Source organism: Oncorhynchus keta, unplaced genomic scaffold (genome assembly GCF_023373465.1).
Source record: "Oncorhynchus keta strain PuntledgeMale-10-30-2019 unplaced genomic scaffold, Oket_V2 Un_contig_3111_pilon_pilon, whole genome shotgun sequence".
Taxonomy (NCBI): Eukaryota; Metazoa; Chordata; class Actinopteri; order Salmoniformes; family Salmonidae; genus Oncorhynchus; species Oncorhynchus keta.
In genome coordinates this window covers 23,327-91,750 of record NW_026287086.1, presented here as the reverse complement: position 1 = coordinate 91,750, position 68,424 = coordinate 23,327, and the positions used below count along the sequence as shown (strand labels likewise).

The window sequence follows — 68,424 nt, the reverse complement described above, 5'->3', positions numbered from 1 at the left end:
TTCCATCCAGGTCATTAACTGGGTGGGACATTCCTATTGGTTAAGGAGGTATCACATGATTCCATCCAGGTCATCAACTGGGTGGGACTTTCCTATTGGTTAAGGAGGTATCACATGATTCCATCCAGGTCATCAACTGGGTGGGAGTTTCCTATTGGTTAAGGAGGTATCACATGATTCCATTCAGGTCATCAACTGGGTGGGACTTTCCTATTGGTTAAGGAGGTATCACATGATTCCATCCAGGTCATCAACTGGGTGGGACTTTCCTATTGGTTAAGGATGTATCACATGATTCCATCCAGGTCATCAACTGGGTGGGACTTTCCCATTGGTTAAGGAGGTGTCACATGATTCCATCCAGGTCATCAACTGGGTGGGACTTTCCCATTGGTTAAGGAGGTGTCACATGATTCCATCCAGGTCATCAACTGGGTGGGACTTTCCTATTGGTTAAGGAGGTATCACATGATTCCATCCAGGTCATCAACTGGGTGGGACTTTCCTATTGGTTAAGGAAGTATCACATAATTCCATCCAGGTCATCAACTGGGTGGGACTTTCCTATTGGTTAAGGAGGTATCACATGATTCCATCCAGGTCATCAACTGGGTGGGACTTTCCTATTGGTTAAGGAGGAATCACATGATTCCATCCAGGTCATCAACTGGGTGGGACTTTCCTATTGGTTAAGGAGGTATCACATGATTCCATCCAGGTCATCAATTGGGTGGGACTTTCCTATTGGTTAAGGAGGTTTCACATGATTCCATCCAGGTCATCAACTGGGTGGGACTTTCCCATTGGTTAAGGAGGTGTCACATGATTCCATCCAGGTCATCAACTGGGTGGGACTTTCCCATTGGTTAAGGAGGTGTCACATGATTCCATCCAGGTCATCAACTGGGTGGGACTTTCCTATTGGTTAAGGAGGTATCACATGATTCCATCCAGGTCATCAACTGGGTGGGACTTTCCTATTGGTTAAGGAAGTATCACATGATTCCATCCAGGTCATCAACTGGGTGGGACTTTCCTATTGGTTAAGGAGGTATCACATGATTCCATCCAGGTCATCAACTGGGTGGGACTTTCCTATTGGTTAAGGAGGTATCACATGATTCCATCCAGGTCATCAACTATGTGGGACTTTCCTATTGGTTAAGGAGGTATCACATGATTCCATCCAGGGCATCAACTGGGTGGGACTTTCCTATTGGTTAAGGAGGTATCACATGATTCCATCCAGGTCATCAACTGGGTGGGACTTTCCTATTGGTTAAGGAGGTATCACATGATTCCATCCAGGTCATCAACTGGGTGGGACTTTCCTATTGGTTAAGGAGGTATCACATGATTCCATCCAGGTCATTAACTGGGTGGGACTTTCCTATTGGTTAAGGAGGTATCACATGATTCCATCCAGGTCATTAACTGGGTGGGACTTTCCTATTGGTTAAGGAGGTATCACATGATTCCATCCAGGTCATCAACTGGGTGGGACTTTCCTATTGGTTAAGGAGGTATCACATGATTCCATCCAGGTCATCAACTGGGTGGGAGTTTCCTATTGGTTAAGGAGGTATCACATGATTCCATTCAGGTCATCAACTGGGTGGGACTTTCCTATTGGTTAAGGATGTATCACATGATTCCATCCTGGTCATCAACTGGGTGGGACTTTCCTATTGGTTAAGGATGTATCACATGATTCCATCCAGGTCATCAACTGGGTGGGACTTTCCTATTGGTTAAGGAGGTATCACATGATTCCATCCTGGTCATCAACTGGGTGGGACTTTCCCATTGGTTAAAGAGGTGTCACATGATTCCATCCAGGTCATGAACTGGGTGGGACTTTCCTATTGGTTAAGGAGGTATCACATGATTCCATCCAGGTCATCAACTGGGTGGGACTTTCCTATTGGTTAAGGAAGTATCACATGATTCCATCCAGGTCATCAACTGGGTGGGACTTTCCTATTGGTTAAGGAGGTATCACATGATTCCATCCAGGTCATCAACTGGGTGGGACTTTCCTATTGGTTAAGGAGGTATCACATGATTCCATCCAGGTCATCAACTGGGTGGGACTTTCCTATTGGTTAAGGAGGTATCACATGATTCCATCCAGGTCATCAACTATGTGGGACTTTCCTATTGGTTAAAGAGGTATCACATGATTCCATCCAGGGCATCAACTGGGTGGGACTTTCCTATTGGTTAAGGAGGTATCACATGATTCCATCCAGGTCATCAATTGGGTGGGACTTTCCTATTGGTTAAGGAGGTATCACATGATTCCATCCAGGTCATCAACTGGGTGGGACTTTCCCATTGGTTAAGGAGGTATCACATGATTCCATCCAGGTCATCAACTGGGTGGGACTTTCCTATTGGTTAAGGAAGTATCACATGATTCCATCCAGGTCATCAACTGGGTGGGACTTTCCTATTGGTTAAGGAAGTATCACATGATTCCATCCAGGTCATCAACTGGGTGGGACTTTCCTATTGGTTAAGGAGGTATCACATGATTCCATCCAGGTCATCAACTGGGTGGGACTTTCCTATTGGTTAAGGATGTATCACATGATTCCATCCTGGTCATCAACTGGGTGGGACTTTCCTATTGGTTAAGGATGTATCACATGATTCCATCCTGGTCATCAACTGGGTGGGACTTTCCTATTGGTTAAGGAGGTATCACGTGATTCCATTCAGGTCATCAACTGGGTCATCAACATGAAAAACTGTAAAAACACGAGCTCCAAGTGATTTTAATTCAAGAAATCTGTTCCCAAGTATTCCCAAGCATAATAGAGAGACACGCGGTCGTATAAAAATATGAGCAAGGAGGTCAATTTGCCGTCTACAAATTATTTGTATTTCTGTTCCGGCCCCCCGACATTCCGCTCAAGAAAAAGACAAATCGTCATGCGGCTGATTCTAGTTGATGGTCCCTGTCCTATGGGTTGAGGAAGGATGACATGATTCCATCCGGGTCATCGGGAGGAATCGGCCAATTAAAATTATACTTGCGAGAAAACGTTCCATAACTGCAGGTTAAGGTTAAATCACCAACCTTGACTTTAATAACTGTTCCAACACCACCCCTCTAGGTGGCAGTATGGTGGCACATCACCGACCATGAGCTCACGAAATGACTCGCGCCCCTGCTAAAGAAGCGGTCGTCAGCTGGACGGAGATGCCCAGCCTTTCATTCTAATAGTAATATATCATGTTGTTGACCTTCACCAGATGCCTTTCATTCTCATAGTAATATATCATGTTGTTGACCGTCACCAGATGCCCAGCCTTTCATTCTAATAGTAATATATCATGTTGTTGACCTTCACCAGATGCCTTTCATTCTAATAGTAATATATCATGTTGTTGACCTTCACCAGATGCCTTTCATTCTAATAGTAATATATCATGTTGTTGACCTTCACCAGATGCCTTTCATTCTAATAGTAATATATCATGTTGTTGACCTTCACCAGATGCCCAGCCTTTCATTCTAATAGTAATATATCATGTTGTTGACCTTCACCAGATGCCCAGCCTTTCATTCTAATAGTAATATATCATGTTGTTGACCTTCACCAGATGCCCAGCCTTTCATTCTAATAGTAATATATCATGTTGTTGACCTTCACCAGATGCCCAGCCTTTCATTCTAATAGTAATATATCATGTTGTTGACCTTCACCAGATGCCCAGCCTTTCATTCTAATAGTAATATATCATGTTGTTGACCTTCACCAGATGCCCAGCCTTTCATTCTAATAGTAATATATCATGTTGTTGACCTTTACCAGATGCCCAGCCTTTCATTCTAATAGTAATATATCATGTTGTTGACCTTCACCAGATGCCTTTCATTCTAATAGTAATATATCATGTTGTTGACCTTCACCAGATGCCCAGCCTTTCATTCTAATAGTAATATATCATGTTGTTGACCTTCACCAGATGCCCAGCCTTTCATTCTAATAGTAATATATCATGTTGTTGACCTTCACCAGATGCCTTTCATTCTAATAGTAATATATCATGTTGTTGACCTTCACCAGATGCCCAGCCTTTCATTCTAATAGTAATATATAATGTTGTTGACCTTCACCAGATGCCCAGCCTTTCATTCTAATAGTAATATATCATGTTGTTGACCTTCACCAGATGCCCAGCCTTTCATTCTAATAGTAATATATCATGTTGTTAACCTTCACCAGATGCCTTTCATTCTAATAGTAATATATCATGTCGTTGACCTTCACCAGATGTCCAGCCTTTCATTCTAATAGTAATATATCATGTTGTTGACCTTCACCAGATGCCTTTCATTCTAATAGTAATATATCATGTTGTTGACCTTCACCAGATGCCCAGCCTTTCATTCTAATAGTAATATATCATGTTGTTGACCTTCACCAGATGCCCAGCCTTTCATTCTAATAGTAATATATCATGTTGTTGACCTTCGCCAGATGCCCAGCCTTTCATTCTAATAGTAATATATCATGTTGTTGACCTTCACCAGATGCCCAGCCTTTCATTCTAATAGTAATATATCATGTTGTTGACCTTCACCAGATGCCCAGCCATTCATTCTAATAGTAATATATCATGTTGTTGACCTTCACCAGATGCCTTTCATTCTAATAGTAATATATCATGTTGTTGACCTTCACCAGATGCCCAGGCTTTCATTCTAATAGTAATATATAATGTTGTTGACATTCACCAGATGTCCAGCCTTTCATTCTAATAGTAATATATCATGTTGTTGACCTTCACCAGATGCCTTTCATTCTAATAGTAATATATCATGTTGTTGACCTTCACCAGATGCCCAGCCTTTCATTCTAATAGTAATATATCATGTTGTTGACCTTCACCAGATGCCCAGCCTTTCATTCTAATAGTAATATATCATGTTGTTGACCTTCACCAGATGCCCAGCCTTTCATTCTAATAGTAATATATCATGTTGTTGACCTTCGCCAGATGCCCAACCTTTCATTCTAATAGTAATATATCATGTTGTTGACCTTCACCAGATGCCCAGCCTTTCATTCTAATAGTAATATATCATGTTGTTGACCTTCACCAGTTGTCCAGCCTTTCATTCTAATAGTAATATATCATGTTGTTGACCTTCACCAGATGCCCAGCCTTTCATTCTAATAGTAATATATCATGTTGTTGACCTTCACCAGATGCCCAGCCTTTCATTCTAATAGTAATATATCATGTTGTTGACCTTCACCAGATGCCCAGCCTTTCATTCTAATAGTAATATATCATGTTGTTGACCTTCACCAGATGCCCAGCCTTTCATTCTAATAGTAATATATCATGTTGTTGACCTTCACCAGATGCCCAGCCTTTCATTCTAATAGTAATATATCATGTTGTTGACCTTCACCAGATGCCCAGCCTTTCATTCTAATAGTAATATATCATGCTGTTGACCTTCACCAGATGCTCAGCCTTTAATTCTAATAGTAATATATCATGTTGTTGACCTTCACCAGATGCCCAGCCTTTCATTCTAATAGTAATATATCATGATGTTGACCTTCACCAGATGCCTTTCATTCTAATAGTAATATATCATGTTGTTGACCTTCACCAGATGTCCAGCCTTTCATTCTAATAGTAATATATCCTGTTGTTGACCTTCACCAGATGCCCAGCCTTTCATTCTAATAGTAATATATCATATTGTTGACCTTCACCAGATGCCCAGCCTTTCATTCTAATAGTAATATATCATGTTGTTGACCTTCACCAGATGCCCTTCATTCTAATAGTAATATATCATGTTGTTGACCTTCACCAGATGCCTTTCATTCTAATAGTAATATATAATGTTGTTGACCTTCACCAGATGTTCAGCCTTTCATTCTAATAGTAATATATCATGTTGTTGACCTTCACCAGATGCCTTTCATTCTAATAGTAATATATCATGTTGTTGACCTTCACCAGATGTCCAGCCTTTCATTCTAATAGTAATATATCATGTTGTTGACCTTCACCAGATGCCCAGCCTTTCATTCTAATAGTAATATATCATGTTGTTGACCTTCACCAGATGCCCAGCCTTTCATTCTAATAGTAATATATCATGTTGTTAACCTTCACCAGATGCCTTTCATTCTAATAGTAATATATCATGTTGTTGACCTTCACCAGATGCCCAGCCTTTCATTCTAATAGTAATATATCATGTTGTTGACCTTCACCAGATGTCCAGCCTTTAACAGGAAAACACCAGTTGGGAGAGGAAAAGGCTTCTATTTAAATGGAGTTCCATTTCAAGTTGTTGACACAAAGACGTATGAATGCCACCAAGAGGAAAGACAGACAAACAAAAGCCAAAGAGAAATATGAGGCTGAAATTAACAAGAAAACTGTAATTGCAAAGACACATCACTGTAATTTATACCATACATATTTACAACACTAATTTCACTTGAATTATGTTGAATTCGTAACTAACAATGGAATGTTCCTCAACAAAATGGAATAAGATGGGACTTTAAAATGGGTTTATCTTGTTACAGCGCCAACATCTGGCCAATCAGTGTAATTTTGTAAATGCCAGATCTCTATGGCAAGAGGCATCATTCACCCAAGTTTCGTCAAAATCAGGCCAGTGCTGTCTGAGATATCGCACGTGACTAAGGTACGAACTAACTAACATACTAAAGTACTAACGGAATAAGACTGTTCCACAATTCATCAAAGGGAACAATTAAGAGCAGCTTGGCAGGGTTAAGAGCTTTGCTCTTTGTTTTCATTGCCAGTCTTTCGGAATGCGAGTTTTGGCATTATTTTTCCATGAAGGGCGGGGTTTTTAGTGGGAGGCGTGAACAATGAGTCTCCATTGGTCCGCTAGTTTGTGAGTGAGGGTTCGTCTGGTGTTGCTACTCTGATTGGTTGGAGATGAGCCAATCGTTGATTACTTTGTTTTGTACAACACCCCTCATTTAGACGTCACCACAATCGACTTCAATGACGGCAGTCTCAGACTGAAGTCTGTAGCGAACGACAGAACAGTGAAATAATTCAGTATGAGCCGACAGGCCACTCTGTCGCTAATCTTTCCTAAGAGAAAGTGACAGATTTTTTTTGGTTTGGTGCAGCGATAGAGAGCTGCTTGAAATAGGGCTTAAATGCTCATGCGGATGTGCTGTAAAATAAAATCTAATTGTATTGGCCACATACACATATTTAGCAGATATCATTGCGGGTGTAGCGATATGCTGGTGTTCCTAGCTCCAACAGTGCAGTAGTATCTAACGATTCACAACAATACACACACATATAAAAGTAAAATAATGGAATTGAGAAATATATAAATATTAGGATGAGCAATGTGGCATTGACTAAAATACAGTAGAATACAGTATATGCATATGAAGTGAGTACAACAGTATGTAAACATTATTAAAGTGACTAATGTTCCATTTTTTAAGTGACCAGTGATTCCATGTCTAGGTACATACGCCGGTAGCCTCTAAGGTGCAGGGTTGAGTAACCGAGCGGTAACCAGTTCAGTGATAGTTAAAAAGCAGTCTGATGACCTTGAGATAGAAGCTGTTTTTCAGTCTCTAGGTCCAAGCTTTCTAGATGTCTCGTCATTGGTAATCAGGCCTACTACTGTTGTCTTAGTATTTAAATTCTCTCTTTACAAAATCTGCACTAATCCATCAACACTCGCGTCTCTGTATGTTTACATAAAATATTACACTTCAATGAAACAAATGTTTGCCGCTCCAAAATAAAATAAATACAACTGCGTTACCCACTCCAGTCAGCAGATGGCGATATGCAGATTTCAGGCGATACTTCTAGTGTGACGTCTAATGTAGTGGACGGAACACTTCATAACCAGTCAAACATTTGGTCGGCAACCTGCGTAGCCAACATTGCCGAAAACATCAGTCACTGTGTTTTAAACATACTTCTGCCGTGTCTATTTGTTGGCCCATTTAATGTAACGTTAATATTTACGTTGTTTGTCAGGTCAGCTGGCTTGCTAAATTAGCTTTGCACGAGGCTAATCGCTAATGCTAAGTAGCTAGCGAGCTAACATCCCCGAACATGAGTTCACTTAGCTACTCCACTCCTGCTGAAGAAGAGGGGGTCTGCTGGACGGAGAAAGAAGAAGAGTCTGTCACAGTTAAACAAGAAGTAGAGGATGAGGCTGTTACAGTTAAACAAGAAGTAGATGATGAGGCTGTTACAGTGAAAGAAGAAGAGAAAGAAGTTACTGTGACAGAGAAAGAAGCTTTCAGAGTGAAGATGGTGGAGAAGATTACTGGCACGTTGGAAGAGGAGACGGGAGGTCTGAGTAACGCCAGTAAGTAGTGTCTTAAACGGGGACACAAACTCTTCAGTCCTTGAAGATTTTTCGGTCACGTTCTTGAAGACGAGGTATTGAAATTGTAAAGTTACTAATATTTATATATAAACGTGTAAGTGCTTTTTGGGTAAACCATAGGGTGAATAATCCTATGGGGAAACCTACCCTGTGGACGATCCTAAATTGGTTTTAGGTTTCTCGGTCACATTGTGAACGAGCTTTTGAAATTAAGTCATTTGTTAAATATATATAGATTTTAATAGAGTGTTCAACATGCCTTTCCATGAAAGGAATAATGGACCGTTGGAATTAGGTTTCTAAATCAAGTGGTGAAAGAGGTGTCTGTGGACATATTTTATTACCGTAACACATGTTCAAGTTGCTGTAAACTCCAGTATTTGTTTTTACAAAGTTTTATTCCCCCATGATGCATCATCTAGTGGAGTATTCATTAGTATTCATGAGGTGAACACAAGATATTTAAAATTGTTCACTTATATGCGTTCGGAATGAGGGTCTTATTCTCAAACATCCCCCTTTATGACACTTGACCATGTCAATACCGAAATGACAAAATAGCTAAAACTTTTGAAAACCTTCAGTGGTAAACACTTACAGAACCATTACCTTACCAACATGGAGGCATGAATGGGCTTTAGTGATGTGGTCAACACTTAAGAGAACAATTACCTTACCAACATGGAGGCATGAATGGGCTTTAGTGATGTGGTCAACACTTAGGGACCCATTACCTTACCAACATGGAGACATGAATGGGCTTTAGTGATGTGGTAAACACTTAAGAGAACAATTACCTTACCAACATGGAGGCATGAATGGGCTTTAGTGATGTGGTCAACACTTACAGAACAATTACCTTACAAACACGGAGACATGAATGGGCTTTAGTGATGTGGTAAACACTTAGGGACCCATTACCTTACCAACATGGAGACATGAATGGGCTTTAGTGATGTGGTCAACACTTAGAGAACCATTACCTTACAAACACGGAGACATGAATGGGCTTTAGTGATGTGGGACCCATAAAACATGGAGACATGAATGGGCTTTAGGATGACCCATTACCTTACCAACATGGAGACATGAATGGGCATTAGTGATGTGGTAAACACTTAGGGACCCATTACCTTACCAACATGGAGGCATGAATGGGCTTTAGTGATGCGGTAAACACTTAGGGACCCATTACCGTACCAACATGGAGACATGAATGGGCTTTAGTGATGTGGTAAACACTTAGGGACCCATTACCTTACCAACATGGAGACATGAATGGGCTTTAGTGATGCGGTAAACACTTAGGGACCCATTACCTTACCAACATGGAGGCATGAATGGGCTTTAGTGATGTGGTAAACACTTCTGGAGAACATTGGTCTATGTTTTGATCGTCCTTCAATCCTTTGTTACCCTTGTGCTCTGACACTTTGTGTGGGTTGGGTGCAGGAACGTAGCGAACAGGTCGATTGTAGCGGTAGTCGTTTTGATGGCAACGTACTTTACAGTTATGTCGACTGCAGTGGTTATTGGAACCACTGAATTCAAATTTCAAAGCTGTGGCAAGTTTAGCGTAGTCATTTAGCACGTGTTGCTGTCATAGGCAAATTAACCTTGTCACGTGTCTATTCGACGTTCTCTTCAACAGGTAAACCCTGTCAGAACCCGTAGCGTTCGGGGAGCAACCCAACGCGTCCTTTGTCAGCTAGGAACGTCTCAGTATCGTTTGGCTGACCTGGAACGGGGTCAAAGGTGGGGAAATTCTTGATGAGTTTGTCAAGGTATTCCGCGTCAAGCGGCTTCATCCTGTGGGGAAAGTGGAGCCAAGAGGAGCCATATTACTCAGTGCCGAATGGCCAAGAGGAGAAGACTGAGGGACACATGATGGAGGCAAAGTCTGAAAACCTATCGTATTTACTCCTGTGAGTACCGGGCTCCGGTTGCTTGGGTGGATAGTCACGCTGTAGAGCGTGACCATTCTGGACTTCCTCCAGATGGTACCTACGGGTGGTATTCTGCTGCGTTGCAGAGTCCACTTGAGCACTTAGAGTACTGATTTTGGACACATGAGTGTCACATTTGCTACTTTCATTGTCAAACGTATATGTCATGGTTTGCAGATAGAGGTCTTGGAGCGAGAGATTCAGTGATGAGATTTCCTGCCTACTTAGAAATCAATATTTCCATCTTCATCATCATCATCTCTCATCATTCATTTGGTCAGCGACTTCAATGAGTTCTGCTGATTTGTCATCCAACTTTGTCCTTGTGGTCATTAACTGATGGTCTTTGGCCTGCAGCGTTTTGAGGGAACCGTGTTACTCTGAGTAACGTTCAACAAAACTGCCTGCATGTTATCAAATTGCGCGCTCCTGTTTGTAGATAACTCAAACAGATTTATCTAGTTTGAAGTGGACTACATCAGTATTTAGTTTTGGCTAAATCGAGTTGTTCCTGGAGACAACGATTTTGTTGAAGAGTTTGTGCTCGTTCATCGTCATAAGTATTTTCAATTACTTTTAATTGTTCCGATTTCAAACGCAGTTCCTCGGCTAGCAGAATGTTTTAATTTCCTGCTTTTCTTAATAGTTGCTCAGTCCTCTCCACCTGTGCCCTCATGTTAGCCTTGTCTCTCCACCTGTGGCCTCATGTTAGCCATGTCTCTCCACCTGTGGCCTCATGTTAGCCTTGTCTCTCCACCTGTGGCCTCATGTTAGCCTTGTCTCTCCACCTGTGGCCTCATGTTAGCCATGTCTCTCCACCTGTGCCCTCATGTTAGCCATGTCTCTCCACCTGTGCCCTCATGTTAGCCGTGTCTCTCCACCTGTGCCCTCATGTTAGCCTTGTCTCTCCACCTGTGCCCTCATGTTAGCCGTGTCTCTCCACCTGTGCCCTCATGTTAGCCGTGTCTCTCCACCTGTGCCCTCATGTTAGCCGTGTCTCTCCACCTGTGCCCTCATGTTAGCCGTGTCTCTCCACCTGTGCCCTCGTGTTAGCCATGTCTCTCCACCTGTGCCCTCGTGTTAGCCATGTCTCTCCACCTGTACCCTCGTGTTAGCCATTCTGCTCCACCTGTACCCTCGTGTTAGCCATACCTGATTTTCCACCTGTACCCTCGTGTTAGCCATGTCTCTCCACCTGTACCCTCGTGTTAGCCATGTCTCTCCACCTGTACCCTCGTGTTAGCCATGTCACCTGTACCCTCATGTTAGCCGTGTCTCTCCACCTGTGCCCTCGTGTTAGCCGTGTCTCTCCACCTGTGCCCTCATGTGTTAGTCTCTCCACCTGTGCCCTCATGTTAGCCGTGTCTCATGTGCCCTCGTGTTAGCCATGTGCCTCTTGTGCCCTCATGTCTACCTGTGCCATGTCTTCCACCTGTGCCCTCAGACCTGTAGCCATGTCTCTCCACCTGTACCCTTCCATGTCTCTCCACCTGTACCCTCGTGTTAGCCATGTCTCTCCAGTTCGTGTTAGCCATGTCTCTCCACCTGTACCCTCAATACCTCAGTTAGCCATGTCTCTCCATGTACCCTCGTGTTAGCCATGTCTCTCCACCTGTGCCTCATGTTAGCCATGTCTCTCCACCTGTACCCTCATGTTAGCCATGTCTCTCCACCTGTACCCTCATGTTAGCCATGTCTCTCCACCTGTACCCTCATGTTAGCCATGTCTCTCCACCTGTATCATGTTAGCCATGTCTCTCCAAGCCATGTCTCTCCACCTGTGCCCTCATGTTAGCCATTCTCTCCGCCTGTGCCTCATGTTAGCCATGTCATTAATGTGGTCCTTGTTAGCCTGTCAGCCATGTCTCTCCGCCTGTGCCCTCGTGTTAGCCATGTTCTCCGCCTGTGCCCTCGTGTTAGCCATGTCTCTCCGCCTGTGCCCTCATGTTAGCCATGTCTCTCCGCCTGTGCCCTCATGTTAGCCATGTCTCTCCGCCTGTGCCCTCATGTTAGCCATGTCTCTCCGCCTGTGCCCTCATGTTAGCCATGTCTCTCCGCCTGTGCCCTCATGTTAGCCATGTCTCTCCGCCTGTGCCCTCATGTTAGCCATGTCTCTCCGCCTGTGCCCTCATGTTAGCCATGTCTCTCCGCCTGTGCCCTCAAATGTCTCTCCGCCTGTGCCCTCATGTTAGCCATGTCTCTCCGCCTGTGCCCTCATGTTAGCCATGTCTCTCCGCCTGTGCCCTCATGTTAGCCATGTCTCTCCGCCTGTGCCCTCATGTTAGCCATGTCTCTCCGCCTGTGCCCTCATGTTATGTCTCCCGCCTGTGCCCTCATGTTAGCCATGTCTGTCTCCGTCTCTCCGCCTGTGCCCTCATGTTAGCCATGTCTCTCCGCCTGTGCCCTCATGTTAGCCATGTCTCTCCGCCTGTGCCCTCATGTTAGCCATGTCTCTCCGCCTGTGCCCTCATGTTAGCCATGTCCCCGCCTGTGCATGTTAGCCATGTCTCTCCAATGTGCCCTCATGTTAGCCATGTCTCTCCGCCTGTGCCCTCATGTTAGCCATGTCTCTCCGCCCTCATGTTAGCTGTCTCCCGCCTGTGCCCTCATGTTAGCCATGTCTCTCCGCCTGTGCCCTCATGTTAGCCATGTCTCTCCGCCTGTGCCCTCATGTTAGCCATGTCTCTCCGCCTGTGCCCTCATGTTAGCCATGTCTCTCCGCCTGTGCCCTCATGTTAGCCATGTCTCCCGCCTGTGCCCTCATGTTAGCCATGTCTCTCCGCCTGTGCCCTCATGTTAGCCATGTCTCTCCGCCTGTGCCCTCATGTTAGCCATGTCTCTCCGCCTGTGCCCTCATGTTAGCCATGTCTCTCCGCCTGTGCCCTCATGTTAGCCATGTCTCTCCGCCTGTGCCTCTCCGCCTGTGCCCTCATGTTAGCCATGTCTCTCCGCCTGTGCCCTCATGTTAGCCATGTCTCTCCGCCTGTGCCCTCATGTTAGCCATGTCTCTCCGCCTGTGCCCTCATGTTAGCCATGTCTCTCCGCCTGTGCCCTCATGTTAGCCATGTCTCTCCGCCTGTGCCCTCATGTTAGCCATGTATGCCATGTCTCTCCGCCTGTGCCCTCATGTTAGCCATGTCTCTCCGCCTGTGCCCTCATGTTAGCCATGTCTCTCCGCCTGTGCCCTCATGTTAGCCATGTCTCTCCGCCTGTGCCCTCATGTTAGCCATGTCTCTCCGCCTGTGCCCTCATGTTAGCCATGTCTCTCCGCCTGTGCCCTCATGTTAGCCATGTCTCTCCGCCTGTGCCCTCATGTTAGCCATGTCTCTCCCCTCATGTTAGCCATGTCTCTCCGCCTGTGCCCTCATGTTAGCCATGTCTCATGTTAGCCATGTCTCTCCGCCTGTGCCCTCATGTTAGCCATGTCTCTCCGCCTGTGCCCTCATGTTAGCCATGTCTCATGTTAGCCATGTCTCTCCGCCTGTGCCCTCATGTTAGCCATGTCTCTCCGCCTGTGCCCTCATGTTAGCCATGTCTCTCCGCCATGTCTCTCCCGCCTGTGCCCTCATGTTAGCCATGTCTCTCCGCCTGTGCCCTCATGTTAGCCATGTCTCTCCGCCTGTGCCCTCATGTTAGCCATGTCTCTCCGCCTGTGCCCTCATGTTAGCCATGTCTCTCCGCCTGTGCCCTCATGTTGTCTCTCCGCCATGTCTCTCCGCCTGTGCCCTCATGTTAGCCATGTCTCTCCGCCTGTGCCCCGCCTCATGTTAGCCATGTCTCTCCGCCTGTGCCCTCATGTTAGCCATGTCTCTCCGCCTGTGCCCTCATGTTAGCCATGTCTCTCCGCCTGTGCCCTCATGTTAGCCATGTCTCTCCGCCTGTGCCCTCTCCGCCTCATGTTAGCCATGTCTCTCCGCCTGTGCCTGTGCCCTCATGTTAGCCATGTCTCTCCGCCTGTGCCCTCATGTTAGCCATGTCTCTCCGCCTGTGCCCTCATGTTAGCCATGTCTCTCCGCCTGTGCCCTCATGTTAGCCATGTCTCTCCGCCTGTGCCCTCATGTTAGCCATGTCTCTCCGCCTGTGCCCTCATGTCTGTCTCCGCCTGTGCCCTCATGTTAGCCATGTCTCTCCGCCTGTGCCCTCATGTTAGCCATGTCTCTCCGCCTGTGCCCTCATGTTAGCCATGTCTCTCCGCCTGTGCCCTCATGTTAGCCATGTCTCTCCCCCTGTGCCCTCATGTTAGCCATGTCTCTCCGCCTGTGCCCTCATGTTAGCCATGTCTCTCCGCCTGTGCCCTCATGTTAGCCATGTCTCTCCGCCTGTGCCCTCATGTTTGCCATGTCTCTCCGCCTGTGCCCTCATGTTAGCCATGTCTCTCCGCCTGTGCCCTCATGTTAGCCATGTCTCTCCGCCTGTGCCCTCATGTTAGCCATGTCTCTCCGCCTGTGCCCTCATGTTAGCCATGTCTCTCCGCCTGTGCCCTCATCCATGTCTCTCCGCCTGTGCCCTCATGTTAGCCATGTCTCTCCGCCTGTGCCCTCATGTTAGCCATGTCTCTCCGCCTGTGCCCTCATGTTAGCCATGTCTCTCCGCCTGTGCCCTCATGTTAGCCATGTCTCTCCGCCTGTGCCCTCATGTTAGCCATGTCTCTCCTCCGCCTGTGCCCTCATGTTAGCCATGTCTCTCCGCCTGTGCCCTCATGTTAGCCATGTCTCTCCGCCTGTGCCCTCATGTTAGCCATGTCTCTCCGCCTGTGCCCTCATGTTAGCCATGTCTCTCCGCCTGTGCCCTCATGTTAGCCATGTCTCTCCGCCTGTGCCCTCATGTTAGCCATGTCTCTCCGCCTGTGCCCTCATGTTAGCCATGTCTCTCCCTCATGTTAGCCATGTCTCTCCGCCTGTGCCCTCATGTTAGCCATGTCTCTCCGCCTGTGCCCTCATGTTAGCCATGTCTCTCCGCCTGTGCCCTCATGTTAGCCATGTCTCTCCGCCTGTGCCCTCATGTTAGCCATGTCTCTCCGCCTGTGCCCTCATGTTAGCCATGTCTCTCCGCCTGTGCCCTGTGCCCTCCGCCTGTGCCCTCATGTTAGCCATGTCTCTCCGCCTGTGCCCTCATGTTAGCCATGTCTCTCCGCCTGTGCCATGTCTCATCATGTTAGCCATGTCTCTCCGCCTGTGCCCTCATGTTAGCCATGTCTCTCCGCCTGTGCCCTCATGTTAGCCATGTCTCTCCGCCTGTGCCGCCCATGTCTCTCCGCCTGTGCCCTCATGTTAGCCATGTCTGTGCCCTCATGTTAGCCATGTCTCTCCGTGCCCTCATGTTAGCCATGTCTCTCCGCCTGTGCCCTCATGTTAGCCATGTCTCTCCGCCTGTGCCCTCATGTTAGCCATGTCTCTCCGCCTGTGCCCTCATGTTAGCCATGTCTCTCCGCCTGTGCCCTCATGTTAGCCATGTCTCTCCGCCTGTGTGCCCTCATGTTAGCCATGTCTCATGTTAGCCATGTCTCTCCGCCTGTGCCCTCATGTTAGCCATGTCTCTCCGCCTGTGCCCTCATGTTAGCCATGTCTCTCCGCCTGTGCCCTCATGTTAGCCATGTCTCTCCGCCTGTGCCCTCATGTTAGCCATGTCTCTCCGCCTGTGCCTCATGTTAGCCATGTCTCTCCGCCTGTGCCCTCATGTTAGCCATGTCTCTCCGCCTGTGCCCTCATGTTAGCCATGTCTCTCCGCCTGTGCCCTCATGTTAGCCATGTCTCTCCGCCTGTGCCCTCATGTTAGCCATGTCTCTCCGCCTGTGCCCTCATGTTAGCCATGTCTCTCCGCCTGTGCCCTCATGTTAGCCATGTCTCTCCGCCTGTGCCCTCATGTTAGCCATGTCTCTCCGCCTGTGCCCTCATGTTAGCCATGTCTTCTCTCCGCCTCATGTGCTTCAGCTGTGCACTGTGGCTATTGGGACCGATGCCAACCTTTGATGGCGATACAGAAGTGCTAAAGTGGAGAGAACCGTCACAAAGCCTGTGTTTGATGGTTGATTTTGGAGAGCGTTCGCAATTTCGGCTGTTTTTTCACTAATGGCATCATTATGGTTGGTATCGCTGCTGAGGTCAGAGATCAATCCTTTTATGGGTGGAGGTTCACTAATTAGCGGAGGGGTGGTGACCACCTTTGATAGCTTGCACATTATTAGAAAAAGTTAGAGGAAAAATAGTCTTTTTCAAAGTTTGGGTTTGGAATTCATTGGAAGCTGCAAAAACAAGTTTACTATACTATATAGTACACGTGTAATAGTAGGTATTACTATACTATATAGTACACGTGTAATAGTAGGTATTACTTCAACAGATCACGATATGCCTGGGATGTTCTTAGTGCGGGTCAAAAGAAAATACCAACTGAACCCCGGTGCACCATTAAACCACTTAGGAAGATTGTTTTATCACGTGGAGGTTTCATATCAGGGCTCTGTTTTAAGTATTGAACTAAATTGTTTGTTTTGTCTTTTAGCAGGAGAGCGACCAGACTCTCACTCTGGCAGCGGGGAGAGTCATTCAGGGGAACCAGACCCAGAGACGTCCAAACCGGCGAGACGACACCACTGCTCCCAGTGTGGAAAGAGTTTTAACCGATCACAACACCTGAAATTACATGAGAGAACACACACAGGAGAAAAGCCTTACCACTGTTCCCAGTGTGGGAAGAGTTTTCTCCTATCACAACAACTGAAATTACATGAGAGGACACACACAGGAGAAAAGCCTTACCACTGTTCCCAGTGTGGGAAGCGTTTTATCCGATCACAACACCTGAAATCACACAAGCGAACACACACAGGAGAAAAGCCTTACCAGTGTTCCCAGTGTGGAAAGAGTTTTACTCGGTTAGATTACCTGAAAAGTCATAAGCAAATACACTCTGGAGAGAAGTCTTACTCCTGTTCCCATTGTGGAAAAAGCATTAGGTGGTTGGGGACTCTGAAATCGCATGAGCGAATACACACACAAAAAAAACTCCAATGTTCCTTGTGTGGAAAGCGGTTTACCCAGTTAGAAGCCCTGATTGTGCATGACAGGACACACACAGGCGGGGATAAGACCTACCACTGCTCCCAGTGTGGAAAGAGATTTAACTGGTTAAGGCAGCTGAATAAGCATGAAAGAATACATACACAGGAGGAGAAGACATACCACTGCTCTCAGTGTGGAAAGACATTTTCCCAGTTAGAGGACCTGAAATCACACGAGAAAATAGAGAGGCTGTGTTCTGACTTGAGTTTTTGACCTGATCATTTGTGTTTTTGTTTAATCTTTATGAAATCAGTTTGTATATATGAAAGCAGAATAAGGGTCCTGTTGTTGTTTCATTTAGAGACCTGATCGTGTCTCATATCAGGTGTCTGTTGGGTTTTTGATGATGAGCTTCGTTTGATTTGATACAAGTATAAACCCTCTGTTGTTCATCATATGCTTTTCATGTTGCATAATGTACATAAATATAGAAGTAATTTGCCTTTCACAAGCCTCTGTATTTATTATTGATCCCCACTACTCTTCCTGGAGTCCTGCAAATTGAAGGCAGTTCTACATTTTTTAAAACATTACAAAACCTTCATGACAGATTTCACAACACATTAAGTGTGTTCCCTCAGGCCTCTACTCCTCTACCACATACCTACAACATATTAAGTGTTCCCTCAGGCCTCTACTCTACTACCACATACCTACAACATATTAAGTGTCTTCCCTCAGGCCTCTACTCTACTACCACATATCTACAACATATTAAGGTTGCGTCCTCAGACCTCTACTCTACTACCACATATCTACAACACTAAATCCGTGTGTGTATAGACCCCCAACTTTCCAACCTGAAGATCACTGACATCGTGATTTGACCTTGTTTTTTTCCCCCAGAGTTCCCAGTTGTCTTGAGAGTTCCGTTATTCCACCATGTCAGAGAAAACACTGTTGATGATTTAAAAAAGGATCTGATGAATGAAACCTATTTTTCTGGATTGAAATAACTCAAAATGAAAATGGAAAACCACACTACAGGCTGATCCAACTTTGAGGTAATGTCCTTAAAACAAGTCAAAATGAGGCTCAGTAGTGTGTGTGTGGCCTCCACGTGCCTGTATGACCTCCCTACAACTCCTGGGCATGCTCCTGATGAGGTGGCGGATGGTCTCCTGAGGGATCTCCTCCCAGACCTGGACTAAAAGCATCCGCCAACTCCTGGACAGTCTGTTGGTGGATGGAGCGAGACATGATGTCCCAGATGTGCTCAATTGGATTCAGGTCTGGGGAACGGGCGGGCCAGTCCATAGCATCAATGCCTTCCTCTTGCAGGAACTGCTGACACACTCCAGCCACATGAGGTCAAGCATCGTCTTGCATTAGGGGGAACCCAGGGCCAACCGCACCAGCATATGTTCTCACAAGGGGTCTGAGGATCTCATCTTGGTACCTAATGGCAGTCAGGCTACCTCTGGCGAGCACATGGAGGGCGGTGCGGCCCCCCAAAGAAATGTCACCCCACACCATGACTGACCCACCGCCAAACCGGTCATGCTGGAGGATGTTGCAGGCAGCAGAACGTTCTCCACGGCGTCTCCAGACTGTCATGTCTGTCACATGTGCTCAGTGTGAACCTGCTTTCATCTGTGAGGAGCACAGGGCGCTAGTGGCGAATTTGCCAATCTTGGTGTTCTCTGGCAAATGCCAAACGTCCTGTACGGTGTTGGGCTGTCTGTTTCTGACCGTTTGAGCAGACACATGCACATTTGTGGCCTGCTGGAGGTCATTTTGCAGGGCTCTGGCAGTGCTCCTCCTGCTCCTCCTTGCACAAAGGCGGAAGTAGCGGTCCTGCTGCTGGGTTGTTGCCCTCCTACTGCCTCCTCCACATCTCCTGATGTACTGGTCTCCTGGTAGCGCCTCCATGCTCTGGACACTACGCTGACAGACACAGCAAACCTTCTTGCCACAGCTCGCATTGATGTGCCTTCCTGGATGAGCTGCACTACCTGAGCCACTTGTGTGAGTTGTAGACTCCGTCTCATGCGACCACTAGAGCGAAAGCACCGCCAGCATTCAAAAGTGACCAAAACATCAGCCAGGAAGCAAAGGAACTGAGAAGTGGTCTGTGGTCCCCACCTGCAAAACCACTCCTTTATTGGGGGTGTCTTGCTAAATGCCTATAATTTCCACCTGTTGTCTATTCCATTTGCACAACAGCATGTGAAATGTATTGTCAATCAGTGTTGCTTCCTAAGTGGACAGTTTGATTTCACAGAAGTGTGATTGACTTGGAGTTACATTGTGTTGTTTAAGTGTTCCCTTTATTTTTTTGAGCAGTGTAGTATCTGTCTACTTGAATTAACACGCATCTATCAGATCTAGCCAATCACTGTTCAGATCTATCAGATCTAGTCAATCACTGTTCAGATCTATCAGATCTAGCCAATCACTGTTCAGATCTAGCCAATCACTGTTCAGATCTATCAGATCTAGCCAATCACTGTTCAGATCTATCAGATCTAGCCAATCACTGTTCAGATCTATCAGATCTCGCTAATCACTGTTCAGATCTATCAGATCTAGCCAATCACTGTTTGGATGCTGATTTTATGGCGATTTGAACGGAAAAGAAAAATAACAGTAAACATGTTGACCCCCACGAATGATGCAGCGCCCCCTTTGGGCCAATCAGTGTAATTTAGCAAATGCCGGATCTATGGAAAGACGCATCATTCACCCAAGTTTTGTCAAAGTTAGGCCAGTGGTGTCTGAGATATTTTTGGGGTTAGCTAGACTCATATCCCTGAGCACGTGTACCAAATTTCAGCACTCTGAGTCAAACAGATCAAGAGGTATAAACATCTGCCCATTATAGCACCACCGTGTGGTTGATATGAATGTTCTTTAATATATTGAGTCTTGACAGTGTCTGCAAATGTTGTTGGAATACGAATCTAGACTGATTTATATGGACCTTTATGGTCCACATGGATGTTTAGACACCTTTGGCCATTGATGCCACATATCACGTTTGGTGCAGATTGATCATTTGGTGCCAGAAGAGTAGTGTTTTAGGTCTTTTTCACAAAATTCTAAAGTTACCACAGTCACAAAGTCAGAAGGCCCGCCTACTCGACCAAATCAGATGAGGGAGTGTATTTCCGATTTGCGGGAAAACATTTGTTTAAATGACATTCGGAAAGTATACAGACCCCCCGACTTTTCCACATTCTGTTACGTTACAGCCTTATTCTAAAAAGGATTAAATAAAATCCTCAATATACAAACAATACCCCATAATGACATCACAATACCCCATAATGACATCACAATACCCCATAAACATCACAATACCCCATAATGACATCACAATACCCCATAATGACATCACAATACCCCATAATGACATCACAATACCCCATAATGACATCACAATACCCCATAATGACATCACAATACCCCATAATGACAAAGCTAAAACAGCTTTTTTTTAAATGTATCCAAATGTATTAAAAATAAAAAAAGACATACCTTATTTACATAAGTATTCAGACCCTTTGCTATAAGATTTGAAATTAATCTCATGGGGGATCCTGTTTTAATTAATTGGACATGATTTGGAAAGCCACACACCTGTCTATATAAGGTCGTACAGTTGACGGTGCGTGTCAGAGCAAAAACCAAGCAATGAGGTCGAAGGAATTGTCTGTAGTGCTCCGAGACGGGATCATGTTGAGGCTCAGATCTGGGGAAGGGTACCAAAAAAATGTCTGCAGCGTTGGACACAGTTGGATCCATCATTCTTAAATTGAAGACATTTGGAACCACCAAGACTCCTAGACCTGGCCGCCCGGCCGAACTGAGCAATCAGGGGAGAAGGACCTTGGTCAGGGAGGTGACCAAGAGGTGACCAAGAACTCCTGGCAGAGCTCCAGAGTTCCTCTGTGGAGATGGGAGAACCTTCCAGAAGGACAACCATCTCTGCAGCACTCCACCAATCCGGCTTTTATAATAGAGTGAACAGACAGAAGCCACTCCATAGTAAAAGGTACATGACAGCCCACTTGGAGTTTGCCAAAATGCACCTAAAGGACTCAGACCATGAAAAACAAGATTCTCTGTTCTGATGTTCTCATCTGAAGGAAACCTGGCACCATCCTTACAGTGAAGCGTGGTGGTGGCAGCATCATGTTGTGGGGATGTTTTTCAGTGGAAGGGACTGGGATGAGGAATGCGGAAAAGATCTTTGGAGAAAAGTACAGAGATTTTTTTTAATGAAAACCTGCTCCAGAGCACACAGGACCTCAGACTGGGGCGAAGGTTCACCTTCCATCAGGCCGGGGAGGTGTTGGGCACCGCCACGACCCTCACCTCCTCCCCGTAGGCCGGGGAGGTGGGGGGCACCGCCACGACCCTCACCTCCTCCCCGTAGGCCGGGGAGGTGGGGGGCAATTCCAGTCCTCGGGTGCCTTATTGGTGTCACAGTTTTACCACATCCCCAGCTAACACACCTGACTCCAATAATCACCTAATCATGATCTTCAGTTCAGAATGCAGTTTGATTCATCAGCTGTGTTTGTTAGGGATGGAGAAAAAGTGTGACATCAATCAGGCCCCTGAGGATTGGGGTTCCCACCCCATGCTGTAGATGTCTTGTCATTGTTGGTAATCAGACCTACTACTGTAAATACTGTAGTACAGTATTTAAATGATCTTATTACTAATACTAATCCATCAACACACGCGTCTCTTTGTACGTTTACATAAAATATTACACTTAGATTATTAAACAAACGTTTGGCCCCCAAAATAAAAGAAATACAACTGCGTTACCCACTCCAGTCAGCAGATGGCGATGTGCAGATTTCAGGCGATACTTCTAGTGTGACGTCTAATGTAGTGGACGGAACACTTCATCAACAGTGAAACAACAGTAGGTCGGCCACCTCCGTAGCCGAAAACATCAAATGTTTTTAGGCTGTTTTGATGTACATTAGTCACTGTGTTTTAAACATATTTCTGTTTTGTTTACTTGTTGGTCCATTTAATGTACTATTTACGTTGTTTGTCAGGTAGCTGGCTAAGTTAGCTTTGCACGAGGCTAATCGCTAATGCTAAGTAGCTAGCTAGCTAACATCCCCGAACATGAGTTCACTAAGCTACTCCACTCCTGCTGAAGAAGAGGGGGTCTGCTGGACGGAGAAAGAAGAAGAGGCTGTCACAGTTAAACAAGAAGTAGAGGATGAGGCTGTTACAGTTAAACAAGAAGTAGAGGATGAGGCTGTTACAGTGAAAGAAGAAGAGAAAGAAGTTACTGTGACAGAAGAGAAAGAAGCTTTCAGAGTAAAAGAGGAGGAGGAGATTACTGTCACGTTGAAAGAGGAGGAGGAAGGAGAGGAAGAGGGGCATATTACTTTCATGTTGAAAGAAGATGAGGAAGAGGGGCAGATTACTTATACGTTGGAAGAGGAGGAAGAAGAGGAAGAGGGGCAGATTACTTTCACGTTGAAAGAGGAGGAAGAGGAGGGGCAGATTACTTTCACGTTGAAAGAGGAGGAAGGAAGAAGAGGAGACGGGAGATCTAAGTAAAACCAGTAAGTAGTGTCTTAAAAACGGGGCACAAACTCTACAGTCCATGAAGATTGCTAGATCACATGTTTGAAAACGAGGTATTGAAATTTAAAAGTTTCAAATATTTATTTAAAAATGTGTAAGTGCTTTATTGGAAAACCATAGGGTGAACGATCCTATGGGAAAACCTACCCTGTGAACAATAATGTGCAACACTGGACCATTGAAATTAGGTTTCTAAATCAAGTGGTGAAAGAGGTGATTCTCATAAAGTGTCTGTGGACATATTTCTCATTACCGTAACACTTGTTCAAGTTGCTGTAAAAACTCCACTATTTGTTTTTACAAAGTTTTATTCCCCCATGATGCATCATCTAGTGGAGTATTCATGAGATGAGCACAAGATATTTAAAATGTTTCACTTATATGCATTCAGAATAAAGATCTTATTCTCACACCCTCCCCTTTTATGACACTTGACCATGTCAATACAAAAATGACAAAAAAGCTCAAATTTGAGAAAAACTTAGAGACCCATTACCTTACCAACATGGAGGCATGAATGGGCTTTAGTGATGTGGTCAACACTTAGGGACCCATTACCTTACCAACATGGAGGCATGAATGGGCTTTAGTGATGTGGTCAACACTTAGGGACCCATTACCTTACCAACATGGAGACATGAATGGGCTTTAGTGATGTGGTCAACACTTAGGGACCCATTACCTTACCAACATGGAGACATGAATGGGCTTTAGTGATGTGGTCAACACTTAGGGACCCATTACCTTACCAACATGGAGACATGAATGGGCTTTAGTGATGTGGTCAACACTTAGGGACCCATTACCTTACCAACATGGAGACATGAATGGGCTTTAGTGATGTGGTCAATAGTTTGCTGACTCATAAGGTCTGTCTCCTGTTACTTCCAGATGAAGCTGAGGGCCTCTCATTACCAAAACACACATTTATCATTACCGCAACATTTTTAGGCTCGTTTCGGTAATGAGAACCTTCATTTCGGTAATGATAATAAGTTAATTCTAATGTATCGTCAGTGGGTGTGCTGTGCTGGTAACTTTCATTATTTACCTGGACCACCTATTGTATAGGTGAAAGCAGTAGGGGTTAAGTAGGGCTTGTCAATAAACATGGGTCTATAAACCCCATTTAATTAACATAAAGCCACAATCTGGAGTTTGTGTTATAGCAAAGAGCAACACCACCACTTAAAGAAGGATATCCCCTATTTTTGACATGAGCACCTGTTATAACACCTGTAGTGTTGTTAGATATCCTACCTGTTATAACACCTGTAGTGTTGTTAGATATCCTACCTGTTATAACACCTGTAGTGTTGTTAGATATCCTACCTGTTATAACACCTGTAGTGTTGTTAGATATCCCACCTGTTATAACACCTGTAGTGTTGTTAGATATCCCACCTGTTATAACACCTGTAGTGTTGTTAGATATCCTACCTGTTATAACACCTGTAGTGTTGTTAGATATCCTACCTGTTATAACACCTGTAGTGTTGTTAGATATCCTACCTGTTATAACACCTACCTGTAGTGTTATTAGATATCCCAGTTGTTATAACACCTGTAGTGTTGTTAGATATCCTACCTGTTATAACACCTGTAGTGTTGTTAGATATCCTACCTGTTATAACACCTGTAGTGTTGTTAGATATCCTACCTGTTATAACACCTGTAGTGTTGTTAGATATCCTACCTGTTATAACACCTGTAGTGTTGTTAGATATCCTACCTGTTATAACACCTGTAGTGTTGTTAGATATCCTACCTGTTATAACACCTGTAGTGTTGTTAGATATCCTACCTGTTATAACACCTGTAGTGTTGTTAGATATCCTACCTGTTATAACACCTACCTATAGTGTTGTTAGATATCCCACCTGTTATAACACCTGTAGTGTTGTTAGATATCCTACCTGTTATAACACCTGTAGTGTTGTTAGATATCCTACCTGTTATAACACCTGTAGTGTTGTTAGATATCCTACCTGTTATAACACCTGTAGTGTTGTTAGGTATCCTACCTGTTATAACACCTGTAGTGTTGTTAGATATCCTACCTGTTATAACACCTGTAGTGTTGTTAGATATCCTACCTGTTATAACACCTATAGTGAGTGTTGTTAGATATCCCACCTGTTATAACACCTGTAGTGTTGTTAGATATCCTACCTGTTATAACACCTGTAGTATTGTTAGATATTCCACCTGTTATAACACCTGTAGTGTTGTTAGATATCCTACCTGTTATAACACCTGTAGTGTTGTTAGATATCCTACCTGTTATAACACCTATAGAGTTGTTAGATATCCCACCTGTTATAACACCTGTAGTGTTGTTAGATATCCTACCTGTTATAACACCTGTAGTGTTATTATATATCCTACCTGTTATAACACCTGTAGTGTTGTTAGATATCCTACCTGTTATAACACCTGTAGTGTTGTTAGATATCCTACCTGTTATAACACCTGTAGTGTTGTTAGATATCCCACCTGTTATAACACCTGTAGTGTTGTTAGATATCCTACCCGTTATAACACCTACCTATAGTGTTGTTAGATATCCTACCTGTTATAACACCTGTAGTGTTGTTAGATATCCTACCTGTTATAACACCTGTAGTGTTGTTAGATATCCTACCTGTTATAATACCTACCTATAGTGTTGTTAGATATCCTACCTGTTATAACACCTACCGATAGTGTTGTTAGATATCCCACCTGTTATAACACCTATAGTGTTGTTTGATATCCTACCTGTTATAACACCTGTAGTGTTGTTAGATATCCTACCTGTTATAACACCTACCTATAGTGTTGTTAGATATCCTACCTGTTATAACACCTATAGTGTTGTTAGATATCCCACCTGTTATAACACCTATAGTGTTGTTAGATATCCTACCTGTTATAACACCTATAGTGTTGTTAGATATCCTACCTGTTATAACCCCTACCTATAGTGTTGTTAGATATCCTACCTGTTATAACACCTGTAGTGTTGTTAGATATCCCACCTGTTATAACACCTATAGTGTTGTTAGATATCCTACCTGTTATAACACCTATAGTGTTGTTAGATATCCTACCTGTTATAACCCCTACCTATAGTGTTGTTAGATATCCTACCTGTTATAACACCTACCTATAGTGTTGTTAGATATCCCACCTGTTATAACCCCTACCTATAGTGTTGTTAGATATCCCAGTTGGTTCGTATCCCAAATATTTAGATACTTAACAGGCATATCATGTTATGCCATTTTCCCTTAGAATCCCACTCAACATAGAAATACATCTAAAATACCTGAGAACGACACTTATCCACGTCTGATAGAGACCAGTACAGTCTGATGATGTGTTGGGGTCTCTGATAGAGACCAGTACAGTCTGATGATGTGTTGGGGTCTCTGATAGAGATCAGTACATTCTGATGATGTATTGGGGTATACTGAATCTCTGATAGAGACCAGTACAGTCTGATGATGTATTGGGGTCTCTGATAGAGACCAGTACAGTCTGATGATGTATTGGGGTCTCTGATAGAGACCAGTACAGTCTGATGATGTATTGGGGTTACTGAATCTCTGATAGAGACCAGTACAGTCTGATGATGTATTGGGGTTACTGAATCTCTGATAGAGACCAGTACAGTCTGATGATGTATTGGGGTTACTGAATCTCTGATAGAGACCAGTACAGTCTGATGATGTATTGGGGTCTCTGATAGAGACCAGTACAGTCTGATGATGTATTGGGGTTACTGAATCTCTGATAGAGACCAGTACAGTCTGATGATGTATTGGGGTACTGAATCTCTGATAGAGACCAGTACAGTCTGATGATGTATTGGGGTACTGAATCTCTGATAGAGACCAGTACAGTCTGATGATGTATTAGGGTCTCTGATAGAGACCAGTACAGTCTGATGATGTGTTGGGGTACTGAATCTCTGATAGAGACCAGTACAGTCTGATGATGTATTGGGGTACTGAATCTCTGATAGAGACCAGTACAGTCTGATGATGTATTGGGGTCTCTGATAGAGACCAGTACAGTCTGATGATGTATTGGGGTACTGAATCTCTGATAGAGACCAGTACAGTCTGATGATGTATTGGGGTCTCTGATAGAGACCAGTACAGTCTGATGATGTGTTGGGGTACTGAATCTATGATAGAGATCAGTACAGTCTGATGATGTATTGGGGTTACTGAATCTCTGATAGAGACCAGTACAGTCTGATGATGTATTGGGGTTACTGAATCTCTGATAGAGATCAGTACAGTCTGATGATGTATTAGGGTCTCTGATAGAGACCAGTACAGTCTGATGATGTATTGGGGTACTGAATCTCTGATAGAGATCAGTACAGTCTGATGATGTATTAGGGTCTCTGATAGAGACAAGTACAGTCTGATGATGTGTTGGGGTACTGAATCTCTGATAGAGACCAGTACAGTCTGATGATGTGTTGGGGTCTCTGATAGAGATCAGTACAGTCTGATGATGTATTGGGGTACTGAATCTCTGATAGAGACCAGTACAGTCTGATGATGTGTTGGGGTACTGAATCTCTGATAGAGACCAGTACAGTCTGATGATGTGTTGGGGTACTGAATCTCTGATAGAGATCAGTACAGTCTGATGATGTATTGGGGTACTGAATCTCTGATAGAGACCAGTACAGTCTGATGATGTATTAGGGTCTCTGATAGAGACCAGTACAGTCTGATGATGTGTTGGGGTACTGAATCTCTGATAGAGATCAGTACAGTCTGATGATGTATTGGGGTACTGAATCTCTGATAGAGACCAGTACAGTCTGATGATGTATTGGGGTTACTGAATCTCTGATAGAGATCAGTACAGTCGTGTAGTGTTGTTAGATATCCTACCTGTTATAACACCTACCTATAGTGTTGTTAGATATCCTACCTGTTATAACACCTATAGTGTTGTTAGATATCCTACCTGTTATAACACCTATAGTGTTGTTAGATATCCTACCTGTTATAACACCTACCTATAGTGTTGTTAGATATCCTACCTGTTATAACACCTACCTGTAGTGTTGTTAGATATCCTACCTGTTATAACACCTGTAGTGTTGTTAGATATCCTACCTGTTATAACACCTACCTATAGTGTTGTTAGATATCCTACCTGTTATAACACCTGTAGTGTTGTTAGATATCCTACCTGTTATAACACCTACCTATAGTGTTGTTAGATATCCTACCTGTTATACCACCTATAGTGTTGTTAGATATCCTACCTGTTATAACACCTATAGTGTTGTTAGATATCCTACCTGTTATAACACCTACCTGTAGTGTTGTTAGATATCCTACCTGTTATAACACCTGTAGTGTTGTTAGATATCCTAACTGTTATAACACCTACCTATAGTGTTGTTAGATATCCTACCTGTTATAACACCTATAGTGTTGTTAGATATCCTACCTGTTATAACACCTGTAGTGTTGTTAGATATCCTACCTGTTATAACACCTACCTATAGTGTTGTTAGATATCCCACCTGTTATAACCCCTACCTATAGTGTTGTTAGATATCCCAGTTGGTTCGTATCCCACATATTTAGATACTTAACAGGCATATCATGTTATGCCATTTTCCCTTAGAATCCTACATCCTCAACATAGAAATACATCTAAAATACCTGAGAACTACACTTATCCACGTCTGATAGAGATCAGTACAGTCTGATGATGTATTAGGGTCTCTGATAGAGACCAGTACAGTCTGATGATGTGTTGGGGTTACTGAATCTCTGATAGAGACCAGTACAGTCTGATGATGTGTTGGGGTTACTGAATCTCTGATAGAGACCAGTACAGTCTGATGATGTGTTGGGGTCTCTGATAGAGACCAGTACAGTCTGATGATGAGTTGGGGTACTGAATCTCTGATAGAGACCAGTAATATATAATAATAATAAATGCCATTTAGCAGACGCTTTTATCCAAAGCGACTTACAGTCATGTGTGCATACATTCTACGTATGGGTGGTCCCGGGAATCGAACCCACTACCCTGGCGTTACAAGCGCCATGCTCTACCAACTGTGCTACAGAAGGACCACAGTACAGTCTGATGATGTGTTGGGGTACTGAATCTCTGATAGAGACCAGTACAGTCTGATGATGTATTGGGGTACTGAATCTCTGATAGAGATCAGTACAGTCTGATGATGTATTGGGGTACTGAATCTCTGATAGAGACCAGTACAGTCTGATGATGTATTGGGGTTACTGAATCTCTGATAGAGATCAGTACAGTCTGATGATGTATTGGGGTACTGAATCTCTGATAGAGACCAGTACAGTCTGATGATGTATTAGGGTCTCTGATAGAGATCAGTACAGTCTGATGATGTATTGGGGTACTGAATCTCTGATAGAGACCAGTACAGTCTGATGATGTATTGGGGTACTGAATCTCTGATAGAGACCAGTACAGTCTGATGATGTATTGGGGTACTGAATCTCTGATAGAGACCAGTACAGTCTTATGATGTGTTGGGGTCTCTGATAGAGACCAGTACAGTCTGATGATGTATTGGGTTACTGAATCTATAATGTGCCTATAGCTGATCAGTGGGCAACAGCCGGCCTCCTACCAGGCGAAATAAAACAGACTAAATATTTTTTTATTCTTTTGCACTTTGTCGCAAATATCTTAATGCCCAATTGTTTGAAAAAATTATACTTATATCGAAGTATCGAGTATGTCTGTATGCCAACACTACTACTCAGACACCAAAAAAAAGTCACAGATTGGCCCATAGGTGGCACTGTAAGAAGCATTCAAAGTAGAAGGTTCAGCCACCCTGTTTGATGTACAACCTAGTACCTTGGTACCAGTGTTTCTCGTCATAGTGAACATCTCTTCTCATGAACCAAAACATCTGATCGACGCCAAACTCAAAAGTCCATTAACCATGAACTGAAATCATGTCTGTCTCTCGTACGTTTGAGTAAAGATAAACAACAAATAAACAATATCTCAAAAGATTAAATAAAATGCCATCTTTGTTAAAAATAAAAAAAATGATTGTCTTCAATTAAACTGGAATAACTCCACTTCTCTTCTCTCTTTTAACTTGAAAACCTGAAGTGTTTTGAATTGTTACACGTCCACAAGGGAGGATGTATAATACTGCTGCTGTGTCTTTCAGCCTAGACCTATAGTACTATAATATATACTATAATACTATAATATATAATATATAATACTATAGTACTATAATATATACTATAATACTATAATATATAATACTATAATACTAAAATATATAATACTATAATATATAATACTATAATACTATAATATATAATACTATACTATATAATAAGTGTTTTGAATTGTTACACGTCCACAGGGGAGGATGTATAATACTGCTGCTGTGTCTTTCAGCCTGGACCTATAGTACTATAATATATAATACTATAACACTATACTATATAATACTATACTATATAATACTATAATACTATACTATATACTATAATATATAATACTATAGTACTTTACTATAGTATGATAATATATGTATAATACTTCTGCTGTCTCTTTCAGCCTGGACCTATAGTACTATAATATAATACTATAATACTATAATATATAATACTTTACTATAATCGTATAATATATGTATAATACTTCCATGCTGCAGTCTCTTAATATATAATATACTACTATACTATAATACTATAAGTATAATACTTCCATGCTGCCGTCTCTTAATATATAATATACTATAGTACTATAATATATGTATAATACTTCCATGCTGCTGTCTCTTTCAGCCTGGACCTATAGTACTATAATATATAATACTATAATACTATAATATATAATACTTTACTATAATAGTATAATATATGTATAATACTTCCATGCTGCCGTCTCTTAATATATAATATACTATAGTACTATAATATCTGTATAATACTTCCATGCTGCTGTCTCTTTCAGCCTGGACTTATACTACTATAATATATAATACTATAATACTATAACATATAATACTATACTATAATATACTGTAATATATAATACTATACTATAATATATGTATAATACTATAATATAATACTTTACTATAATATTTGTATAATACTTCCATGCTGCCGTCTCTTAATATATAATATACTATAATACCATAATATATGTATAATACTTCCATGCTGCTGTCTCTTTCAGCCCGGACCTATAGTACTATAATATATAATACTATAACATATAATACTATACTGTAATACTTTACCATAGTACTATAATATATGTATAATACTTCCATGCTGCTGTGTCTTTCAGCCTGGACCTATAGTACTATAATATATAATACTATACTGTAATACTTTACCATAGTACTATAATATATGTATAATACTTCCATGCTGCTGTGTCTTTCAGCCTGGACCTATAGTACTATAATATATAATACTATACTATAATACTTTACTATAGTACTATAATATATGTATAATACTTCTGCTGTCTCTTTCAGCCTGGACCTATAGTACTATAATATAATACTATACTATATAATACTGTACTATAGCACTATAATATATGTATAATACTTCCATGCTGCTGTCTCTTTCAGCCTGGACCTGTAGTACTATAATATAATACTATACTATATAATACTGTACTATAGCACTATAATATATGTATAATACTTCCATGCTGCTGTCTCTTTCAGCCTGGACCTATAGTACTATAATATATAATACTATAATATATAATACTATAATACTATAATACTTCACTATAGTACTATAATATATGTATAATACTTCCATGCTGCTGTCTCTTTCAGCCTGGACCTATAGTACTATAATATATACTATAATACTATACTATAATACTATAATATGTCGTGTCTTTGGCTATGCCGGATTAAGTGATATGACATGTTATTCTATAAAATCATTTCTCTGTACTTAATATTACCTGATTGAGCTAATCATGTAAATGTAATTAACTAGAAAGTCGGGGGCACCACTAAATAATATTTATAGAGCTGTTATCTCCCGAATAATCTCTAAACTTCTGGACGCTACCCATCCCTTAAACGGGATAATTGTCATTAGCGACCGCTGAATAGCATAGCGCCCCAGTCAAATAATATTACAAAAAATATTCATATTCATGAAATCACAAGTGCAATATTGCAAAACACAGCTTAGCCTTTTGTTAATCCACCTGTCGTCTCAGATTTCGAAATTATGCTTTACAGCGAAAGCAATCCAAGCGTTTGTGTAGGCGTATCGATCGCATGACAAAACATTAAGTACACTTAGCATCGGGTAGCTTGGTCACGAAAATTTAGAAAAGCAATCAAATTAATCATTTACCTTTGATGATCTTTGGATGTTTTCACTCACGAGGTTCCTTTTGTTCCAAAATACCTCCGTTTGTTTGGCGCATTATGCTCAGAAATACACAGGAAAGAGCGGTCACCACAACGCAGACAAATTACAAAATAATACCCGTAATGTCCACAGAAACATGTCAAACGTTTTTTTATAATAAATCCTCCGGTTGTTTTTAAAATATATAATTGATAATATATCAACCGCAATTGTCTTTCACAGTCGGAGAGGCCTACCACTTTGCGGCTGAGCCATTGTTGCTCCTAGACGATTCCACTTCACAATAACAGCACTTACAGTTGACCCGGGTAGCTCTAGCAGGGCAGACATTTGACAAACTGACTTGTTGGAAAGGTGGCATCCTATGACAGTTGAAAGTCACTGAGCTCTTCAGTAAGGCCATTCTACTGTCATTGTTTGTCTATGGAGATTGCATGGCGGTGTGCTCGATTCCATTCACCTGCCAGCAACGGGTGTGGCTGACAAAGCTGAATCCACTAATATGAGTGGATGTCCACATACATATCGTGTATATTTTTTTATTATGATGGACACAAGTGTTTTTTTTTTATATTGTTCATATTCTGAAAACATGACCTCAAATGTTCTGACCTCAGGTTAATGAGGGATCTAGTCTGGATTAAACCTCATAGGAAGTAGGATTACATAAATCTAGTCGGGATTAAACCTAATAGGAATAAGGAACTAAGTAAAGAAAGAAGTTAACTTTATGTTTGGGGCAAATCCAACACATCACTGAGTATCACTCTTCATATGTTCAAGCACGGTGGTGGCTGCATCATGTTATGGGTATGCTTGTCACCTGCAAGGACTAGGGATAAAAAGAAACTGACTAGCGCTAAGTACAGGCAAAATCCTGGAGGAAAATTGGGAGACAAATTCACCTTTCAGCACGACAATAACCCAATACACAAGGCCATATATATACAGTGCATTCATAAAGTATTCAGACCCCTTAACTTTTTCAAAATGTTGTTTTATGTTACTGCCTTATTCTAAAATGGATTCAATCGGTTTTTTAAACTTGATCTTAACCGCTAGGCTACCTACTGCCCATTAAACCACATAGGAAGGTTTCATTCAGGCCTCTGTTTAGTATTTAACTAAATACTTTGTCTTTAGCAGGAGAGCGACCAGACTCTCACTCTGACAGCGGGGAGAGTCATTCAGGGGAACCAGACCCAGAGACGTCCAAACCAGCGAGACGACACCACTGCTCCCAGTGTGGAAAAAGTTTTAACCGATCACAACACCTGAAATTACATGAGAGAACACACACAGGAGAAAAGCCTTACCACTGTTCCCAGTGTGGAAAGAGTTTTAGTCAGTTAGGGAGCCTGAAAGGTCATAAGAGAACACACACAGGAGAAAAGCCTTACCACTGTTCCCAGTGTGGAAAGAGTTTTAGTCAGTTAGGGAGTCTGAAAAGTCATAAGCGAATACACTCTGGAGAGAAGCCGTACCACTGCTCCAAATGTGGAAAGACATTTACATGGTTAGTGGGCTTGAAAATGCACGAGAGGACGCACACAGGAGAGCGGCCTTACCACTGTTCCCACTGTGGAAAGAGTTTTAGGTTGTTAGGGATTCTGAAACTGCATGAGAAAGCACACACACGAGAGAAGTCTTACCCCTGTTCCCATTGTGGAAAGAGTTTTAGGTGGTTAGGGTCCCTGAAAACACATGAGCGAGTACACACACACAAAAAGGAAAAGCTCTACCAATGTTCACTGTGTGGAATGAGTTTTACCCAGTTAGAAGCCTTGAATAGGCATGACAGGACACACACACGAGAGGATAAGCCCTACCACTGCTCCCAGTGTGGAAAGAGATTTAACTGGTTAAGGCAGCTGAATAAGCATGAAAGAATACATACACAGGAAGAGAAGACATACCACTGCTCTCATTGTGGAAAGATATTTTCCCAGTTAGAGGACCTGAAATCACATGAGAGAATAGAGAGCCTGTGTTCTGACTTGAGTTTTTGACTGATCATTTGTGTTTTTGTCTAATCCTCATGAAATTAAAATCATTTAGCTTTTTTTTGTTGCTTTTTTTCATTTCGAGACATGATCATGTCTAATATCAGATTACATATTTTAAAATGTCTATTGAGTTTTGATGAGCTTTGCTTGATTGATTTGATACAAGTATAAACCTTTCTGTTGTTCATCATATGCTTTTCATATTGCAAAAATGTACATAAATAAATAAGTAAGTAGCTGTCACGTAGAGTAGAGCCAGAAGGCCAAACTGGAAAACCTAAACCTCAATCACAATAAAAAAGATGGCGGAGAAGCAAAAGGTCTTCTGTGTTTCTGGGTGTTTATTTACACAGTGATTCCAGAAGAAAAACAACCTACTGCCAATACAAGTGTACCTTTTGAGGACAGCTTAAACCAATCCACAGCTCAATCCAAAAAGCCTTGAGGACAGTTTAAACCAATCCACAGCTCAATACAAAATGCCTTGAGGACAGCTTAAACCAATCCACAGCTCAATCTAAAATGCCTTGACGACAGCTTAAACCAATCCACAGCTCAATCTAAAATGCCTTGACGACAGCTTAAACCAATCCACAGCTCAATCTAAAATGCCTTGACGACAGCTTAAACCAATCCACAGCTCAATCCAAAATGCCTTGACGACAGCTTAAACCAATCCACAGCTCAATCTAAAATGCCTTGAGGACAGCTTAAACCAATCCACAGCTCAATCTAAAATGCCTTGAGGACAGCTTAAACCAATCCACAGCTCAATCCAAAAGCCTTGAGGACAGCTTAAACCAATCCACAGCTCAATCTAAAATGCCTTGAGGACAGCTTAAACCAATCCACAGCTCAATCTAAAATGCCTTGAGGACAGCTTAAACCAATCCACAGCTCAATCTAAAATGCCTTGAGGACAGCTTAAACCAATCCACAGCTCAATCCAAAAAGCCTTGAGGACAGCTTAAACCAATCCACAGCTCAATACAAAAGCCTTGAGGACAGCTTAAACCAATCCACAGCTCAATCTAAAATGCCTTGACGACAGCTTAAACCAATCCACAGCTCAATCTAAAATGCCTTGACGACAGCTTAAACCAATCCACAGCTCAATCTAAAATGCCTTGAGGACAGCTTAAACCAATCCACAGCTCAATCTAAAATGCCTTGAGGACAGCTTAAACCAATCCACAGCTCAATCTAAAATGCCTTGACGACAGCTTAAACCAATCCACAGCTCAATCCAAAATGCCTCCAAAATGAACTGAAAAAGAGGCTCCTTTTGTACTCATCAGAACAATTAACACTAATTAATTAAGCAATTACCTATTCAAACCTACATTTTACATTCAACTAAACATACTAAAGTATACACATTGCAACACTTATAACAAAAAATGAAACAATATATAATATCTTTGTAATAATAACATTTACAAAATTATATCACTACTGACATGGTGTCTTTCAATATGCCCATTTACATGAATGAGCCATTCGGAACAGGCACTACAAAGTCAGCCCGATTCCCTTCGCTCGGGTCCTTATCCAGCAGACCCGGAAGCTACAGCGATGGAGAGAGAGGAACACAACAAACAACGCGCTCATCCATCCATAACATCGATACGTTTAGCAACCATTGCTTTACATTAAACACGAATGCTTATCTGTATACTCGTTATACCATAACCGGTTACTGACGGGAGGTAAGTGTGTAATGTACTATAGGGACGTAAACTAAGTGTGTAATGTACTATAGGGACGTTAACTAAGTGTGTAATGTACTATAGGGACGTTAACTAAGTGTGTACTGTACTATAGGGACGTTAACTAAGTGTGTAATGTACTATAGGGACGTTAACTAAGTGTGTAATGTACTATAGGGACGTTAACTAAGTGTGTAATGTACTATAGGGACGTTAACTAAGTGTGTAATGTACTATAGGGACGTTAACTAGTGTGTAATGTACTATAGGGACGTTAACTAAGTGTGTAATGTACTATAGGGACGTTAACTAAGTGTTAACTATAGGGACGTTAACTTGTGTGTAATGTACTATAGGGACGTCCTTCTAAGTGTGTAATGTATGGCGCTTGTAACGCCAGGGTAGGGGTTCGATTCGTTAAATGTATGCACACATGACTGTAAGTCGTTTGGATACTAAAGCGTGCTAAATGGCATATATTATTATTATTATATTATAGGGACGTTAACTAAGTGTGTAATGTACTATAGAGACGTTAACTAAGTGTGTAATGTACTATAGGGACGTTAACTAAGTGTGTAATGTACTATAGGGACGTTAACTAAGTGTGTAATGTACTATAGGGACGTTAACTAAGTGTGTAATGTACTATAGGGACGTTAACTAAGTGTGTAATGTACTATAGGGACGTTAACTTGTGTGTAATGTACTATAGGGACGTTAACTTGTGTGTAATGTACTATAGGGGCGTTAACTAAGTGTGTAATGTACTATAGGGACGTTAACTTGTGTGTAATGTACTATAGGGACGTTAACTTGTGTGTAATGTACTATAGGGACGTTAACTAAGTGTGTAATGTACTATAGGGACGTTAACTTGTGTGTAATGTACTATAGGGACGTTAACTTGTGTGTAATGTACTATAGGGACATTAACTAAGTGTGTAATGTACTATAGGGACGTTAACTAAGTGTGTAATGTACTATAGGGACATTAACTAAGTGTGTAATGTACTATAGGGACGTTAACTAAGTGTGTAATGTACTATAGGGACGTTAACTTGTGTGTAATGTACTATAGGGACGTTAACTAAGTGTGTAATGTACTATAGGGACGTTAACTAAGTGTGTAATGTACTATAGGGACGTTAACTAAGTGTGTAATGTACTATAGGGACGTTAACTAAGTGTGTAATGTACTATAGGGACGTTAACTAAGTGTGTAATGTACTATAGGGACGTTAACTAAGTGTGTAATGTACTATAGGGACGTTAACTAAGTGTGTAATGTACTATAGGGACGTTAACTAAGTGTGTAATGTACTATAGGGACGTTAACTAAGTGTGTAATGTACTATAGGGACGTTAACTAAGTGTGTAATGTACTATAGGGACGTTAACTAAGTGTGTAATGTACTATAGGGACGTTAACTAAGTGTGTAATGTACTATAGGGACGTTAACTAAGTGTGTAATGTACTATAGGGACGTTAACTTGTGTGTAATGTACTATAGGGACGTTAACTTGTGTGTAATGTACTATAGGGACGTTAACTAAGTGTGTAATGTACTATAGGGACGTTAACTAAGTGTGTAATGTACTATAGGGACGTTAACTTGTGTGTAATGTACTATAGGGACGTTAACTTGTGTGTAATGTACTATAGGGACGTTAACTTGTGTGTAATGTACTATAGGGATGTTAACTAAGTGTGTAATGTACTATAGGGACGTTAACTAAGTGTGTAATGTACTATAGGGACGTTAACTAAGTGTGTAATGTACTATAGGGACGTTAACTAAGTGTGTAATGTACTATAGGGACGTTAACTTGTGTGTAATGTACTATAGGGACGTTAACTAAGTGTGTAATGTACTATAGGGACGTTAACTTGTGTGTAATGTACTATAGGGATAACTAAGTGTGTAATGTACTATAGGGACGTTAACTAAGTGTGTAATGTACTATAGGGACGTTAACTAAGTGTGTAATGTACTATAGGGACGTTAACTAAGTGTGTAATGTACTATAGGGACGTTAACTTGTGTTTAATGTACTATAGTGACGTTAACTAAGTGTGTAATGTACTATAGGGACGTTAACTAAGTGTGTAATGTACTATAGGGACGTTAACTAAGTGTGTAATGTACTATAGGAACGTTAACTAAGTGTGTAATGTACTATAGGGACGTTAACTTGTGTGTAATGTACAATAAGGACGTTAACTTGTGTGTAATGTACTATAGGGATGTTAACTAAGTGTGTAATGTACTATAGGGACGTTAACTTGTGTGTAATGTACTATAGGGACGTTAACTAAGTGTGTAATGTACTATAGGGACATTAACTAAGTGTGTAATGTACTATAGGGACGTTAACTAAGTGTGTAATGTACTATAGGGACGTTAACTAAGTGTTTAATGTACTACAAACATAAATAAAACATGATGTCATTGCATAGAGGAACGTACTGGTAAGAAGTAAGAGAAAACATGAGATCTGGTTGTTTTGCAATGACTCACGACAGAATAAGCAACGTAGTGAATATTTGTCTAAACTTCGTTACTCACTCCAGTCAGCAGATGGCGATTTAAGTATTTTTTTTAATAAAAAAAAAAGATATATATTTTTTTATTTTTTATTAACAACAAAACAATACATAAAGCACATGAGGGAACACAAGCATACATAGATTACAAACAATGGACAATCGAGCTAGGGGCGGGGCTGGGGGCGGGGCTAGGGGCGGGGCTGGGGGGTACAATATCACATTACAATTACACAAGGACCTTAAGGGACATGCATATACTTACAATTCTAACAGCTTTTTTGTTAGTAGAGCATTTAACCGTCTTAAAATACAGTTCAATTTATTTTTGTAGGATACGAAAATGTGGTTTTCTGTTTGTAAATTTACATTTGTGTATATGAAATTTGGCCAAAAGAATAATGAAATTAATTACATAAAAATGATTCCGCTTATTTCTATTGTATGTAAAGAATCCAAACAGTACATCTCTCCACAATAGTGTAAAATCTTCATAAATGTGTTCAATTATAAACCTACTGATGTCTTGCCACAGTTTTCTTACATGCATACAATGCCAAAAAAAGATGCACACCTGTTTCTGGGTGGTCATTACAAAAGGAGCAATTTGAGTTGATGTTTTCCTTTCAACTTCTTCATATAGTGGTTGGCAGGATAATATTTATGAATAATTTTAAAGGAAACTTCCTTAATTTGTGGTCCTTCTGTAGCTCAGTTGGTAGAGCATGGCGCTTGTAACGCCAGGGTAGTGGGTTCGATTCCCGGGACCACCCATACGTAGAATGTATGCACACATGACTGTAAGTCGCTTTGGATAAAAGCGTCTGCTAAATGGCATATATTATTATTATTATTATTATTATTATTATTATTATATTATTATTATTATTATTATTATATTATTATTATATTATATATTATTATATATTATTATTATATATATATTATTATTATTATATATTATTATTATTATATATTATTATATTATTATTATTATTATATATTATTATTATTATATTATATATTATTATTATTATTATTATATTATTATTATTATATTATTATATTATTAACAAGTAGGTATGTTTGTGGCAACATCCAAACTTTTTCCCAACAGATAAGATGATGATTTAAGTCTTCCAGTTGATGCCTCTTGCGTGACGTATAATCTAGTGGACGGGACGCTTTTTCAACAGCAACAAGGCTATTGATTCAACCACCTCGCTAGCCAACTAAAAACAGAAATATTGACGTTTCTTTGGCATTTTTTTTCGTATATTAATCTCGGTGTTTTAAACACAACTATGTTTACGTATCTACTGGTTTACTTGAAAGTAATTTGCTTGGTAACTTTTCAAAAAACGTGTTAAGTTTGATACTGAGTTTAGCACAAGGCTTGTCGCCAATGCTAACTAGCCAACGTCCCTGACCATGAGCTCACTAAGCTACTCCCCTCCTGCTAAAGAAGAGGAGGTCTGCTCTATGGAGAAAGACGCTCTGGGACTGAACATTGTTGTAAAAGAAGAAGAGGAGAATATTACAGTGAAAGGAGAGGAAGAAGCTTTCAGAATAAAACAGGAGGAAGAGGAGGCTGTTACAGTGAAAGAAGAGGAAGAACATTTTGGAGTGGAAGAGGAGGCTATCTCAATAAAAGAGGAGGAGGAAGACGTATTGGGGGTGGAGGAAGAGGAGACAGAAGATCGGATTAACATCAGTGAGTACTGGTTTACAAACGGGGCAAAAAACTCAACGCTCGTTGAACTAGCAGTATGAAACTTTTTTAAATGTCTTGGAATGGCCTAGTCAAAGCCAAGTATTCAATCCAATTGAGAATCTGTGGTATGACTTTAAAGATTGCTGTACACCAGCGGAACTTGAAGGAGCTAGAGAAGTTTAACCATGAAAAATGGGCAAAAATCCCAGTGGCTAGATGTGCCAAATATAGAGATATACCCCAAGAGACTTGCAGCTGTAATTGCTGCAAAAGGTGGCTCTGCAAAGTGTTGACTTTGGGGGGGGTGAATAGTTATGCTCAATTTTTCTGTTTTTTTGTCTTGTTTCTTGTTTATTTCACCAAAAAAAGTGTTGCATCTTCATGGTGGTAGGCATGTTGTGTCAATCAAATGATACAAAATCCATTTTAATTCCAGGTTGTAAGGCAACAAAATAGGTTATTGAAGGATATAGTTATTGAAGGATATGGAGGCTTCATTCAGGTCTCTCTGTTTAACCAAATACTCTGTCTTTGGCAGGAGAGAGACCAGACTCTCACTCTGACAACAAGAAGAGTCCTTTAGGGGAACCAGAGCCAGAGACGCCCAAACCAGCAGGACCATACCACTGCTCTCAATGTGGAAACAGTTTTTCTACGTTAGGGAATCTAAAACGTCATGAGATGGCACACACAGGAGAGAAGCCTTTCCAATGTTCCCAGTGTGATCAGAGTTTTACCCAGATAGGAAACCTGAATAGGCATGAAGGAATACATAAAGAAGGTAGGAAGACCTACCACTGCTCTCAGTGTGGAAAGAGATTTACTCAGTTGGGTAGCCTGAAAACACACAAGACAGTACACACAGGAAGAAGCCTTTCCAATGTTCCCAGTGTGATCAGAGTTTTACCCAGATAGGAAACCTGAATAGGCATGAAGGAATACACACTGGAGAAAAGCCCTACCAATGCTCCAAGTGTGAAAATAGATTTTTGCGATCACAGTACCTAAAATCACATGAGATGACACACAGAGGAAAAGTCTTTCCACTGCTCCCACTGTGGAAAGAGCTTTACTCAGTTACGGAGCCTGAAAAGACACAAGAGGACACACACACATGTGAAAAGCCCTACCACTGATCCCACTGTGGAAATAGTTTTACTCAGTTAGGGAGCCTGAAAATGCATAAGAGAAGACACTCTGGAGGAGAAGACATACCACTGCTCTCATTGTGGAAATAATTTTACTCAGTTAGGGAGCCTGAAAATGCATAAGAGAAGACACTCTGGAGGAGAAGACATACCACTGCTCTCATTGTGGAAAGATACTTTCCCCAGTCAGAGGACCAGAAGTCACATGAGAGAATAGAGAGGCTGTGTTCTGACTTAGTGTTTTTGACTGAGAATTTGTGTTTTTGGTTATGCCACGTTAAATCATATTGTTTATAATAAATCACTCTCTATTCCCTTATGCAATTTATGTTCCTCCAACTCCCCCTGAGTGCCTCTGTAAATTCAACAGCTATTGTATGCAGCAATCATGTGCCTATAAACCAGAATTATACTATTAACATTGAGACGGTTTGCCCTCATAAGAAGTCCACTGTGTGCATATCACCCTGCACTAACATTAATAACATTAGCATGTCTACTTCCCAAATCAAATTTTATTTGATATATCATATCACCCTGCACTAACATTAATAACATGAGCATGTCTACTTCCCAAATCACATTTTATTTGATATATCATATCACCCTGCACTAACATTAATAACATTAGCATGTCTACTTCCCAAATCACATTTTATTTGTCACATACACGTGTTTAGCAGATATTATTGCGGGTGTAGCGAAATGCTTGTAACAATTCGAATCTGAGACAAGTGCTACAAATAGTCCACGTTGACACGTGTAGCTAGTAACAGACAACATTCATATACTTTCTCTGAAACTCACTTAGAGAATACCTTTTGATGAACCAAGTGTAGCAATGCGTGGTTACGACCTCTATAGAAGAGACAGAAATTCCAATGGGGGTGGTGTCTCTGTTTATACTCAGTTATATTCCTGTTAAGCTCAGAGACGATCTAATGTGAAATGCTGTGGAAGTAATATGGCTACAGGTTCACCTGCCTCACCTAAAGTCCATTCTGGTGGGAAGCTGCTATAGATCACCAAGTGCTAACAGTCAGTATCTGGATAAAACATGTGTGAAATACTTGGTAATGTATGCGATGTCAACAGAGGTATATTTTCTGGGTGACTAAATATTTACGGGTTTTCATCAAGCTGTCCACTCAGGAATACTCTTCCAACTGTAACTAGTGTCTGCATCCTGGTTCAGGTTATCGAATCAACCTACCAGGGTCGTTACAAACAGCACAGGAATGAAATCATCCACATGTATTGATCACATCTTTACTAATTCTGCAGAAATTTGTTTGAAAGCAGTATCCAAATCCATCGGATGTAGTGATCACAATATAGGAGCCATATGTGGGAAAACTAGAGGCTGGGCCTAACATGGTGTATAAGAGGTCATACAAGAGGTATTGTAGTGATTCCTATGTTGAAGATGTGAATAATATTTGTTGGTCTGTGGTGTGTAATGAGGAGCAACCAGACTCTGTTGGTCTGTGGTGTGTAATGAGGAGCAACCAGACTCTGTGGTCTGTGGTAATGAGGAGCAACCAGACTCTGTTGGTCTGTGGTGTGTAATGAGGAGCAACCAGATTCTGCTGGTCTGTGGTGTGTAATAGGAGCAACCAGACTCTGCTGGTCTGTGGTGTGTAATGTGGAGCAACCAGACTCTGCTGGTCTGTGGTGTGTAATGAGGAACAACCAGACAATGTGGAGCCCAGACTCTGCTGGTTCTGGTGTGTGTGTAATGAGGAGTAACCAGACTCTGCTGGTCTGTGGTGTGTAATGAGGAGCAACCAGACTCTGCAACCAGACTAACCAGACTCTGCTGGTCTGTGGTGTGTAATGTGGAGCAACCAGACTGGTGTGTAATGAGGTACTCTGCTGGTCTGTGGTGTGTAATGAGGAGCAACCAGACTCTGCTGGTCTGTGGTGTGTAATGAGCAACCAGACTCTGCTGGTCTGTGGTGTGTAATGTGGAGCAACCAGACTCTGCTGGGGTTTTCATCAAGCTGTCCACTCTGTGGTGTGTAATGAGGAGCAACCAGACTCTGCTGGTCTGTGGTGTCTGCTGGTCTGTGGTGTGTAATGAGGAGCAACCAGACTCTGCTGGTCTGTGGTGTGTAATGAGGAGCAACCAGACTCTGCTGGTCTGTGGTGTGTAATGAGGAGCAACCAGACTCTGCTGGTCTGTGGTGTGTATGAGGAGCAACCAGACTCTGCTGGTCTGTGGTGTGTAATGAGGAGCAACCAGATTTGGTGTGTAATGAAAATGTGGAGCAACCATCCTGTGGTGTGTAATGAGGAACAACCAGACTCTGTTGGTCTGTGGTGTGTAATGAGGAACAACCAGACTCTGTTGGTCTGTGGTGTGTAATGTGGAGCAACCAGACTCTGCTGGTCTGTGGTGTGTAATGTGAGCAACCAGATTCTGCTGGTCTGTAATGAGGAGCAACCAGACTCTGCTGGTCTGTGGTGTGTAAAGGAGCAACCAGACTCTGCTGGTCTGTGGTGTGTAATGAGGAGCAACCAGACTCTGGGTCTGTGGTGTGTAATGAGGAGCAACCAGACTCTGCTGGTCTGTGTGTGAGGAGCAACCATGAGTGTAATGTGGAAAAGACTCTGTGGTCTGTGGTGTGTAATGAGGAGCAACCAGACTCTGCTGGTCTGTGGTGTTTCATATCCCAGTTACTAATAAGCACGCACCCCATTAAGAAAACGACTGTAAAAATAAACTGTCCAAACCTTGTGGATTGATGAGGAATTGAAAAATGGTATGGTTGAGAGGGATGAGTCAAAATGAATGACAAATAAGTCTGACTGCACAGCCGATTGGCTACTGAAGTCATGTGACTCAAACTGAAAAAAAGAAGAATAAACAGTACTATGAAACAAAGATAAATGACCTACAGCTTATAAAGGGTTCTTAAGGCCTTCATAAACACTGTGTGAATGTGTCACAAATCATCTGTGTTTCAAGGTTGTCGTCCCCTTTACGCTGCTTCTATTCTCTGTTTATTGTCTATGCATCACTTTAACCTAAATGTACATATTACTTCAATTACCTTGACTAACATTGACTCTGTACTGGTACCCCCTGTATATAGCCTCCACATTGACTCTGTACTGGTACCTCCTGTATATAGCCTCCACATTGACTCTGTACTGGTACCCCCTGTATATAGCCTCCACATTGACTCTGTACTGGTACCTCCTGTATATAGCCTCCACATTGACTCTGTACTGGTACCTCCTGTATATAGCCTCCACATTGACTCTGTACTGGTACCTCCTGTATATAGCCTCCACATTGACTCTGTACTGGTACCCCCTGTATATAGCCTCCACATTGACTCTGTACTGGTACCCCCTGTATATAGCCTCCACATTGACTCTGTACTGGTACCCCTGTATATAGCCTCCACATTGACTCTGTACTGGTACCCCCTGTATATAGCCTCCACATTGACTCTGTACTGGTACCCCTGTATATAGCCTCCACATTGACTCTGTACTGGTACCCCTGTATATAGCCTCCACATTGACTCTGTACTGGTACCTCCTGTATATAGCCTCCACATTGACTCTGTACTGGTACCCCTGTATATAGCCTCCACATTGACTCTGTACTGGTACCCCTGTATATAGCCTCCACATTGACTCTGTACTGGTACCTCCTGTATATAGCCTCCACATTGACTCTGTACTGGTACCTCCTGTATATAGCCTCCACATTGACTCTGTACTGGTACCTCCTGTATATAGCCTCCACATTGACTCTGTACTGGTACCCCTGTATATAGCCTCCACATTGACTCTGTACTGGTACCCCTGTATATAGCCTCCACATTGACTCTGTACTGGTACCCCTGTATATAGCCTCCACATTGACTCTGTACTGGTACCTCCTGTATATAGCCTCCACATTGACTCTGTACTGGTACCCCTGTATATAGCCTCCACATTGACTCTGTACTGGTACCCCTGTATATAGCCTCCACATTGACTCTGTACTGGTACCCCTGTATATAGCCTCCACATTGACTCTGTACTGGTACCCCTGTATATAGCCTCCACATTGACTCTGTACTGGTACCCCTGTATATAGCCTCCACATTGACTCTGTACTGGTACCCCTGTATATAGCCTCCACATTGACTCTGTACTGGTACCCCTGTATATAGCCTCCACATTGACTCTGTACTGGTACCCCTGTATATAGCCTCCACATTGACTCTGTACTGGTACCCCTGTATATAGCCTCCACATTGACTCTGTACTGGTACCCCCTGTATATAGCCTCCACATTGACTCTGTACTGGTACCTCCTGTATATAGCCTCCACATTGACTCTGTACTGGTACCTCCTGTATATAGCCTCCACATTGACTCTGTACTGGTACCCCTGTATATAGCCTCCACATTGACTCTGTACTGGTACCCCTGTATATAGCCTCCACATTGACTCTGTACTGGTACCCCCTGTATATAGCCTCCACATTGACTCTGTACTGGTACCCCTGTATATAGCCTCCACATTGACTCTGTACTGGTACCTCCTGTATATAGCCTCCACATTAACTCTGTACTGGTACCCCTGTATATAGCCTCCACATTGTCTGTACTGGTACCCCTATATAGCCTCCACATTGACTCTGTACTGGTATCTCTGTATATAGCCTCCACATTAACTCTGTACTGGTACCCCTGTATATAGCCTCCACATTAACTCTGTACTGGTACCCCTGTATATAGCCTCCACATTGACTCTGTACTGGTATCTCCTGTATATAGCCTCCACATTAACTCTGTACTGGTACCCCCTGTATATAGCCTCCACATTGACTCTGTACTGGTATCTCCTGTATATAGCCTCCACATTAACTCTGTACTGGTACCCCTGTATATAGCATCCACATTAACTCTGTACTGGTACCCCCTGTATATAGCCTCCACATTGACTCTGTACTGGTACCCCTGTATATAGCCTCCACATTGACTCTGTACTGGTATCTCCTGTATATAGCCTCCACATTGACTCTGTACTGGTACCCCTGTATATAGCCTCCACATTGACTCTGTACTGGTACCCCCTGTATATAGCCTCCACATTGTTGGTTACAGGCTTGTCAGTCAGCATTTCACTGTATTCTGTGACGAATAACATTTGATTTGATTACGTTCCTAAAGAAAATAACATACTTTTTACTCCATACTGACACCCAAAACTACTCGTTATGTTTTGAATGCTTTCCTATTAGATGCTTTCCTATTGGATGCTTTCCTATTGAATGCTTTCCTATTGGATGCTTTCCTATTGAATGCTTTCCTATTGGATGCTTTCCTATTGAATGCTTTCCTATTGGATGCTTTCCTATTGAATGCTTTCCTATTGGATGCTTTCCTATTGGATGCTTTCCTATTGAATGCTTTCCTATTGGATGCTTTCCTATTGAATGCTTTCCTATTGGATGCTTTCCTATTGAATGCTTTCCTATTGGATGCTTTCCTATTGAATGCTTTCCTATTGGATGCTTTCCTATTGATGCTTTCCTATTGAATGCTTTCCTATTGGATGCTTTCCTATTGGCTGCTTTCCTATTGGATGCTTTCCTATTGGATGCTTTCCTATTGGATGCTTTCCTATTGGATGCTTTCCTATTGGATGCTTTCCTATTAGATGCTTTCCTATTGGATGCTTTCCTATTGGCTGCTTTCCTATTGGCTGCTTTCCTATTGGATGCTTTCCTATTGGATGCTTTCCTGTTGGATGCTTTCCTATTGAATGCTTTCCTATTAGATGCTTTCCTATTGGATGCTTTCCTATTGAATGCTTTCCTATTGGATGCTTTCCTATTGGATGCTTTCCTATTGAATGCTTTCCTATTGGATGCTTTCCTATTGGATGCTTTCCTATTGGATGCTTTCCTATTGGATGCTTTCCTATTGGATGCTTTCCTATTGAATGCTTTCCTATTGAATGCTTTCCTATTGGATGCTTTCCTATTGAATGCTTTCCTATTGGATGCTTTCCTATTGAATGCTTTCCTATTGGATGCTTTCCTATTGGATGCTTTCCTATTGGATGCTTTCCTATTGAATGCTTTCCTATTGGATGCTTTCCTATTGGATGCTTTCCTATTGGATGCTTTCCTATTGGATGCTTTCCTATTGAATGCTTTCCTATTGGATGCTTTCCTATTGGATGCTTTCCTATTGGATGCTTTCCTATTGGATGCGTTCCTATTGGATGCTTTCCTATTGGATGCTTTCCTATTGGATGCGTTCCTATTGGATGCTTTCCTATTGGATGCTTTCCTATTGGATGCTTTCCTATTGGATGCTTTCCTATTGATGCTTTCCTATTGGATGCTTTCCTGTTGGATGCTTTCCTATTGGATGCTTTCCTATTGGATGCTTTCCTATTGATGCTTTCCTGTTGGATGCTTTCCTATTGGATGCTTTCCTATTGGATGCTTTCCTATTGGATGCGTTCCTATTGGATGCGTTCCTATTGGATGCTTTCCTATTGGATGCTTTCCTATTGGATGCTTTCCTATTGGATGCTTTCCTATTGGATGCTTTCCTATTGGATGCTTTCCTATTGGATGCTTTCCTATTGGATGCTTTCCTATTGGATGCTTTCCTATTGGATGCTTTCCTATTGGATGCTTTCCTATTGGATGCTTTCCTATTGGATGCTTTCCTATTGGATGCGTTCCTATTGGATGCTTTCCTATTGGATGCTTTCCTATTGGATGCTTTCCTATTGGATGCTTTCCTATTGGATGCTTTCCTATTGGATGCTTTCCTATTGGATGCTTTCCTATTGGATGCGTTCCTATTGGATGCTTTCCTATTGGATGCGTTCCTATTGGATGCTTTCCTATTGGATGCTTTCCTATTGGATGCGTTCCTATTGGATGCGTTCCTATTGGATGCTTTCCTATTGGATGCTTTCCTATTGGATGCGTTCCTATTGGATGCTTTCCTATTGGATGCGTTCCTATTGGATGCGTTCCTATTGGTTCATACATTTATCTATAAAAATGCGTTTCAGCCTCAGATTGGTGGACTCAAACACAAATACTGTGTTTTCTAAACCATGTCTTAGTTGGAAACTGGTCAAGATTTAGATACAAGTGGCTTTTCCACTGGATGTCATAAGGTGTTTGTAATGTAATGGTTGTCCGTACATTTTTATAAACAAGAAAAGTGTGCCGTCTGGTTTGCTTAATATCAGGAATTTGATGCATAGCATTTCATTTTCCTTGGAATTTTTACTCAAGTATGACAATTGAGTACTTTTTCCACCACTGTGCATTTAAAACCAGATACTTTTAGAATTGAACTCAGTCTGTTATGTACTGTTTTAATTGATATGTAAATAAATTATTTTGAAATTGCAAAATGTTCATTATTAAATGAATGAATAGAATGTGCATTTCTTGGGGTCTCCTGATCGGCGCAGCCGTCTAAGGCATGGCACTGCATCGCATCTACAGAGCCAGACTGTGTCACAACCGGCCGGGACCGGGAGTCCCATAGGGCGGAGCACAATTGGCACAGCGTCTTCCGGGTTAGGGGAGGGCTTTACTTGGCTCATTGCGCTCTATGACCCCTTGTGGAGTTCTGCAGGCTGACATATGTCGTCAGTTGAACGGTGTTTCCTCTGACACATTGGTGCAGCTGGCTTCCGGGTTAAGCGGGCGGGAGTTAAAAAGTGCGGTTGGCGGGGTCATCTTTCAGAGGACGCATGACTCGACCTTCGCCTCTCCCAAGCCCGTTTTTCGATGAGGCAAGATTGACAAATAATAATGTGAGTTTTATTTTAACCTTGAAACCTCTTGAATTTAGTTGTTTAATTTAATTGAGTTAATTTGTGTTTCCAGTCGTCAAGATAAAGGTGACTGAAAATGTGTTGAGGTTCCGTGTTCCGAGAACATTTTGTTGACACGAAAAACATTCACTTCCTCATGATTGTTACCATCAGTATTACTCCAACATGTCAGAGGAAACACAGGTGCTGATTGTTAAAAAAAAAAGGATAAAACATAAACTAAATAGGTTATTCTGGCCAACAATGTCATAATAAATATTTTCAAAATTAGCACAATGTTTTGTCTGACTTCTAAGTAGAGCCAATACTTTCCTCTGTGCAGACTGAGACCTGAATATGAGTATGTACATTATGAATGAATACTAGAATAGTAATTGTTTAAAAAATATATGTTTGTTTCTTTTCCCCATCTAGATCAAATCACAATTTATTTAAAGTGCATTTAACAAAGTCACAACACACATTATAGAGACAAAACAAGACAGAAAGCAAAATCAAAATAACGTGAAAACAGAGAAATCTGTCTCTCTGTGGTTGATTTCTCTGTTTTCACTGTATTTGACCTGTCAGGTGGATGGATTATCTTTGCAAAGGATAAAATGTTTTTTTTTATTTTTATGACATTGTCGGCCAGAATAAACAATGTCGTGAATATTTTTCTAAACTGCGTTACCCACTCCAGTCAGCAGATGGCGTTCTGAGTTTCAGGTGAATGCTTCTAGAGTGACGCATAATCTAGTGGACGGAACGGCACACTTCAACGACAAAGCTGCTAATTTAACCACTTCGGTAGCTTGCTAGACAACAGAAAAGCGAAACACTGAAGCGCCTTAGCCCATTTTGGATATAATACTCTGTGTTTTAAACCCAATTCTGTTTACATATCTAGTAACGTTTGTTAATTACGTTTAAGTTAACTATTTGTTGAAATTGATAGTCAAACTAGCACTAAGCTAGTCGCTAATGCTAACTAGCTAGCTAGCTAAAATCCCCGACCATGAGCTCAGGAAGCTACTCTGCTAAAGAAGAGGAGGTCTGTTGGACGGAGAAAGAAGCTCTGGGGCTGAACATTGTCGTAAAAGAGGAAGACGATGATATTACCATGCAAGGAGAGGAAGGGGCTTTCAAAACGATAAAAGAGGAGGAGGAGGATGTTACAGTGAAAGAGGAGAAAGAAACGTTTGGGGTAAAAGAGGAAGAGGGGATAGAGGCTTTCACAGTGGAAGAGGAGGAGGTAGAAGCTTTCAAAATCAAAAAGGAGGAAGACATTATATTGAAAAAAGAGGAGGAGCCTCCTAGAGAGGAAGAGGAAGGAGAGGAGGAGGAGACTGAACAAGATCTGATGATCACCAGTGAGTACAGCTGCTTTTGTCAAAATAAAAGTCCTGCAAGTGTGCCATACGTGCACAAAAAAAAAGTAATAACTTTTATTTTGAAAGCAGAGAGAAAGTGGGTTTGGAAAGTCCGTTTAATAATACGTTCCTTTAGCTATTTGTGTCTCAAATTTCTCCCGTTTGAAAGACCAATAAGTCCAGCTCACCAACTCAGCAAGTTGAAATGTAATTTGATTTCACTTCTGGCTTCTTTCTGACTGTTCAGTTTTTTGTTGTTGTGCACCGCAATTGCGAGCAACGCTAGTGTAAATACCCCAGTATTTGGTAAAAGAAGCTACAGTGGGAACCGTCTTTAAAAAACAGGGGCACAAACACTGAAGTTATTGAACTAATGTGTCGTTTTGAAGAGTTCTTCAACTGAAGTCCTACACGTGAACATGTTATTCAGTACTGTATAAAACATGTTAAAGGCTCAATCTGCCATTGGAACCTGCTTTAAAAAAAAACACTTTTACATTCAGGAAGTGGCTGCGTTTCCAGATTCTCCTGGAAGCCTCTTACAGATAGGTAAACAACCAAATCTTCTGCTTCTACAATAAAGTAGAGTGCCGTAAAGTAGAGTGCCGTAAAGTAGAGTGCAGTAAAGTGTAATGCAGTAGAGTGCAGTAAAGTAGAGTAAACTGCAGTAAAGTTAACAGTACTCTAGTGTGCTCTGCCTGCTATACTGTATTTCCAGGTCCATGGATGTCTGGTGTCCGTCGGTGCTCAGTGAGGGGGGAGGGCTGGTTACAGCAAATGGAAATAAAAGGCTTGGGGGGGGTGGGCTGGTTACAGCAAATGGAAATAAAAGGCTTGGGGGAGCTGGTTACAGCAAATGGAAATAAAAGGCTTGGGGGGGGGCTGGTTACAGCAAATGGAAATAAAAGGCTGGGGGGGCTGGTTACAGCAAATGGAAATAAAAGGCTTGGGGGGCTGGTTACAGCAAATGGAAATAAAAGGCTTGGGGGCTGGTTACAGCAAATGGAAATAAAAGGCTTGGGGGGGCTGGTTACAGCAAATGGAAATAAAAGCCTTGGGGGGCTGGTTAAATCAAATGGAAATAAAAGGCTTGGGGGGCTGGTTACAGCAAATGGAAATAAAAGGCTTGGGGGGCTGGTTACAGCAAATTGAAATAAAAGGGGGGTGGGGGCTGGTTACAGCAAATGGAAATAAAAGGCTGGGGGGCTGGTTACAGCAAATGGAAATAAAAGGCTTGGGGGTGGGCTGGTTACAGCAAATTGAAATAAAAGGCTTGGGGGGCTGGTTACAGCAAATGGAAATAAAAGGCTTGGGGGGCTGGTTACATCAAATGGAAATAAAAGGCTTGGGGGGCTGGTTACATCAAATGGAAATAAAAGGCTTGGGGGCTGGTTACAGCAAATGGAAATAAAAGGCTTGGGGGGCTGGTTAAAGCAAATGGAAATAAAAGGCTTGGGGGGTGGGCTGGTTAAGCAAATGGAAATAAAAGGCTTGGGGGTGGGCTGGTTACAGCAAATGGAAATAAAAGGCTTATGGTTACAGCAAATGGAAATAAAAGGCTTGGGGGGCTGGTTACAGCAAATGGAAATAAAAGGCTTGGGGGGCTGGTTACAGCAAATGGAAATAAAAGGCTTGGGGGGCTGGTTACAGCAAATGGAAATAAAAGCCTTGGGGGGCTGGTTACATCAAATGGAAATAAAAGGCTTGGGGGGCTGGTTACAGCAAATGGAAATAAAAGGCTTGGGGGGGGGGGCTGGTTACAGCAAATGGAAATAAAAGGCTTGGGGGGCTGGTTACAGCAAATGGAAATAAAAGGCTTGGGGGGCTGGTTACAGCAAATGGAAATAAAAGGCTTGGGGGGGGGCTGGTTACAGCAAATGGAAATAAAAGGCTTGGGGGCTGGTTACAGCAAATGGAAATAAAAGGCTTGGGGGCTGGTTACAGCAAATGGAAATAAAAGGCTTGGGGGGCTGGTTACAGCAAATGGAAATAAAAGGCTTGGGGGGCTGGTTACAGCAAATGGAAATAAAAGGCTTGGGGGGCTGGTTACAGCAAATGGAAATAAAAGGCTTGGGGGGCTGGTTACAGCAAATGGAAATAAAAGGCTTGGGGGGGGCTGGTTACAGCAAATGGAAATAAAAGGCTTGGGGGGCTGGTTACAGCAAAATAAAAGGCTTGGGGGGCTGGTTAAAAAAGGCTTGGGGGGCTGGTTACAGCAAATGGAAATAAAAGGCTTGGGGGGGGGGGCTGGTTACAGCAAATGGAAATAAAAGGCTTGGGGGGCTGGTTACAGCAAATGGAAATAAAAGGCTTGGGGGCTGGTTACAGCAAATGGAAATAAAAGGCTTGGGGGCTGGTTACAGCAAATGGAAATAAAAGGCTTGGGGGGGGCTGGTTACAGCAAATGGAAATAAAAGGCTTGGGGGGGGCTGGTTACAAAATGGAAATAAAAGGCTTGGGGGGCTGGTTACAGCAAATGGAAATAAAAGGCTTGGGGGGGGCTGGTTACAGCAAATGGAAATAAAAGGCTTGGGGGGCTGGTTACAGCAAATGGAAATAAAAGGCTTGGGGGGGGCTGTTACATCAAATGGAAATAAAAGGCTTGGGGGGCTGGTTATAGCAAATGGAAATAAAAGGCTTGGGGGGCTGGTTACAGCAAATGGAAATAAAAGGCTTGGGGGGGCTGGTTACAGCAAATGGAAATAAAAGGCTTGGGGGGCTGGTTACAGCAAATGGAAATAAAAGGCTTGGGGGGGCTGGTTACAGCAAATGGAAATAAAAGGCTTGGGGGGGGGGGAAATAAAAGGCTGGTTACAGCAAATGGAAATAAAAGGCTTGGGGGGCTGGTTACAGCAAATGGAAATAAAAGGCTTGGGGGGCTGGTTACAGCAAATGGAAATAAAAGGCTTGGGGGGGGCTGGTTACAGCAAATGGAAATAAAAGGCTTGGGGGGCTGGTTACAGCAAATGGAAATAAAAGGCTTGGGGGGCTGGTTACAGCAAATGGAAATAAAAGGCTTGGGGGGCTGGTTACAGCAAATGGAAATAAAAGGCTTGGGGGCTGGTTACAGCAAATGGAAATAAAAGGCTTGGGGGGCTGGTTACAGCAAATGGAAATAAAAGGCTTGGGGGGCTGGTTACAGCAAATGGAAATAAAAGGATTGGGGGCTGGTTACAGCAAATGGAAATAAAAGGCTTGGGGGGGCTGGTTACAGCAAATGGAAATAAAAGGCTTGGGGGGGGTTACAGCAAATGGAAATAAAAGGCTTGGGGGTGGGGGGCTGGTTACAGCAAATGGAAATAAAAGGCTTGGGGGGCTGGTTACAGCAAATGGAAATAAAAGGCTTGGGGGGGCTGGTTACAGCAAATGGAAATAAAAGGCTTGGGGGGGGCTGGTTACAGCAAATGGAAATAAAAGGCTTGGGGGGCTGGTTACAGCAAATGGAAATAAAAGGCTTGGGGGGGGCTGGTTACAGCAAATGGAAATAAAAGGCTTGGGGGGCTGGTTACAGCAAATGGAAATAAAAGGCTTGGGGGGCTGGTTACAGCAAATGGAAATAAAAGGCTTGGGGGGCTGGTTACAGCAAATGGAAATAAAAGGCTTGGGGGGCTGGTTACAGCAAATGGAAATAAAAGGCTTGGGGGGCTGGTTACAGCAAATGGAAATAAAAGGCTTGGGGGCTGGTTACAGCAAATGGAAATAAAAGGCTTGGGGGGCTGGTTACAGCAAATGGAAATAAAAGGCTTGGGGGGCTGGTTACAGCAAATGGAAATAAAAGGCTTGGGGGTGGGGGCTGGTTACAGCAAATGGAAATAAAAGGCTTGGGGGTGGGGGCTGGTTACAGCAAATGGAAATAAAAGGCTTGGGGGGGGCTGGTTACAGCAAATGGAAATTAAAGGCTTGGGGGGGGCTGGTTACAGCAAATGGAAATAAAAGGCTTGGGGGCTGGTTACAGCAAATGATCTGTTTGTTTTTTTTAGTGACAAAATGACAAGGCACTGCCACTACTTTCTTAAAGCCCTTTTCTAAACCTTCCTCTTTGGGCTGGATGTGCCAATGTGTAGTTCATACATGCAGAATTAATATTTTACCTCAATTAGCCACGGAAATCTCTAGTTTGAAAGTGACACTTTCTCTGGAACTTGTGCTGCGACATTTTCCCTACATTTTCCCCCTCGTGGTCCAGCCCCCGAGCAATTCAAGTTCAACAAATGAGCTATAGTCCCTCGCCATGTGAATGACGGCTAGCAAGAGGCTCATCGTGGGCCCACAGCAGAGCAGAGGGAGAGTAATGAGCTACAGTCCCTGGCCATGTGAGTGACGGCTAGCAAGAGGCTCATCGTGGGCCCACAGCAGAGCAGAGGGAGAGTAATGAGCTACAGTCCCTGGCCATGTGAGTGCCGGCTAGCAAGAGGCTCATCATGGGCCCACAGCAGAGGGAGAGTAATGAGCTACAGTCCCTGGCCATGTGAGTGCCGGCTAGCAAGAGGCTCATCATGGGCCCACAGCAGAGGGAGAGTAATGAGCTACAGTCCCTGGCCATGTGAGTGACGGCTAGCAAGAGGCTCATCATGGGCCCACAGCAGAGCAGAGGGAGAGTAATGAGCTACAGTCCCTGGCCATGTGAGTGACGGCTCGCAAGAGGCTCATCATGGGCCCACAGCAGAGCAGAGGGGGAGTAATGAGCTACAGTCCCTGGCCATGTGAATGACGGCTAGCAAGAGGCTCATCATGGGCCCACAGCAGAGGGAGAGTAATGAGCTACAGTCCCTGGCCATGTGAGTGACGGCTAGCAAGAGGCTCATCATGGGCCCACAGCAGAGCAGAGGGAGAGTAATGAGCTACAGTCCCTCGCCATGTGAGTGACGGCTAGCAAGAGGCTCATCATGGGCCCACAGCAGAGCAGAGGGAGAGTAATGACGTGGTGCACAAATCTACATGTGACGTAGTACTTGATTTTCCAGGGACCACATTTGGATAGTGAGCACTACTTTCAGGGGGAAAAAAGTATTCAAAAGTAAAGGAGAATCTCTTTAAACTTACAGAAGGAAAATAGAGTATCTGAAACTAAGTATAATAGTTGTCAGGGGAATTTACTTCAACATGATTGAATTGATGCAGCCTGTTTCCAATCCCTTTTCAGCCTGTTTCCAATCCCTTTTCAGACGGTTTCCAATCCCCTTCTCAGACTGTTTCCAATCCCTTTTCAGACTGTTTCCAATCCCTTTTGAGACTGTTTCCAATCCCCGTTCAGCCTGTTTCCAATCCCTTTTCAGCCTGTTTCCAATCCCCTTTCAGCCTGTTTCCAATCCCTTTTCAGACGGTTTCCAATCCCTTTTGAGACTGTTTCCAATCCCTTTTCAGCCTGTTTCCAATCCCTTTTCAGACGGTTTCCAATCCCTTTTCAGACGGTTTCCAATCCCTTTTCAGACGGTTTCCAATCCCTTTTCAGACGGTTTCCAATCCCTTTTGAGACTGTTTCCAATCCCTTTTCAGACGGTTTCCAATCCCTTTTCAGACGGTTTCCAATCCCTTTTCAGACGGTTTCCAATCCCTTTTGAGACTGTTTCCAATCCCCGTTCAGCCTGTTTCCAATCCCTTTTCAGCCTGTTTCCAATCCCCTTTCAGCCTGTTTCCAATCCCTTTTCAGACGGTTTCCAATCCCTTTTGAGACTGTTTCCAATCCCTTTTCAGCCTGTTTCCAATCCCTTTTCAGCCTGTTTCCAATCCCTTTTCAGACGGTTTCCAATCCCTTTTCAGCCTGTTTCCAATCCCTTTTCAGACGGTTTACAATCCCTTTTCAGCCTGTTTCCAATCCCTTTTCAGCCTGTTTCAATCCCTTTTCAGAGGTTTCCAATCCCTTTTCAGGGCCCAGACGGTTTCCAATCCCTTTTCAGCCTGTTTCCAATCCCTTTTCAGCCTGTTTCCAATGCCTTTTCAGCCTGTTTCCAATCCCTTTTCAGACTGTTTCCAATCCCTTTTGAGACTGTTTCCAATCCCCTTTGAGACTGTTTCCAATCCCTTTTCAGACGGTTTCCAATCCCTTTTCAGCCTGTTTCCAATCCCTTTTCAGACTGTTTCCAATCCCTTTTCAGCCTGTTTCCAATCCCCTTTCAGCCTGTTTCCAATCCCTTTTCAGACGGTTTCCAATCCCTTTTGAGACTGTTTCCAATCCCTTTTCAGCCTGTTTCCAATCCCTTTTCAGACGGTTTCCAATCCCTTTTCAGACGGTTTCCAATCCCTTTTCAGACGGTTTCCAATCCCTTTTCAGACGGTTTCCAATCCCTTTTCAGACGGTTTCCAATCCCTTTTCAGCCTGTTTCCAATCCCTTTTCAGACTGTTTCCAATCCCTTTTCAGACGGTTTCCAATCCCTTTTCAGACTGTTTCCAATCACGGTTTCCAATTTGGACTGTTTCCAATCCCTTTTCAGCACGGTTTCAGAGGGGTTTCCAATCCCCTTTGAGACTGTTTCAATCCCCTTTGAGACTGTTTCCAATCCCCTTTGTAGACTGTTTCCAATCCCCTTTGAGACTGTTTCCAATCCCTTTTGAGACTGTTTCAATCCCCTTTGAGACTGTTTCAATCCCTTTTCAGACGGTTTCCAATCCCTTTTGAGACTGTTTCCAATCCCCTTTGACTGTTTCCAATCCCTTTTCAGCCTGTTTCAATCCCTTTTCAGACTGTTTCCAATCCCTTTTCAGCCTGTTTCCAATCCCCTTTGAGACTGTTTCAATCCCCTTTGAGACTGTTTCAGAACTGGAAAATCCCCTTGAGACTGTATCCCCTTTGAAACTGTTTCCAATCCCCTTTGTAGACTGTTTCCAATCCCCTTTGAGACTGTTTCCAATCCCCTTTGAGACTTTTCCAATCCCCTTTGAGACTGTTTCCAATCCCTTTTGAGACTGTTTCCAATCCCCTTTGAGACTGTTTCCAATCCCCTTTGAGACTGTTTCCAATCCCCTTTGAGACTGTTTCCAATCCCCTTTGAGACTGTTTCCAATCCCTTTTCAGACTGTTTCCAATCCCCTTTGAGACTGTTTCCAATCCCCTTTGAGACTGTTTCCAATCCCTTTTCAGACTGTTTCCAATCCCCTTTGAGACTGTTTCCAATCCCCTTTGAGACTGTTTCCAATCCCCTTTGAGACTGTTTCCAATCCCTTTTCAGCCTGTTTCCAATCCCTTTTCAGACTGTTTCCAATCCCTTTTCAGCCTGTTTCCAATCCCCTTTGAGACTGTTTCCAATCCCCTTTGAGACTGTTTCCAATCCCCTTTGAGACTGTTTCCAATCCCCTTTGAGACGGTTTCCAATCCCCTTTGAGACTGTTTCCAATCCCCTTTGAGACTGTTTCCAATCCCCTTTGAGACTGTTTCCAATCCCCTTTGAGACTGTTTCCAATCCCCTTTGAGACTGTTTCCAATCCCCTTTGAGACTGTTTCCAATCCCTTTTGAGACTGTTTCCAATCCCCTTTGAGACTGTTTCCAATCCCCTTTGAGACTGTTTCCAATCCCCTTTGAGACTGTTTCCAATCCCTTTTCAGACTGTTTCCAATCCCCTTTGAGACTGTTTCCAATCCCCTTTGAGACTGTTTCCAATCCCTTTCGAGACTGTTTCCAATCCCCTTTGAGACTGTTTCCAATCCCTTTTCAGACTGTTTCCAATCCCTTTTGAGACTGTTTCCAATCCCCTTTGAGACTGTTTCCAATCCCCTTTGAGACTGTTTCCAATCCCCTTTGAGACTGTTTCCAATCCCTTTTGAGACTGTTTCCAATCCCCTTTGAGACTGTTTCCAATCCCTTTTGAGACTGTTTCCAATCCATTTTGAGACTGTTTCCAATCCCTTTTGAGACTGTTTCTAATCCCTTCTCAGCCTATTTCCAATCCATTTTCAACCTGTTTCTAATACCTTTTCAAACTAATTCTGGTAGATGTTTTATAAGACTGTTTGACCTGAAATGTTTACTTATGCCACAAATGATTTGCATAACAACAGTGAAGTTCAATAGTGTTTTCAATTAGTGTTTAATCAGGTCTCTCTGTTTAAATAAACCCTCTGTTTGTCTTTGGCAGGAGAAAGATCAGACTCAGAGGAACCAGAGACGTCCAAACCAGCAAAAAGACACGACTGTTCCAACTGCAGGAAGAGTTTTACCAAGTTAGGAAACCTGAGAAGACATGAGAGGACACACACAGGAGAGAAGCCTCATCACTGCTCCCAGTGTGGGAAGAGTTTCACCCAGTTAGGGAACCTAAAAATACACGAGAGAACACACACAGGAGAGAAGCCTTACGAATGCTCTCAATGTGGAATGAGTTTTACCAAGTTAGGGTACCTGAAATCACACGAGAGAACACACACAGGAGAGAAGCCTTTCCACTGCTCACTGTGCGGGAAGAGTTTTACAGAGTTAGGCAACATGAAAAGGCACGAGCGGACACACACAGGCGAGAAGCCTCATCACTGCTGTCAGTGTGGAAAGACTTTTACAGAGTTGGGGAGCCTGAAAATACATAAGAGAATACACACAGGGGAGAAGCCTTTCCGCTGCTCCCTGTGTGGAAAGAGTTTTACAGAGTTAAGCAACCTGAAAAAACATGAGAGGACACACACAGGGGAGAAGCCTTTCCACTGCTCCCTGTGTGGAAAGAGCTTTACAGAGTTAGGGAGTCTAAAAATGCATAAGAGAATACACACGGGCGAGAAGCCTCATCACTGTTCTCAGTGCGGAAAGAGTTTTACAAAGTTGGGGAACCTGAAAATGCACGAGAGAATACACACAGGAGAGAAGCCTTACCAATGCTCCCTGTGCGTAAAGAGGTTTACCTCATTAAGGCAATTGAAAGAACATGAAAGAATCCACACCATAGAGAAACGTTAGCAATGCTCCTAGTATGAAATTGTATATTGTTAACCAGTTAGTTTTAACCAGTCAGTTTTAACCAGTCAGTTTTAACCAGTCAGTTTTAACCAGTTAGTTTTAACCAGTCAGTTTTAACCAGTCAGTTTTAACCAGTTAGTTTTAACCAGTTAGTTTTAACCAGTTAGGGCACCTGAAAAAACCATGACGTAATACATACAGTGAAGATGCCTTACCGCTGTTCCAGTGTAGAAACTAATATATCCCATCAAATATACTTTAAGTTAATGACATTCTATTTTAAAGCTACAATGTGTAACGTTTTTGTGCAAACCTGACACACATTCACACAGAAAACCCCCACAAATAATCCCACACTTGTCTCATATATTGTACCGCAAAATGTTGTGCTTTTGTTTATGCCACATTAAATCAAGTTGTATAAAATGGACCAAAAAATACATCTGTGTTTTTCATTTCAAAATAATAACTGAATGTGAAGCAGGCTATGTCAGTGTGAATGTATCCGAGTAAAGAACGTCACGCTGCTTACTTAGTGATTACCACTTTCCCCTGATTATAGACACCTACCTGACTCGAACTCGGGACCTGTGCTTTACAAACACATGTGACCGTCCTCTTCTCTCAAGCGTCTCTACTATTCGCGCCACTCAAAAGTTAGTAATTGATTGGCACGCGATTGGGACACTTACAACTGACGAGTAAGTTTCACACGTCTTCGATGTGCTCCATTCAGCCCCTCAAAACGTACAACAGCGACCACGGCGTTGAGCTGAGCACAACTGAACATCCGAGTCACTGTGAAGGACGTCACGTTGCTTACTTCAGGTTTGCCACAAGCTTCACGGAGACTGAAGATTCAGAGCGTAGCGCAGTGTTGCAAAGTCGTTTCTCGTCACAAAAGAGGCAACTCTTTGTAAACCAAATGCTGCTCCAGTTTCAACTGTTCTGCCTTATTATTATTCGACCATGCTGGTCATTTATGAACATTTGAACATCTTGGCCATATTCTGTTATAATCTCCACCCGGCACAACCAGAAGAGGACTGGCCACCCCTCATAGCCTGGTACCTCTCTATGTTCTGCTATTCTAAGCTCTTTTTGTGCTCCCTGGAAATTTGAGACGTGTCACTTTGCCACATTTTTGATTCCTTGCATTTTCTTGGTGATATAATGACATTCTATTTTAAAGCTACAACGTGTCACTTTTTTTTGGGGGGCAAACCTGACACACATTCACACAGAAATATGCGTTATAGATCTGTCAGTCTCATTGAAAGAAAGTCCAAGAAGCGGTAGATCTGTTCCATGTGTGCAATTTCTATGCTTCCCTGTTCTGAAGTTTAGTTTGTGTATCTTTTTAATTGGGAATCGAACCAGGGTGTCTGTAGTCCACCAGCTTCAAAACAGCTGAACACTATTTGGTTGTGTAAAATATATTTCTATATTTCATTAGTGGTTTAGATGGTTCAGATGGGACAATGATTCTCTACACAATGACTGCTTGTCATTGTGAAATTAAACTGAAATTAGGCGAACTACTAGAATTTAGGAGCCAGGAAAATGGTGGAAAGATTTCTGCACATAGTGCATCTTTAAGTTGATATGTGGTACGAATACATTGAAGCGGCATATCAACTTGACATCGTGTTGTTTAAGTTCCACTGGAGAGGAGACTAATATTTTACCGGGGCTTATTATGTATACAACTCATTATTTCACATGGGGGAGATTTGCGAAGTGAAACGACTGGTTTGCTTCCTGTCATCTAGCTGCTGTCAGAATAACCCACAGCCTACTGGCACAAAACCAGGTAAGAACAAAACATTCATTACATGTAACTATTATTTAAATATGCAGTTGGTTTTCTTTCAAATTAGCTTCCGGTGGTGAATGATGGGCTTCTGGTGGTGAATGATGGGCTTCTGGTGGTGAATGATGAGCTTCTGGTGGTGAATGATGGGCTTCTGGTGGTGAATGATGGGCTTCTGGTGGTGAATGATGAGCTTCTGGTGGTGAATGATGAGCTTCTGGTGGTGAATGATGGGCTTCTAGTGGTGAATGATGGGCTTCTGGTGGTGAATGATGGGCTTCTGGTGGTGAATGATGGGCTTCTGGTGGTGAATGATGGGCTTCTGGTGGTGAATGATGGGCTTCTGGTGGTGAATGATGGACTTCTGGTGGTGAATGATGGGCTTCTGGTGGTGAATGATTGGCTTCTGGTGGTGAATGATGAGCTTCTGGTGGTGAATGATGGGCTTCTGGTGGTGAATGATGGGCTTCTGGTGGTGAATGATGGGCTTCTGGTGGTGAATTATGGGCTTCTGGTGGTGAATGATGGGCTTCTGGTGGTGAATGATGGGCTTCTGGTGGTGAATGATGAGCTTCTGGTGGTGAATGATGGGCTTCTGGTGGTGAATGATGAGCTTCTGGTGGTGAATGATGGGCTTCTGGTGGTGAATGATGAGCTTCTGGTGGTGAATGATGAGCTTCTGGTGGTGAATGATGAGCTTCTGGTGGTGAATGATGAGCTTCTGGTGGTGAATGATGAGCTTCTGGTGGTGAATGATGGGCTTCCGGTGGTGAATGATGAGCTTCTGGTGGTGAATGATGAGCTTCTGGTGGTGAATGATGGGCTTCTGGTGGTGAATGATGAGCTTCTGGTGGTGAATGATGGGCTTCTGGTGGTGAATGATGGGCTTCTGGTGGTGAATGATGAGCTTCTGGTGGTGAATGATGGGCTTCTGGTGGTGAATGATGGGCTTCTGGTGGTGAATGATGGGCTTCTGGTGGTGAATGATGGGCTTCTGGTGGTGAATGATGAGCTTCTAGTGGTGAATGATGAGCTTCTGGTGGTGAATGATGGGCTTCTGGTGGTGAATGATGGGCTTCTGGTGGTGAATGATGGGCTTCTGGTGGTGAATGATGGGCTTCTGGTGGTGAATGATGGGCTTCTGGTGGTGAATGATGGGCTTCTGGTGGTGAATGATGGGCTTCTGGTGGTGAATGATGAGCTTCTGGTGGTGAATATTTTTTTTTTTTTTTAAATGAGCTTCTGGTGGTGAATGATGAGCTTCTGGTGGTGAATGATGGGCTTCTGGTGGTGAATGACGAGCTTCCGGTGGTGAATGATGGGCTTCTGGTGGTGAATGATGGGCTTCTGGTGGTGAATGATGGGCTTCTGGTGGTGAATGATGGGCTTCTGGTGGTGAATGATGGGCTTCTGGTGGTGAATAAAAAAAAATAAAAAAATGAGCTTCTGGTGGTGAATGATGAGCTTCTGGTGGTGAATGATGGGCTTCTGGTGGTGAATGATGGGCTTCTGGTGGTGAATGATGGGCTTCTGGTGGTGAATGATGGGCTTCTGGTGGTGAATGATGGGCTTCTGGTGGTGAATGATGGGCTTCTGGTGGTGAATGATGGGCTTCTGGTGGTGAATGATGGGCTTCTGGTGGTGAATGATGAGCTTCTGGTGGTGAATGACGGGCTTCTGGTGGTGAATGACGAGCTTCCGGTGGTGAATGATGAGCTTCTGGTGGTGAATGATGGGCTTCTGGTGGTGAATGATGTGTTTCTGGTGGTGAATGATGGGCTTCTGGTGGTGAATGATGGGCTTCTGGTGGTGAATGATGGGCTTCTGGTGGTGAATGATGGGCTTCTGGTGGTGAATGATGGGCTTCTGGTGGTGAATGATGAGCTTCTGGTGGTGAATGATGAGCTTCTGGTGGTGAATGACGAGCTTCCGGTGGTGAATGATGGGCTTCTGGTGGTGAATGATGAGCTTCTGGTGGTGAATGATGAGCTTCTGGTGGTGAATGATGGGCTTCTGGTGGTGAATGACGAGCTTCCGGTGGTGAATGATGAGCTTCTGGTGGTGAATGATTGGCTTCTGGTGGTGAATGATGGGCTTCTGGTGGTGAATGATGGGCTTCTGGTGGTGAATGATGAGCTTCTGGTGGTGAATGATGGGCTTCTGGTGGTGAATGATGGGCTTCTGGTGGTGAATGATGAGCTTCTGGTGGTGAATGATGGGCTTCTGGTGGTGAATGACGAGCTTCCGGTGGTGAATGATGGGCTTCTGGTGGTGAATGATGGGCTTCTGGTGGTGAATGATGGGCTTCTGGTGGTGAATGATGGGCTTCTGGTGGTGAATGATGGGCTTCTGGTGGTGAATGATGGGCTTCTGGTGGTGAATGATGGGCTTCTGGTGGTGAATGATGAGCTTCTGGTGGTGAATGATGGGCTTCTGGTGGTGAATGATTGGCTTCCGGTGGTGAATGATGTGGTGAATGATGGGCTTCTGGTGGTGAATGATGGGCTTCTGGTGGTGAATGATGGGCTTCTGGTGGTGAATGATGGGCTTCTGGTGGTGAATGATGGGCTTCTGGTGGTGAATGATGGGCTTCTGGTGGTGAATGATGAGCTTCTGGTGGTGAATGATGGGCTTCTGGTGGTGAATGATGGGCTTCTGGTGGTGAATGATGGGCTTCTGGTGGTGAATGATGGGCTTCTGGTGGTGAATGATGGGCTTCTGGTGGTGAATGATGGGCTTCTGGTGGTGAATGATGGGCTTCTGGTGGTGAATGATGGGCTTCTGGTGGTGAATGATGGGCTTCTGGTGGTGAATGATGGGCTTCTGGTGGTGAATGATGGGCTTCTGGTGGTGAATGATGAGCTTCTGGTGGTGAATGATGGGCTTCTGGTGGTGAATGATTGGCTTCCGGTGGTGAATGATGGGCTTCTGGTGGTGAATGATGGGCTGAATGATGGGCTTCTGGTGGTGAATGATGGGCTTCTGGTGGTGAATGATGGGCTTCTGGTGGTGAATGATGGGCTTCTGGTGGTGAATGATGGGCTTCTGGTGGTGAATGATGGGCTTCTGGTGGTGAATGATGGGCTTCCGAGTGGTGCAGTGGAATAAGGCACAGCATCTTAGTGCTAGAGGCGTCACTACAGATACCCTGGTTTGATTCCTGGCTGTATCACATCGGTCTAAGGCATTACAGACACCCTGGTTCGATTCCTGGCTGTATCACATCGGTGTAAGGCACTACAGACACCCTGGTTCGATTCCAGGCTGTATCACAGCGGTCTAAGGCACTGTATCTCAGTGCTAGAGGTGTCACTACAGACCATGATTCGATTCCAGGCTGTATCACAACCGACCGTGATTGGGAATGTGGGTCTTTCAGACGATGTTTCTTGCGTGACGTAAAATCTAGTGGACAGCACAGGACCCTTTTTCAGCAACCTGGGTAGCTTGACAGCAAACAGTCTAAACATTGGAGCACATTTTTGTGCTTTAAACTGTAGATGTGGTGAATGATGAGCTTCACTACATGGCCAAAAGTATATGTGGACACCCCTTCAAATGAGTGGATTTGGCTATTTCAGCCACATCCGTTGCTGACAGGTGTATAAAATCGAGCACACAGCCATGCAATCTCCATAGACAAACATTTCGCAGTAGAATAGCCCGTACTGAAGAACTCAGTGACTTTCAACGTGGCACCGTCATGGGATGCCACCTTTCCAACAAGTCGGTTCGTCAAATTTCTACCTTGCTAGAGCTGCCCCGGCCAACTGTAAGGGCTGTTATTGTGAAGTGGAAGCATCTAGCGCCTTAATATAATAATATATAATATATGCCATTTAGCAGACGCTTTTATCCAAAGCGACTTACAGTCATGTGTGCATACATTCTACGTATGGGTGGTCCCGGGAATCGAACCCACTACCCTGGCGTTACAAGCGCCATGCTCTACCAACTGAGCTACAGAAGGACCTTGCGGTCCTATGCCGAGCAGTTGCCATACCAGGCGGTGATGCAGTCAGTCAAGATGCTCTCAATGGTGCACCTGTATAACCAGGTGCTCTCAATGGTGCACCTGTTTTTTTGTGTGTGTTTTTTGTCTCAGCCTCCATTATTTATGCTGCAGTAGTTTATGTGTCGGGGGGCTAGGGTCAGTTTGTTATATCTGGAGTACTTCTCCTGTCCTATCCGGTGTCCTGTGTGAATTTAAGTATGCGCTCTCTAATTCTCTCTTTCTTTCTTTCTTTGTCTCTCTCGGAGGACCTGAGCCCAAGGGCCATGCCTCCGGACTACCTGACATGATGACTCCTTGCTGTCCCCAGCCCACCTGGCCGTGCTGCTGCTCCAGTTTCAACTGTTCTGCCTGTAATTATTATTATTTGACCATGCTGGTCATTTATGAACATTTGAACATCTTGGCCATGTTCTGTTATAATCTCCACCCGGCACAGCCAGAAGAGGACTGGCCACCCCACATATCCTGGTTCCTCTCTAGGTTTCTTCCGAGGTTTTGGCCTTTCTAGGGAGTTTTTCCTAGCCACCGTGCTTCTACACCTACATTGCTTGCTGTTTGGGGTTTTAGGCTGGATTTCTGTACAGCACTGAGATATCAGCTGATGTACGAAGGGCTATATAAATAAATTTGATTTGATTGTACATTTTTTACCCCTTTTTTTTTGGCCCTGCCAAGCCACACTGCTCGCTTAACCCGGAAGCCAGCAGCACCAATGTGTCGGAGGAAACACATTACAACTGGCGCCCACAGGAGTCGCTAGAGCGCGATGGGACAAGGACATCCTGGCTGGCCAAACTCTCCCCTAACCCAGACGACGCTGGGCCAATTGTGCACTGACTCATTGGTCTCTCGGGGATCGAACCCAGGCTGTGTGCCCTCTTCACGACTTTGATTGACCCCAGAGGCGCTGTTGTGCCCTCTTCACGACTTTGATTGACCCCAGAGGCGCTGTTGTGCCCTCTTCACGACTGTGTTGGTGTGTCCACCATCAGCTCCTTTGTCTTGCTGACGTTGAGGGAGAGATTGTTGTGTTGGCACCAATAGGCTGTCTCATCTTCATCGGTGATCAGGCCTTCCACTGTCATGTCATAGGGCAAGCTTAATGATGGTGTTGGAGTTGTACACAGCCACGCAGGCGTGGGATGACAGGGAGTAGAGGAGGGGACTAAGCACGCACCCCTGGGGGGCCCCTGTGTTGAGGGTCAGCATGGTGGATGTATTGTTGCCTACCCTCACCACCTGGGGCCGCTCCGTCAGGAAGTCCAGGATCCAGTTGCAGAGGGAGGTGTTCAGTCCCAGGGTCCTTAGCTTACCATATTTTTACTGTAGATATGCGGTATTTTTCTGCATATGCTTCTATTTTTCAACGCCAAACTTACTACAAGTGTGGCCAACGAGCTCTATTGTTATGTCATCTGACCTTTGTGATCAGCTGACAAGTCACTCCTGTTTGCCCTCTCTATGAGCTGTAGTCTAGAAACTTGCTTTACAATGGGATTTGTGGGATTTTGCAGAGAATAAAAGCCATGTGCGAAAAAAAAACATGTTTAAATTTGGAGCATTAGCTGATTATAAAGGTGTGTGGTGGGGGGGTGTATTGTTTTCCCTTTGAGTCTCCAAAAGTTGGCCCTGCTCCCAAAGTACCATTTATCATGCCTCCTGTCCTATGAGGAAATAGTGTGCTGGACCCACGGGTACACAAAGATCCTTGGCAAGTATAAAGCCATCACTCACCCCCACATTTTCGAATCAATAAGTTCACTTCTCTCTGTTCCAGGGAGCAACCAAAACTGAGAATTGTGAGGCGCTGGACAGAGGAGGCGTACTCAATGCCTCAGGATTGCTTGGCGACAACTGATTGGAATATGTTCAAAGACTCATCCCCTCATCCATTATCATTGAGGAATATACAGTATATATATTCTACAAACCTGCGGCACCCGCAATATTTTTTGCTTTATAAAGACAATACGAAATATGGCCATTTATTTGACCTTGGAACATGGTTTAAAACCCATATTTAATACAAACGTTACAAATATAAATAATTGTTTAAGGTTTAGACAATTACTTATCATATATAATGAATAAATACAGGTCATTGACACCTTTCCACTATTACGTGTGGGACTTTTATTTAGAAAATCTTCCAAAATTCCGTGACCCGGAAGTACTTTTTGTGTTGCTAACGGGACGCTTGCTAGCCAAAATAGCTAAAACGTTCACGCTCATTAGACACTTTCGGTGTGTATTAGCCACTGTTTTAAACACACTTATGTCGTATAGCTAGCTAATTGTCGCATTTAATTTCATTTTACGTTGCTAGTAGTCAGCTAGCTGGCTGGTTAAATTAGCAGTAGCATTTGACTTGTCATTAATGCTAACTAACTAGCTAACATCCCCGACCATGAGTTCACTAAGCTACTCTCCCCCTGCCGAAGAAGAGGAGGTCTGCTGGACGGAGAAAGATGTTCTCGTGAAAGAGGAGAAGGAAGAAGAGGCTGTCACCGTCAAAAAAGAAGTAGCTGGTGAGGCTGTTACAGTGAAAGAAGAGGAAGAAGCTTTCCGAGTGAAACAGGAAGACGCGAAAGAGCAGGAGGGGGAGATCACTGTCACATTGGACGAGGAAGACGTTTTTGGATTGTACGAAGAGAAGACTGGAAATCTGATCAACATCAGTAAGTAGCATCTTTCAAAACAGGGCCACAAACTCTGCAGTTGTTGAACTAATGTCTGTTTTTTTTTTTAAATAGCACTCTACACTTGAATATGTTGTTCTGTACTTTAGGAATTGTTAAAGATATAAAGCGTGGTGGTCAACCAACAAAACGTTAATGGATTAAATGCTTTCCATTATATTTTTCCAAATCTCTTTCTGTAGTGCTTTGCTCAGTCTCTACTCTTATACTCGACAACCCATGAGCAAATTATATATATATTTTTTAAACATGTTTTGAAGAGCTACAATCATTAGTGTTTTTATAATCTCAATGGTGTCATTAGGTCCTTCATATTTTAGCTATAA

The 68,424-nt window shown here is 42.9% G+C and overlaps 4 protein-coding genes across 6 annotated transcripts in view; all 4 read left to right on the top strand.

Annotated features, from left to right (window-relative positions):
* Positions 1-7,835: 7,835 nt before the first annotated feature.
* On the top strand, positions 7,836-17,859 carry LOC127923719 (zinc finger protein 239-like). Of its 2 annotated transcripts, none has more exons than XM_052507784.1 (2): positions 7,836-8,380; positions 16,852-17,859. In XM_052507784.1, the coding sequence occupies exons 1-2, from the start codon at positions 8,122-8,124 to the stop codon at positions 17,619-17,621; spliced, it is 1,029 nt and encodes a 342-aa protein (XP_052363744.1). In that variant the 5' UTR covers positions 7,836-8,121; the 3' UTR covers positions 17,622-17,859. The 2 variants fall into 2 exon arrangements, with proteins under 2 accessions (XP_052363744.1, XP_052363743.1); XM_052507783.1 differs by having other exon boundaries at positions 7,839-8,380; positions 16,849-17,859.
* Positions 17,860-22,502: 4,643 nt separating this feature from the next.
* LOC127923721 (zinc finger protein 239-like) lies at positions 22,503-34,446 on the top strand. The gene is made up of 3 exons (XM_052507785.1): positions 22,503-22,700; positions 22,909-22,951; positions 33,530-34,446. The coding sequence occupies exons 1-3, from the start codon at positions 22,503-22,505 to the stop codon at positions 34,390-34,392; spliced, it is 1,104 nt and encodes a 367-aa protein (XP_052363745.1). The 3' UTR covers positions 34,393-34,446.
* Positions 34,447-39,828: 5,382 nt separating this feature from the next.
* LOC118370438 (zinc finger protein 239-like) lies at positions 39,829-60,064 on the top strand. 2 transcript variants are annotated; one of them, XM_052507782.1, is made up of 2 exons: positions 39,829-40,360; positions 58,763-60,064. In XM_052507782.1, exons 1-2 carry the CDS (start codon positions 40,078-40,080, stop codon positions 59,569-59,571), a joined length of 1,092 nt encoding a protein of 363 aa, XP_052363742.1. In that variant the 5' UTR covers positions 39,829-40,077; the 3' UTR covers positions 59,572-60,064. The 2 variants fall into 2 exon arrangements, with proteins under 2 accessions (XP_052363742.1, XP_052363741.1); XM_052507781.1 differs by lacking the exon at positions 39,829-40,360 and adding an exon at positions 50,093-50,691 and having other exon boundaries at positions 58,763-60,061.
* A 7,466-nt stretch (positions 60,065-67,530) lies between these two features.
* LOC118370436 (gastrula zinc finger protein XlCGF17.1-like) overlaps positions 67,531-68,424 on the top strand; it is a 3,188-nt gene continuing 2,294 nt past the window's right edge. Inside the window, exon 1 of the mRNA XM_035755437.2 lies at positions 67,531-68,077. Within this exon, the coding sequence (XP_035611330.2) occupies positions 67,807-68,077 (271 nt within the window). The 5' untranslated portion in view covers positions 67,531-67,806. The remainder of the gene's footprint in view (positions 68,078-68,424) is intronic.

Coding starts and splice junctions, on each gene's coding strand:
- LOC118370438 (XM_052507781.1), top strand. CDS start 50,337: ATGAGCTCAGGAAGCTACTCTGCTAAAGAAGAGGAGGTCTGTTGGACG. Junction 50,692..58,762: donor ACAAGATCTGATGATCACCA/GTGAGTACAGCT, acceptor TGTCTTTGGCAG/GAGAAAGATCAGACTCAGAG.
- LOC127923721 (XM_052507785.1), top strand. CDS start 22,503: ATGAGTTCACTAAGCTACTCCACTCCTGCTGAAGAAGAGGGGGTCTGC. Junction 22,701..22,908: donor AAGAGAAAGAAGCTTTCAGA/GTAAAAGAGGAG, acceptor TCACGTTGAAAG/AGGAGGAAGGAAGAAGAGGA. Junction 22,952..33,529: donor GGGAGATCTAAGTAAAACCA/GTAAGTAGTGTC, acceptor TGTCTTTAGCAG/GAGAGCGACCAGACTCTCAC.
- LOC127923719 (XM_052507783.1), top strand. CDS start 8,122: ATGAGTTCACTTAGCTACTCCACTCCTGCTGAAGAAGAGGGGGTCTGC. Junction 8,381..16,848: donor GGGAGGTCTGAGTAACGCCA/GTAAGTAGTGTC, acceptor TTTGTCTTTTAG/CAGGAGAGCGACCAGACTCT.